The sequence below is a fragment of the Coregonus lavaretus genome (genome assembly GCF_964263955.1).
Source record: "Coregonus lavaretus genome assembly, chromosome: 23".
NCBI lineage: Eukaryota > Metazoa > Chordata > Actinopteri > Salmoniformes > Salmonidae > Coregonus > Coregonus lavaretus.
Window position 1 is genome coordinate 15,929,873 of NC_140010.1, and position 72,089 is coordinate 16,001,961.

A 72,089-nucleotide genomic window follows, 5' to 3' on the forward strand; every position below is an offset into this window, starting at 1 on the left:
TTCAGTTCTGCCCACACATTTTCTATAGGATTGAGGTCAGGGCTTTGTGATGGCCACTCCAACACCTTGACTTTGTTGTCCTTAAGCCATTTTGCCACAACTTTGGAAGTATGCTTGGGGTCATTGTCCATTTGGAAGACCCATTTGCGACTAAGCTTTAACTTCCTGACTGATGTCTTGATGGCTGGCCCTCACTACATATTCGTCGTCAAACCCACTGGCTCCAGGTCATCTATAAATCACTGCTAGGCAAATCCCCATCTTATCTTAGCTCACTGGTCACCATAGCAACACCCACCCGTAGTCTGCGCTCCAGCAGGTATATCTCACTGGTCATCCCCAAAGCCAACACCTCCTTTGGCCGCCATTCCTTCCAGTTCTCTGCTGCCAATGACTGGAACGAACTGCAAAAATCTCTGAAGCTGGAGACTCTTATCTCCCTCACTAACTTTAAGCGTCAGTTGTCAGAGCAGCTTACCGATCACTGCACCTGTACACAGCCATTCTGAAATTAGCCCACTCAAATACCTCATCCCCATATTGTTATTTATTTTGCTAATTTGCACCCCAGTATCTCTATTTGCACATCATCTTTTGCACATCTATCATTCCAGTGTTAATACGAAATTGTAACTATTTTGCACTATGGCCTATTTATTGCCTTACCTCCATAACTTACTACATTCACACACACTGTATATATATTTTCTGTTGTATTTTTGACTTTATGTTTTGTTTACCCCATATGTAACTCTGTGTTGTTGTTTTTATTGCACTGCTTTGCTTTATCTTGGCCAGGTCGCAGTTGTAAATGACCTGGTTAAATAAAGGTGAAAACATTTTTTGGGGGGAGATGTTGCTTCAATATTTCCACATAATATTCCTTCCTCATGATGCCATCTATTTTGTGAAGTGCACCAGTCCCTCCTGCAGCAAAGCACCCCCACAGCATAATGCTGCCACCCCCGTGCTTCACGGTTGGGAGGGTGTTCTTCGGCTTGCAAGTCACCCCATTTTTCCTCCAAACATAACGATGGTCATTATGGCCATTGTTTCATCAGACCAGAGTACATTTCTCCAAAAAGTAGTCTGGCTTTCTTATGGCGGTTTTGGAGCAATGGCTTCTTCCTTGCTGAGTGGCCTTTCAGGTTATGTCGATATAGGACTGGTTTTACTGTGGATACTATTGTTTGTACAGATGAACGTGGAACCTTCAGGCGTTTGGAAATTGCTCCCAAGGATGAACCAGACTTGTGGAGGTCTACACATTTTTTTCTGAGGCGGATTTCGTTTGATTTTCCCATGATGTCAAGCAAAGAGGCACTGAGTTACACAGGTACACCTCCAATCAGAAGCTTCTAAAGCCATGACATCATTTTCTGGAATTTTCCAAGCTGTTTAAAGGCACAGTCAACTTAGTGTATGTAAACTTCTGACCCACTAGAATTGTGATATAGTGAATTATAAGTGAAATAATCTGTCTGTAAACAATCATTGGAAAAATGACTTGTGTCATGCGCAAAGTAGATGTCCTAACCGACTTGCCAAATCTATAGTTTGTTAACAAGAAATTTGTGGAGTGGTTGAAAAACGAGACTTAATGACTCCAACCGAAGTGTATGTAGTCTTCCGACTTCAACTGTATATGAATAACAACATAATATGTTCATCAAAACAAATAAAATAAAATGTTATTTGCCACATGCGCTGAATACAACAGGTGTAGACATTACCTTGAAATGCTTACTTACAGCCCTTAACCAACAATGCATTAATTTTTTAATAAAAAAGTAAAATAAAACAACAACAACAAAAAAGTGTTGAGAAAAAAAGAGCAGAAGTAAAATAAAATAACAGTAGGGAGGCTATATACAGGGGGGTACCGGTGCAGAGTCAATGTGCGGGTGCACCGGCTAGTTGAGGTAGTTGAGGTAATATGTACATGTGGATAGAGTTAAAGTGACTATGCATAAATAATTAACAGAGTAGCAGCAGTGTAAAAAGATGGGGTGGGGGTGGGGGGGCAGTGCAAATAGTCCGGGTAGCCATGATTAGCTGTTCAGGAGTCTTATGGATTGGGGGTAGAAGCTGTTGAGAAGCCTTTTGGACCTAGACTTGGCGCTCCGGTACCGCTTGCCGTGCGGTAGCAGAGAGAACAGTCTATGACTAGGGTGGCTGGAGTCTTCGACAATTTTGAGGGCCTTCCTCTGACACCGCCTGGTATAGAGGTCCTGGATGGCAGGAAGCTTGGCCCCAGTGATGTACTGGGCTGTACGCACTACCCTCTGTAGTGCCTTGCGGTCGGAGGCCGAGCAGTTGCCATACCAGGCGGTGATGCAACCAGTCAGGATGCTCTCGATGGTGCAGCTGTAGACATTTTTGAGGATCTGAGGACCCATGCCAAATCTTTTCAGTCTCCTGAGGGGGAATAGGCTTTGTCGTGCCCTCTTCACGACTGTCTTGGTGTGTTTGGACCATGATAGTTCGTTGGTGATGTGGACACCAAGGAACTTGACGCTCTCAACCTGTTCCACTTCATCTGTGGATCTGTTGGGGTGGTATGCAAATTGGAGTGGGTCTAGGGTTTCTGGGATAATGGTGTTGATGTGAGCCATGACCAGCCTTTCAAAGCACTTCATGGCTACAGACGTTAGTGCTACGGGTCGGTAGTCATTTAGGCAGGTTATCTTAGTGTCCTTGGCCACGGGGACTATGGTGGTCTGCTTGAAACATGTTGGTATTACAGACTCAGTCAAGGACATGTTGAAAATGTCAGTGAAGACACTTGCCAGTTGGTCAGCACATGCTCGGAGTACACGTCCTGGTAATCCGTCTGGCCCTGCGGCCTTGTGAATGTTGACCTGCTTAAAAGTCTTACTCACATCGGCTACGGAGAGCGTGATCACATAGTCATCCGGAACAGCTGGTGCTCTCATGCATGCTTCAGTGTTGCTTGCTTCGAAGCAAGCATAGAAGTGGTTTAGCTCATCTGGTAGGCTTGTGTCACTGGGCAGCTCTCGGCTGTGCTTCCCTTCATAGTCTGTAATAGTTTTCAAGCCCTGCCACATCCGACGAGCGTCAGAGCCGGTGTAGTACGATTCAATCTTATACCTGTATTGACTCTTTGCCTGTTTGATGGTTCGTCGGAGGGCATAGCGGGATTTCTTTATCAATAGATAAACCAAGTATTTTTTCCCTGTAGCCCTTTCCTGCAGTCAAATGACCAAATCGCCCTCTAGTGGCCTCATGGATGGAATGCTTTTAATATTTTTCATAATTAATCAACATTATTTAAAATGAATACATCTGAAAATCCTGTGTTTCTACACTACCGGTCAAAAGTTTTAGAACACCTACTCATTCGAGGGTTTTTCTTTATTTTTACCATTTTCTACATTGTAGAATAATAGCGAAGACATCAAAACTATGAAATAAAGCATATGGAATCATGTAGTAACCAAAAAAGTATTAAACAAATCAAAATATATTTTATATTTGAGATTCTTCAAATAGCCACCCTTTGCCTTGATGACAGCTTTGCACACTATTGGCTATTTGAAGAATCTCAAATCTCAAATATATTTTGATTTGTTTAGCACTTTTTTGGTTACTACATGATTCCATATGTGTAATTTCATAGTTTTGATGTCTTCACTATTATTCTACAATGTAGAAAATAGGAAAACTAAAGAAAAACCCTTGAAAGAGTAGGTGTTCTAAAACTTTTGACCGGTAGTGTATGTCAAGCTTTTTTGTTATATTTCAGTCTTCTGTGATGTATATATAGTGTAATATTGGGATGCAAACTCAAAATGGAATACATTTCAACTCTATATCTGACATGGTACAGGTGTCTTCTTTTTTTAAGACCATAACCATGTGTGTGAGGTGTATACTTTTGTTTCAAAGTAGATTTGTTTAAGACTACAAAGAAGCACAGAATCATTAGATCATTTGTTTTGCTACTGTCCATATGTAACTTGTTTTTGGTCACAGGACCAGGAATGGCTGAAGAATTGCAACATTTACCTGGAACTAACTCTGCAGATAGCACTACTGGGTGATTTGAAAAGTCATAGTCAATCGATCAATAATATAATAGTACTTTTAATAATACTCTTTAATTTACAATCTGTAGAAACTATGAGAATAGAAAGGTTCAGAACTTTTGTAAAACATCACAGCACAGTTGAAAAATATATGGCAAGTAGAAATCCAATATGGATGGTGTTAAGAAATAGATGGGAGGGGTTGAGGGCAGCGGAAGGCTAGGAGTCAAAACAAACAAAAGAGAACTATTGTAAAATAGATTGTGTCCCTACAATGTACAGTACATTGATGGAAGCTACAATCTATCTGCAATATTAAAGCTGATATACCCCCTAAAAAAAAAAAAACGTAAAAATAAAAATATATATACTCTGTGTGACCCTGATTTAGCCCAATGCAGTAAAAGGTTAAATGTAGACCTTTGTATGATAGTTTATGACGGTTTTGTATGCTGACATATTCTGTATGCAGTACATTACAAAATGTATCCAAAAAGGCTGTGGAAAACCCTTTTCTGCAAACATCTAGGCCAAACTAAATTATCCTGTTCCCTTTTTCAGGGGCAATAAGCAGTGTTTGTAACTTTGTATTGATGACGTGCATGTGTCTGTTTTTACACTTTCTTTCCGTTGATGCAAAGTACATACTGTATGTCCCAGATGGACCACTTCATCAAGCATGTTTTGATAGGTTTATAGGGTACACTGTTGAGGGGTCCAATTACCAGGCCCTAAGTTAAAATGTATCATTAACTGTCTTAACTGTGTATGAGTAGGCTAAGCGTGTGTGATGGTGTGGGAAGGATCTGACTTGATGTGTTAGCCAGAGGAGAGACACAGTATTATCATGGCTGTCGCCCTTCTCCTATTTAAGAACAGAGGCTAAAGACCTTAAGCTCTTTCTCAGCCAGGGGACTACAGGCTACAATCTGAACGTGTTTCTTGCTCCCTCACTGGGTGGGCGCTAATTATAGCCGTTTCGCAGCCAGCAAAGAGCTTTCCATAGCAATATACAGTGCATTCGGAAAGTATTCAGACCCCTGAACTTTTTCCACATTTTGTTACGTTACAGCCTTATTCTAAAATGAATTACATTTATTTTTCCCCCTCATCAATCTACACACAATAACCCATAATGACAAAGCGAAAACAGGTTTTTAGAAATGTCTGCAAATGTATTAAAAATTAAAAACATAAATACCTTATTTACATAAGTATTCAGACCCTTTGCTACGAGACTTGAAATTGAGCTCAGGTGCATCTTGTTTCCATTGATCATCCTTGAGATGTTTCTACAAGTTGATTGGAGTCCACCCGTGGTAAATTCAATTGATTGGACATGATTTGGAAAGGCACACACCTGTCTCTATAAGGTCCCACAGTTGACAGTGCATGTCAGAGCAAAAACCAAGCCATGAGGTCGAAGGAATTGTCCGTAGAGCTCCAAGACAGGCTTGTGTCGAGGCACAGATCTGGGGAAGGGTACCAAAAGATTTATGCAGCATTGAAGGTCGCCAAGAACACAGTGGCCTCCATCATTCTTAAATGGAAGAAGTTTGGAACCACCAAAACCCTTAATAAATCTGGCTGCCCGGCCAAACTGAACAATCGGGGGAGAAGGGCCTTGGTCAGGGAGGTGACCAATAACCCGATGGTCACTCTGACAGAGCTCTAGAGTTCCTCTGTGAAGATGGGAGAACCTTCCAGAAGGACTCTCAGACCATGAGAAACAAGATTCTCTGGTCTGATGAAACCAAGATTGAACTCTTTGGCCTGAATGCCAAGCGTCACGTCTGGAGGAAACCTGGCACCATCCCTACGATGAAGCATGGTGGTGGCAGCATCATGCTGTGGGGATGTTTTTCAGTGGCAGGGACTGGGAGACTAGTCAGGATCAAGGGAAAGATGAACAGAGCAAAGTCCCGAGAGATCCTTGATGAAAACCTGCTCCAGAGCTCTCAGCACCTCAGACTGGGGCGAAGGTTCACCTTCCAACAGGACAACGACCCTAAGCACACAGCAAAGACAACGCAGGAGTGGCTTCGGGACAAATCTCTGAATGTCCTTGAGTGGCCCAGCCAGAGCCCAGACTTGAACCCGATTGAACATCTCTGGAGAAACCTGAAATAGCTGTGCAGAGATGCTCCTCATCCAACCTGACAGGGCTTGAGAGGATCTGCAGAGAAGAATGGGAGAAACTCCCCAAATACAGGTGTGCCAAGCTTGTACCGTCATACCCAAGACTCGATGCTGTAATCGCTGCCAAAGGTGCTTTAACAAAGTACTGAGTTAAAGGGTCTGAATACTTATGTAAATGTGATATTTCAGTTATTTATTTCTTATAAATTGGCAAAAATTTCTAAAAACCTGTTTTTGCTTTGTCATTATGGGGTATTGTGTGTAGATTGATGAGGGGGAAAAAAACAATTTAATCAATTTTAGAATAAGGCTGTAACGTAACAAATGTGGAAAAAGTCAAGGGGTCTGAATACTTTCCGAATGCACTGTACATGACTGTCTTACATACTGATGCTCAATACTCACATGCAAGTATTTCCCTGATGTTATCACAATCATTATTTTTCCAGCCTCTCGTAAACATTGTGAAGCTGTTAATTTCTACGCCAGTCATTAATAAGGATCTAATTTAAAAACGTCACTTTTTGCAAACACAGCTGTTCTGTGTGAGTGGCACTTTTGACATGATTGTTTGATATTTTGAGTTGACTTAAAAATGTCCCTGACCACTTATAAATAAAACACGTCAGTCACCCCCCTCTTTTGCCCTCTCCATCTGTGAGCACCTGTTCAGCCTAATCATGGTGAAACCACCAAGTCAGACTGAAAAGTCTAACCATTTACATGGAAATAAAGTAAAAAAAAAAAAAAAAACGTGTCTAGCATCGCCCCAGACAACTTTCCACTCTGCCTCAGAGAGAGGGACTGTGTACACTGGCCATTTCGACACTTGGCAGGTGGACCAGAGTCTGGCTCCTGTGGTGAGCTTAACATGTAAAGGCGCTCAGATGTCTGACAGCCCCTCCAGTGCCAAACTGCTGCCCCTCACGGCCTCTCACAGCCCCCAATCCCACAGCCCCCCGCCCCCCTGGCCGGTCCCCCGCTGACGTCGGCCATCCCATTTACATTTAGGGAGACAGGCTTATTCCATTCTTAATACCACTTCCAGTAGGGAAAGTGCAGAGGTGTCAAGCAGTGGGTGAGAGACATAGGGACAATCTCACGACTGGATGACTGTTAAGTCAGAACTCTAAAGGTGTTTCCACGGATTACAGTGAAAAAGTTACTGCCTGTTTTTCTGTTTTTACTCTTTATGGATTTCAATTTAGTTCGTTTGATTTTCTTCATTTTTTTTGTTGTTACGAAATGTTCATTTTATTCACATATCCGTCGTTAAATTAGCTTGTCTGTACAGTTGAAGAGGTACACATAGGGATAAGGCTGGCTGCGTTTTTCAAAAAAGTTGCCCCTTCTGTCTCTCGGACGTTGGTCATCAACCTTTCGGTGACCTTTTTTCTGTCTCGATTGGGTGTCCTAACGTGATTATATCATGAGTTCCAAGATAGTGAACTCAACCCCTGGAAAGTCAAGCATGATGGATAACCTAAACGACTGCACTGGTGCCGGCTTGGACCACATTCAGAATCGCATCGAGTCTCTGAGCAGTAAAATGGACAGGCTGATCAATATCCAGGAGAAGGTCCTCAATCGGCTGGACGGAATAACCCAGGACATCGACGGTATCGAGAGGGACATGGAGACTCTGAAGGTGGACAACGAGGAGATCCATATCCCTGCCAGAGCCCTAACTCTACCCCTGGCTCAGACCCAGGGCACAGGTGTGGTGGGCGAGGTGAGAGAGATGTGTCATGAGATGAGCTCCATCATGATGGCGTTGGACCAGCGCTCGGAGAAGCAGGCTGAGAAGCTGGACGGGATGGAGAATCTGGTCCTCAGCATCCAGCAGGTCATCAGATTCATCGGGGAGACGGTGAAGAGCTCCCGGGTTATGGAGCTGATGTTTATGCGTCCTGCAGCACGCAAGGCCTCCAAGTCCAAAGACAGTAAGGGCAAGGTGGCCATTAAGAGGCAATCGTCTGCAGAAAAGAGCGAGAGCTCAGTTACTAAGAAGACCGACAAGGTGAGATTGGAAGCTCAAACTGCACTAACCAAAGAGGTGTGTTTGTGCAGGTCTATGTAGACTATATAAAGGGTTCTTTAATAAGGCACTTTATGAACTCTTTACTCAACGACGCTCTGGATTACGTTCATGTGAATTTAATAATAAAACACTTGTGTTCAGGTTTTAATTTAGAATGGATTGATGTTATGGATGTTGTGATGGGCAACGTAGGTTAGATGAATTGCTGGATTCACTGTTTCCCCATGCTCCTGCAAATTACATGTCCTTCAAAAAATGTTGTGCACATTCTATTCAGGCTCGGAGATAAGGTGCTCCATGTTTCCATGTTTGGTTTATGATTTGGTTTAGTTTTATGACTTTGGCACTACAGAGGAAAATGATCAGAGCAGCAAAGCTGACTAGTCAAGTGGAGTTCTGTTTCCTAAGGAAGGATTGTGGCTTGGCTCATGCTATTTTTCCTCATGAAGTGATGGAAGATGTGTCAAAGCAATATGACTTTGGGACATAGCGATCTCCACTGCTTGTATAGTGCCATGCAGAGCAGGCCATATTGTATGGAAGGAGCCAAAGCCTTGACACTTACATTTACATTTAAGTCATTTAGCAGACGCTCTTATCCAGAGCGACTTACAAATTGGTGCATTCACTTATACCCAGTATTGAAATTGGTGGGGAACATTCCACCACCTCATGATCAAGTACAGTGGTGTATGAAAAACAGTATCTGTTTACAATGCTCAACCAAAAGGACTCAAATTTGCCCCCACTTTTCACCACCTACAGTATAAAATGTATTGCCCTGCTCATACTGTACATTAGCCTACATTCTACGCTACATTGTCCCCCACATTCTCCTCTACATTCTTCCTTGGCCTATAATGTGGCCACAGGCATCTGGGATAATGAGGGTAAGCACCCCCTGGACGGCATGAGAGGGCCAATGTGGGGCCAGGGCTGGAATGCGTGGGGCCAGGTTTGGTAATGCTGCTGTTGGAGTTCACCTGCATGCTGCGGTGTGCTTTTGGTCTAAAATGGCCTGAAGCCCCTGACTAGTAAGGAATTAGGTGTCAACAGATTGTGATTAGTCAGTTTGTCTATCAATCTTTCTCTCTCCCTCCCTGTCCTTCTCATTCTCTACCTCCCTTACTTTATGTGTCTCTATTTCTATTGCCATCTCTCTCTCTCTCTCTCTCTCTCTCTCTCTCTCTCTCTCTCTCTCTCTCTCTCTCTCTCTCTCTCTCTCTCTCTCTCTCTCTCTCTCTCTCTCTCTCTCTCTCTCTCTCTCTCTCTCTCCTCTCTTTCTCTCTGTCACTCTCTCTATCTCTGTCTCTCCCTCTCTTGTTTTCTGTATGTCTTTCTCTCTATTGCTGTCTCACCCTCTCAGTCCTGTGGTGGCATGTTGAGAGGTCCCAGGGTAGTTATACTGTAGGCGTACTATGGTTTCAGTGATGAGTATTGAGTTCTGTTACCTATATATGCATTACAATTCAGAGCATCCCCCATGTACATTATTTACCTCCTGTGTTTCAGATAAAGCTATTCATAACCCTTTATTAGCAATCCAGCCATGGTAACCGTGTCAAACAGCCATTGATTTAAAGGGTCTAGTAAATGATTGCACTTCACACTGCGTGATACATTTAAGGCTGGCACAGAGGCTGGAACAGAGGCTGGCACTGCTTCAGATGTGAGTGGCTCAAAATAAGCAGGAGATGATTGACCTGTATAGGACAGTGTGCTTTTAATGGTGGAGTGGTTGTACCCGGTAGATGCTGTGTTCAGGTGATCGGTCTTACTTGGGGATGGAGGGCTGGGCCAGTAAAATAAAATATCTCAATTTGAACAGTTTCTCACAGCAGTTAAATAATCCTGCAGCAACAGGAATGTGAATGATTATGTAAATTATAATTAATGGACATTTTTGTAGGGGTTAAGTCTGACATTTAAAAGTGGAAATTACAAACTTTAGAGGCCTTTTTTTAAACCTTGCATGTACTATAGGTTCGCATTTCCTGCTGCGCAGGAATAGGTACTGGTGTATCTGTATCTGATAATTGTAATGTATTCAGACCCTTATTTGGTTAGATAAGGGTCTTTCCATTTCAACACAGTTCTAGCACAAAACCGCAAACTACGATACCGACTTGACATTTTCAGCTTGATTTGAGGTTAGAACTCAAACAGCAACTAAGTGGTCATGTAAGTCCACACGTTAGGGCATACATACCTCTGTGATTGTCTATTGGCTACTGTATGACTCAGATCACCAGGAATTCTAGTTGTCGTCAGAGCTCTCATCAGGTGGTGCCTCCAGCCTCCGGCTGTCTCCCTTCACCTCTAAGGTGTGAGATGACTGTCTACCGCAGACATCTGTCACTGTGGTCACCCTATACACACACCACACAAACCACACACATATTGTACCAAGGCCCCCCATCCTTAGATTTGTCCTTCAGGAAGAAACACTGCTGTCACTGTGGAAACCCCCATCCTCAAAATATCTCCTCTGCCTTACTACTGAGCAGTGCTTACCTCACAACCAACAACACGCCTTGAGATACGTTTTTTAAGATGTTGACCTGCTCATAAAAGGATTGGAGTGTTTACTATAGTACTGGGTAGCCCCTCTGGTTCGAATTCTGTTTGAGAAGACTTGTTTGGTTGGTTGAGGGCAATTTCTCCGCTCAGGGTCAATATTGCATTCCATCGCTCACTGTGACAAGTGATAAGCAATACATTCACAGCCTCGCACATATGTACCAACCTATCCATTCATCTGCTGTGGACAATCAACATCACGCTTTGACTGAAACAAGTTTGGCTTTGTAGTTTGTATAAATACAGTACCAGGATGCTAACCTGAATAAAACAACTGATCAGGCTAGGCTATATGTTTTGAAGGTCACTTTAATGTTTATTTCATCTTTAACATCACCTTCAGTGATTCATTTTATTCATTTCATGTATTGTAACAAGTGTTTTCATTTTTCATACTGTCAAATGTTCATGTTCATTTGTAACCTACCTCCCTCACCACCCCTCACCTTCCTCCTTACCCTCCCTAACAGTGTCATAATCCATCTCATGTTGCATGCCATTCACGCTGTCCAACTAGCATTGCCATGTTGTCTGTCTCCTTAACAGAAAACTACCTCTACTAAAGCCACTAAAGGGACTCAAGGGATGATAACCACTAAATGTGAACCCAAACCTAATACACCGGAGACCACTCACAGTCACAAGACAACAAAGCTCCACGGACCAAAGCATTTCATCACAACTCGCAAACTCTGCAGAAACTTTGTATGTGTTAACTTGCTCACAGAAAACATGTTTATCATGAAGTTTCTGTGCAGTAATACTGTAATTACATAGTGGTAGCGGTTTCAGGGAAATATACATATTTTACCTAGTTTTGAAGAATGTTGACATGTAGACCAAATGCAGAACGTGATGATCTTATCTCTCGTTCTTCCTTTAGCCAAAAGATCACAAGGGGAAGGATGGGAAGGAGAAGTCCAGTTTGAGCACAAAGGGTCTGAAAGCACAGAAGAAGAAGCCCCCAGATACAGCAGGTGCTCACATCACAGCACATTAAAATGTGCCAACAATAGCACACAACCATACAACACACACACAGTGACCTTTACCAGTCAAAACAAACTAACTCACACACAGCAGCACTCACAACATGTAACATGTGAGATGTAAACAACACATGTGTTCCGAAATCTTAGAGAGCGGGAGAGGAAAATAGACTTCTTTGAATGATACTATCTTGGAGCCACAGGAAAGGGAACCAACCGGCTAGTCACAACAGTCTTCCTGTCAGACGTAAACAACAGTATTCTACTAACAAGTGACACCGAAACATCAAAGAGAATAAAAAAGATCAGACTGACACTTCAGACAACCACCTGCCATCATCTTAGGAGGATACTAGGAGTGTGTTGACATTCTGAGATATTGTGCAATCATCTGATTTAAAGTTACCAAAGTGAAAATCATGCAGGTGGTTGAATTAATTATAACTGTATCCCCTTGGCCGTTCTGTTTGTTCGTAAGCAGACACCATCTCCCTGAGGAAGCAGGCGTTGCTGCTGAATGAGGTTCAGAAGCTCAACAGGGAGAATGCAGAGAGATCATCATCATCAAGTCACCAGCAGCAGCAGCAGCAGCTTACCCCTGATGGCCTCCTGGACCTGGAGGCTGGATCTGGAGGGGCCTCAGAGGGGTTGGGGTCATCGCAGACCGAGTCCCTCAGCCCGAACCAGCTGGACTTGATCCTCGAGGGCCCCAAGGCCCCCGTGACCGAAGAGGAGTCATTGTCTGAGGAGGAGAGGGAGGCAGCAGGAGATGGACTAAAAGTGGAGGAGAGGAAGGAGGAGGAGGCCGTAAAGAAGCAAGAGAAGGAAGACCACCTCAGTGAATCCAAGTTCAAGGAAGAGGAGCGAGAGGAGAAGCTGTTGAAAATCACTGAGCAGCCTGAGGAGGTTAGAGGAGCAGAGGAGAGAGAGGGGAACAAACATGAGGAGGACAGTGCAGGCCCATCAGAAGCTGCTGATATGTCAGTAAAGGATCTCCCTCCTCTCCCACCCTCCCCTGAAGCTCCAGGAGAGACTGGCTCCATTCCCGAGAGGTAGAGTATCCCTTCTACCCTCCTCAATCCCTTCCTATTTATTTTATTTTGTATTTCTTTCTCTGTCTCTCACTCTCTGTCCCTCTCACTCTCTCTCTCTATTTCTCTCTCTACTTCAGTACCATTCACTCTGTGACATCTCTCTTTCACATACACACACTCCACATTTCTCTAATTTCTAAAACATGTCTGTCTGTTCCAGCTGTGAAGTCCACAACAAAAGTGCCTCCTCTCAGTCTCTGGAGGCAGCAGAACAGGACCAGATGGAAGAGGGCAGCACCAGCAGTAAGCGTTGGGTGACAGAGGAAGACCTGGGGGTGGAGGACCACAAGAAGAGTCGGGTGGAGGGAGGAGCAGGAGAGGAGGATGAGAGGGAGGGGGAGAAGGAGGAGGGGGAGAGGCAGCAGGAGGAAGAGGATGGAGAAAGGCCAGAGGATGAGAATGAGGGATGGGGCGTCTTCAAGGCAGACGGGGTGGATATCCGTGTGGAGCTGAAGGAGAGGTTGGGGAAAGAGAAGAAGCCGGATCAGTCTACAGAAGTCAGGCAGTCTACTGGGGAACAGTTCTTCATTGGTGAGGACCAGCATCTTTATGGGGTACTGTGGCTTTAAGTCTGGGGGAAAGGTGATACGTACTGAGGGAGGAACTTGAAATGTGCAAGCTCAACTCGACGATTCCATAAATCACACATTAATCTCAGTGGAAAACTGGAGTTACGCAAACAGATATTAGGATTCAGGCCTAATATGAAGTCCAATAGATTGCTAATATGGTGGCAATTACTTTATCTTTTTGTAGAAAATATTCATAACCTTATTGAATTAGGGTATAAAAACATGTTTTCTAGGAGTAACAAAGTACGAGAGTACTGTAGTTTGCATAACCACCATTGTATCTTGTTTCTCATGTTTACCACAGTGTGTTAGTTAGCACAGGGTGATAATTTGATTATGAGGTACCATTACTAGAGCCACATGCTAACTGATTAACAATACAGCTTCTATTTCCCCTCCATGCTACTGTTTGCCAGGGCTCACTTGAAAAATTGATGTAAATCTTAATGTGACTTCCCTGGTTAAATGGTTAAAAATGTAATCATTTTTTATCACATCTCCCTTAAGATAAAAGCCCTCCTCCTCCGGCTCCATTCAACCATCGGATAGTGTCGGCCAAACCGAACCAGATCAGCAACTTCTACACCATCAACAGAGCAGAGATTCTAGGAGGGTAAGTGTTCCTATCCTGTTCCTAGCGATACATGATGATTTGAACCACAAGGTAAAGTTCAAATGACTTTTCAACTGTTTAACTTCAAATTCAAGAACCATTGTATCCATCCGCAATAACAGTATTATTTATTACTGTGAGGTTACAAAGAGTAACGTAAAATAGTGCCTGCTTAGGCCAATCGCTCCCCAGAGAGCAAAGGCCATCAACGACTCCTCTACATCGAACTCTGTTCTTCATCGTACTGAGTTATTATACATTTGTCAATTAGTCGATTCTCCATAAAGTCTTTTGGAAACGAACCCATGGAACAAATCATATCTGACCTAGATCATAGATAGAGAGAGAGGAACAGAGGTCCTTAACAATGTTGAGTTGCGTAACCCTCCCCTCCACTCCTCTCTTCTCCTCTCCCCTGGTTCATAACTCCAGAGTCAGGGCAGTTATTTTTACTGAAAGCCTTCGGGGTATGTGAAACCATACCCCCACTGTCAACTGGGAGCTAATCGCTAAGTGTTAATCCAAATCTTCAAAGAGAGGCCCCTTACTCTCATTTAATGAAATAAAGGAGAAATTAACAATACAATATCTTCACAAAATGATATTACTTTCCTGTATTGGAAGATAACTGATTTTGTATCCGAGGACATACTGATGAAATAGTTCTGATAGTTCAAGTAGTTCAAGTTCTGACTGAGATCCCCCTCCATTCAGGGGACGTATTATCTGGATGAGTAACATTCTAGGATTTGTGACTTACAGGTAGAGGGAGTAAGGTTACGTTATAAATAAGAAAACGATACAGACAGGTGTAACTCAGAAACTTGGAACTGAAGACACCTTACTTATTTTTCCGTCTCTCTCTTAGGGGTCGTTTTGGCCAGGTGCACAAATGCATGGAAAACTCCTCGGGTCTCACCCTGGCTGCCAAGATCATCAAAGCCCGGAGTCAGAAAGAGAAGGTACAAAATCTTAATGAGTAAATGTACTTGGAATATAAACGGACAACACTACACTTGTTAAGGTTTTACAATTTTTCTTCAAAGGCTATGTAAAAACCTCTACACACCTTGCAGCTTCCTTGAAAAATTAAGTCGTTTTGAACTACTTTTAGAGTTCGAACCTACTGTAGTTTTTTAAATCCAAAATGTGGAATTAGACATCTGAACATAACACTCTAAAAACCTTTTCACTCTACAGAAGCGGATGGATGGGGAATATGTTTCTTCCTCATTTTCTGGTTAATAAAACATTTGACCCAGAAAAGAGGAGCCGTACGTTGCCTGCTAGCTGCAAGCAAACATCTGACACCTCTCATTGTGTGGTTGGTGTGTGTTTGGCATGTAGGAGGTGGTGAAGAATGAGATCACGGTCATGAACCAGCTGGACCACGCCAACCTGATCCAGCTCTACGCCGCCTACGAGTCCAGGAACGACATCATCCTGGTGCTGGAATAGTACGTTCCCTCCACAGAACTAAATAAAACATATCAGCATTACATTGTACACTATATATACAAAAGTATGCGGACATCCCGTCAAATTAGTGGATTGGAGTATTTCAGCCACACCCGTTGCTGACAGGTGTATAAAATTGAGCACACAGCCATGAGATCTCCATAGACAAACATTGGCAGTAGAATGACCTTACTGAAGAGCTTTCAACATGGCACCGTCATAGGAGGCCACCTTTCCAACAAGTCAGTTCTTCACATGTTTGCCCTGCTAGAACTGCCCTGGTCAACTGTATGTGCTGTTATTGTGAAGTGGAAACGTCTAGGAGCAACAACGGCTCAGCCACGAAGTGGTAGGCCACACAAGCTCACAGAACGGACCGCTGAGTGCTGAAATCGTCTGTCCTCGGTTGCAACACTCACTACTGAGTTCCAAACTGCCTCTGGAAGCAACGTCAACAAAAGAACTGTTCATCAGGAGCTTCATGAAATGGGTTTCCATGGCCGAGCAGCCACACACAAGCCTAAGAGCACCATGCGCAATGCCAAGTGTCTGCAGTGGTGTAAAGCTCGCCGCCATTGGACTCTGGAGCAGTGGAAATGCGTTCTCTGGAGTGATGAATCATGCTTCACCATCTCGCAGTCTGACTGACAAATCTGGGTTTGGCGGATGCCAGGAGAACGCTACCTACCCCAATGCATAGTGCCAACTGTAACATTTGGTGGAGGAGGAATAACCTTAACGCTACAGCATAAAATGACATTCTAGACGTTTCTGTGCTTCCAACTTTGTGGAAAAAGTTTGGGGAAGACCCTTTCCTGTTTCAGCATGACAATGCCCCCGTTCACAAAGCGAGGTCCATACAGAAATGGTTTGTTGAGATCAGTGTGGAAGAACTTGACTGGCCTGCACAGAGCCCAGACCTCAACCCCATCGAACACCTTTGGGATGAGTTGGAACGCCGACTGCGGGCCTAATCGCCCAATATCAGTGCTCTTGTGGCTGAATGGAAGCAAGTCCCCGCAGCAATGTTCCAACATCTAGTGGAAAGCCTTCCCAAAAGAGTGGAGGCTGTTATAGCAGCAAAGGGCGGATCAACTCCATATTAATGCCCATGATTTTGGAATGAGATGTTCGACGAGCAGGTGTCCACATACTTTTGTTAATGTAGTGTATGTCTATGGTTGTCTGTTCCTTCCCGCAATGTTTTCTCAACCCACATCTTTAAGCTTAAAAATGTTTTATGCCATGTTGACACTGTAGATAGAGAATACACGATAGGTCAGTGCACTAGTATCTTTAAGTCGGTGGATTTTGAGGAAGCTTGTTTGTCATTAAATTATTGTGAGTGTGTTCAGGAAGGTACAGCAGCATTTTGAGTGTACTGATACAGACCATGGTACATACAGGCTTTACTTCCTAGCAACCAAAAGCTCAAGTCATGTTTTTGGCCAATTTGCTTTTTAAGTTTCTGCAGCATCCTAATGTGTTTTTGTGTGTGTGATTGCAGTGTGGATGGAGGGGAGCTCTTTGACAGGATCATCGATGAGAACTACACCCTGATGGAGTTGGACACGGTGCTGTTCATCAGGCAGATCTGTGAGGGCCTGCAGCACATGCACAAGATGTACATCCTCCATCTGGACCTCAAGGTAGACTACCACACTAGTGTTCAGATCAGTGTTAATGTGCCAGAGTTAATTGTTGTCCATAGCCACTGATGTTATTGATAGCATGTCAGATTGTACACAACAGGTAACAATGATTATCATTATACTTGTGTCTTGCTATTGTTTCACCTTGAATTATGTCTTTTTTTTGTTGTGTTTTTCAGCCAGAGAATATTCTATGTGTGAGCAGAGTCACAAATAAAATCAAGATCATCGACTTTGGACTTGCCAGAAAGTAGGTTTCATATTCACATGAATCGCTCATTTTAATTTGCATAATTGTATAACATACAGTTGAAGTCGGAAGTTTACATACACCTTAGCCAAATACATTTAAACTCTGTTTTTCACAATTCCTGACATTTAATCCTAGTAAATATTCCCTGTGTTAGGTCAGTTAGGATCACCACTTTATTTTAAGAATGTGAAATGTCAGAATAATAATAGAGAGAATGATTTATTTAAGCTTTTATTTCTTTCATCACATTCCCAGTGGGTCAGAAGTTTACATACACTCAATTAGTATTTGGTAGCATTGCCTTTAAATTGTTTAACTTGGGTCAAACATTTTGGGTAGCCTTCCACAAGCTTCCCACAATAAGTTGGGTGAATTTTGGCCCATTCCTCCTGACAGAGATGGTGTAACTGAGTCGCACACGCTTTTTCAGTTCTGCCCACACATTTTCTATAGGATTGAGGTCAGGGCTTTGTGATGGCCACTCCAATACCTTGACTTTGTTGTCCTTAAGCCATTTTGCCAAAACTTTGGAAGTATGCTTGGGGTCATTGTCCATTTGGAAGACCCATTTGCAACCAAGCTTTAACTTCTTGACTGATGTCTTGAGATGTTGCTTCAATATATCCACATAATTTTCCTTCCTCATGATGCCATCTATTTTGTGAAGTGCACCAGTCCCTCCTGCAGCAAAGCACCCCCACAAAATGATGCTGTCACCCCCGTGCTTCACGGTTGGGATGGTGTTCTTCGGCTTGCAAGCCCCCCCCTTTTTCCTCCAAACATAACGATGGTCATTATGGCCAAACAGTTCTATTTTTGTTTCATCAGACCAGAGGACATTTCTCCAAAAAGTACGATCTTTGTCCCCATGTGCAGTTGCAAACCGTAGTCTGGCTTTTTTATGGCGGTTTTGGAGCAGTGGCTTCTTCCTTGCTGAGTGGCCTTTCAGGTTATGTCGATATAGGACGTGTTTTACTGTGGATATAGATACTTTTGTACCTGTTTCCTCCAGCATCTTCACAAGGTCCTTTGCTGTTGTTCTGGAATTGATTTTCACTTTTCACACCAAAGAACATTCATCTCTAGGAGACAGAACACGTCTCCTTCCTGAGCGGTATGACGGCTGCGTGGTCCCATGGTGTTTATACTTGCGTACTATTGTTTGTACAGATGAACGTGGTACCTTCAGGCATTTGGAAATTACTCCCAAGGATGAACCAGACTTGTGGAGGTCTACAATTTCTTTTCTGAGGTCTTGGTTGATTTCTTTTGATTTTCCCATGATGTCAAGCAAAGAGGCACTGAGTTTGAAGGTAGGCCTTGAAATACATCCACAGGTACATCTCCAATTGACTCAAATGATGTAAATTAGCCCCTAATCAGAAGCTTCTAAAGCCATGACATCATTTTCTGGAAAAATTCCAAGCTGTTTAAAGGCACAGTCAACTTAGTGTATGTAAACTTCTGACCCACTGGAATTGTGATACAGTGAATTATAAGTGAAATAATCTGTCTGTAAACAATTGTTGGAAAAATTACTTGTGTCATGCACAAAGTAGATGTCCTAACTGACTTGCCAAAACTATAGTTTGTTAACAAGAAATGTGTGGAGTGGTTGAAAAATGAGTTTTAATGACTTCAACCTAAGTGTATATAAACTTCTGACTTCAACTGTATATGATGTATCGCTGCATGCAGAATTAAAATATTGTATTTGTATTGATAGATTCCCAATAAAAATAAACATGTATTCCCCCTAGATACAAGCCCAGAGAGAAGTTACGAGTAAATTTCGGCACCCCAGAGTTCCTGGCCCCAGAAGTTGTCAACTACGACTTTGTGTCATTTAACACAGACATGTGGAGTCTGGGAGTCATTACATATATGTTGTAAGTACACACACACACACACACACACACACACACACACACACACACACACACACACACACACACACACACACACACACACACACACACACACAATAAAGATTCTTCCTCTTCTTCCACAGGCTAAGCGGTCTGTGTCCCTTCCTAGGTGATGATGACAATGAGACTCTGAATAACATTCTGGCCTGCCAATGGAACTTTGAAGAGGCAGAATTTACAGACATCTCAGAGGAGGCCAAAGACTTCATCTCCAAACTCCTCATCATCAATAAAAGGTATCGTACATCTGCTTGATTTCACAATATATTGCACAATGTATACTGTATATTTTGCAATATATTGCAATATATTTTTGTTCTATACGTTTTACATCTGTTTGTACGTACAGTACCAGTCAAAAGTTTGGACACACCTACTCATTCAAAGGTTTTTCTTTATTTTTACTATTTTCTACATTGTCTCACAAAGACACAGCGGTTGGAACCAAAAATCTCCAATTTGGACTCAAGACCAAAGGACACATTTCCACCGGTCTAATGTCCATTCCTTGTGTTTCTTGGCCCAAGCAAGTCTCTTCTTCTTATTGGTGTCCTTTAGAAGTGGTTTCTTTGCAGCAATTCGACCATGAAGGCCTGATTCACACAGTCTCTTCTGAACAGTTGATGTTGAGATGTGTATGTTATTTGAACTCTGTGAAGCATTTATTTGGACTGCAATTTCTGAGGCTGGTAACTCTAATGAACTTATCCTCTGCAGCAGAGGTAACTCTGGGTCTTCCATTCCTGTGGCGGTCCTCATGAGAGCCAGTTTCATCATAGCGCTTGATGGTTTTTGCGACTGCACTTGAAGAAACGTTCAAAGTTCTTGAATTTTTCCGTATTGACTGACCTTCATGTCTTAAAGTAATGATGGACTGTCATTTCTCTTTGCTTATTTGAGCTGTTCTTGCCATAATATGGAGTGGGTCTTTTACCAAATAGGGCTATCCTCTGTATCTTGCATGGAGCCCCAGGCCGAGGGAGATTGACAGTTATTTTGTGTTTCTTCCATTTGCGAATAATCGCACCAACTGTCACCTTCTCACAAAGCTGCTTGGCGATGGTCTTGTAGTCCATTCCAGCCTTGTGTATGTCTACATTCATGTCCCTGACATCCCTGGAGAGCTCTTTAGTCTTGGCCATGGTGGAGAGTTTGGAATCTGATTGATTGCTTCTGTGGACAGGTGTCTTTTATACAGGTAACAAGCTGAGATTAGGAGCACTCCCTTTAAGAGTGTGCTCCTAATCTCAGCTCGTTACCTGTATAAAAGACACATGGGAGCCAGAAATCTTTCTGATTGAGAGGGGGTCAAATACATATTTCCCTCATTAAAATGCAAATCAATTTATAACATTTTTGACATTCTTTTTTCTGGATTTTTTTGTTTTTATTCTGTCTCTCACTGTTCAAATAAACCTACCATTAAAATTATAGACTGATCATTTCTTTGTCAGTGGGCAAACGTACAAAATCAGCAGGGGATCAAATACTTTTTTCCCTCACTGTATCTCACTGTGTGTTTGTGTGTGTTTTTCTGCAGTTGGAGGATAGGTGCCTCTGAAGCGTTGAGACATCCTTGGCTCTCTGATGCAGTCCTCCATCACCGTCTTCATGAAAAGGTAAAGGACACCCACTAACTTCTTATAGAGAAGATAGTATGGTATCACAGCTGTTATGCTATTACTACCATATTATGTAGTGGTGTAGTTCTACTAATTGGTTTGCTGTGTTTTAGACGTTTTTGTATTTTATTATTATTGACTTAACTTTGTGTTTTGCCTCTGTGTTTTACAGAAGAACATGTGTAACCGCTCACGCAGATCTTCATGCGTACCCACCACAGATAGTTGAGGTAATTCTCTAACCCTTCCTCATCAAACCTCATCACACATTTTCTCCACTAAGACAGAATCCTACTGCATATTTGAACAATTGTGCAAATACCCCATATAGTCAAAGGGGATGTTTTCCCCAAAAAATATTGTTATGTCAGGATTCAGCCCACAATCTCAACAAAACAATGTCCTCCTAGAGACAACCAGGTGGAGGCATGTCTCAATATTTGCCCATGACTGTGACAAGAAATTCAGATCAAATTTAGCCCAGAAATGTTGACATTGCTGAAACTGAACTGTTTCCTATCCCGTTATGTTTTGAGCAGCATGATGACTTGACGGCGCCAGCGGTGGCCACTTGGACCAAGCCTGCTGTACACCTGTAGAACTATCTGAGCTTACCTGTCTGTACACCTTTAAAACTACCAGAGTTTACCTGTCTGAACACCTTTAAAAGTATCAGCGCTTAACTCTGTACACCTGTAGAACTATTGGAGCTTACCTGTCTGAACACCTTTTAAAACTACAGGAGCTTACTTGTCTGAACACCTCTAGAACTACCAGAGCTTACCTGTCTGAACACCTTTAAACTGTAACAACTCCGTAGGTGGAGGAGTGTGTCACGTGTGGTAGTGCAAAACCAAGAGACAATTCAGCACCCAAAGGGGATTTATTAACTGGTAAAAAAATAAATAAGGCCAATACTCAAAATCAACAACTGGCCCTTTATGGCAATAACTGAATGTAAACGTATTATCATCCCCAGTGATTTATTTTACCCCAGGGCAGAGAGCGCTCCAAACCATTGCCATTGGGTGCTGACTGGCCCAATGGTTCGGCGTGTCCTCCTCACGGCTCGCTCTCCCTCTCTGAATGCCACTGCCTCCCCATGTTCTGCCGCCCTAATTGCAGCCAGTTGTACAAGATGTGCAGCTGCAGTCTCCGTGGAGTCTCTTAAGTCTCTGTGGAGAGATGCCACACCTTGTAATGAGTTATTTAGCCACCAAGCAAGCCTTTCCCACCCCTACACACCTCGGGTGCTCACACACCTCCCACCCCTGCTTCAACCCGTGGTTTGTACCGGCCAATGCCCCGATAGCGTCTCCGCTTGACCAGGCATCTAATCCAAGGAGGTACACCCCTGGACCTCCAGGGTCATACACCAGAGGTTGGTGTTCGGTATCTCCATGGTTCACCATCTTCCTGGGTCTGGTTCTCGGCCACCTTCTGGGGCACACACGATAACTGGTTATTGAGAGGGGGAAGGTTCGCACCTCCATGCGTCTGTGCCTCCTCACCAGCCTTCCTGTTCTCCTTTGAATGACAACACAGTTTCCCCCTTAAGCTTTCTTCCACCTGGGCCTCAGGGTTTCTGCAAAGTCTCGGGTTATCATCACAGAAATGTTCAAAAATCTTAGTTTTACAGCAGTTTTACCTCAAGCCCCTTTTCTTTCACAGAGCCTTTCTTTTGGTCACCTCCAGTCCTTCTTGTGAAACCATGCTTCTTCAACATTTTCAGAATAGAGCACCCCGACGGCATGCCCCCTGCCTTCGCTCTGGTCAAAGGACATTGAAGGTCCATGCCAGGAGTTTGAGGTTTCTCAATTTCTGAACATCCCTTTTCATTGTCACTTTCATTGGTCACACTCACCACCATAGTGCCGTCTTGGACCTTTACCTCATGGGACTGGGGCTCGCTGTCCCCTGCTGGTGTATCTGATGGTGGTTGACCAGTTTCTGTGGAGTTGGAAGACTCTCCCTAAGGCCCCCTGGTAACCAAGACCTTGCCAAAGTATTGGGTTACCATATCACCATCAACTGTCTCAATGAACTTGCCTGACCATGGGAGGCCCTCTGACTCCCAGGCCCACTCTCCAACTCTCCACCACTCCTGGGGAGGCACAGTAACATAGTTTGTCAGGCTTACCCATGCCTTGTAGCTCTTCCATTCCCGTTTGACTGGGTGGATGACTGGCAGAGCTCCACTGCCTCCTTGGCCTCCTCCTGTCTTTAAAGGGGATTCTCCTTCTCTGGCTGTGCCTTTTTCATCTGTGTCGTCTGAGAAGTTTGACCTGAGGGTGAGCCAGTTGCCTCAACTGCCCTGTTGGGTTCTTTCTCTCACCGCCTTCTGTGCAAGTGCTCCACCTGCTGGCAGTTCTGTCTTCTGGGTTTTGGAGAAGAGACTCACATCAACCATGGTTAGACACTTCAGACTCTTTAAACCTCTCCACTTCTGAATGACAATCCAACTCCCTTTCAGACCTCTTAACTCATGACGCAACTTCACTCACCAGAGTATTGGGCTGCTTCCCTCTTGGCTGGTTGCGCCCTTCTATGGGTTCACCCCAGTCCCCGATGGAGTCTCCCCACCAGTCTTCAATTTGGGAGCACTGGAACTTCCACTGGTCTCTGCAGGATCCTTTGGACCGCCATCTCCCGGTCACAACTTCACCATCAGGGGAGCTTGACACCTCTTCTGGGGAAATCAAAGTGGGAGAGTCATCAGTGGAATGTGTTTGGACTGACATTCTTGTTGTCCTGGGAACCCTCTGTAGAACCATGCTCCGGTCCGGTTCCTTTAACCTTTTCTGGCCATGGGTTCTTGAAACACAGGCTGTTTGCTCTTCGGTCAAGGGCCTGGGCTGTTCAGTGGTGCGGATAGACAACTCACAGGAAGGAGCAAACATCATGTCCCCTGAAACGGAGAGCGGGGTTTGATCCCACCAGAGCTCAGTCTCCTCCTGAGTCCTAGGACTTGCCTCAGCAGATGGCTGTGTTGCTGCTCTTCACGCAGTTGCACCTCAAGGCTACGTAGCCTCTCCTGCTCCTCTTTGAGCGACAAGGAGACCTGCTCCCACTTGGCCCTCCAGGCCACATCAGATGTCTCCAGCCTGTGAACGACATCCTGCATTTTATGAACCTCCTTGCATTTTTCTTCCAACTGTGCTTTTACCTGCTGGAAGTCCTGCTGAAGCTTCACCAGACTGCTTGCAGTGCTGCAGTGGTTGCTGGTTGCTTCGGAAAGCTGACCCTCAAGATGACTTACTTCAGTCTTCAGACACAACGCTTTTCTGTTTCCAGGTTTTCAGTCTCACTTTTCCAGTTTTCCACTTGTGATTGCAATTCAGAGGCTTTACCTGCCAGGGACATCTTCTCCTCCATCAATGCCACCACTCTCTGCTTGGCTTCCATCGCTGACTTCTTTGCCATCTATTTCAATTCACTTATGAGGCTCTTCGCTGCCTCCTGCTCAAGCCTTCTTGCTGCCTGCTCCTCTTCCAGACAGGCCTGCACATTTTTGAGGTGGGTCATTGTTCCTATTCATTGCTTCTCAATTACCTGGGCACGTTTACTTGACTTCTGCTGTTCCTCCTCTGACTGCTTGTCCAGCACCCTTCTGGAAACCCCTGTTCCTTTTGAACTGGAGTGCAGCTTTTCTTCCAACAGGGACAACTTCCCAGCCTGGGCTTCCCCTTGCAGCTCTGCCCTCTGCCGGAAGACCTCTAAATTCTAGGCGCTGGTTACCTGCTCTCTACGCTCCTTTTCTGCACACTCGCAGGCTACCTCAGAGACCTCCAGGTCCCTCTTCAGCTGCAGCATTCCAGCCTCTAATTCTTCTCACCTGAGCTTTTCCTCTGTGAGCCGAGCATTACTTTCCTTGAGCTTTTCGGCTTGCTCATTGGCAGTGTGAACTGCCTCTTTAAGATAAATGTTATCTCGATTCAGAACAGTGACCTCTTCTTCCCAAGTCACTACAACATCCTGGAACTTAGTATTTACCTTCTGAAGCTCCAGATTACATTTCTGTGTGTGAGCCTTCGTCATACTCACCTCTTCCTTTTGGTCACTGCACTTCTCCTGCAGGCTAAGGACCATACTTGACTTCTCTTTCAGTTGACTTGTCAGCCGGTTTACCCTCTTCTTGTCGCTGAACGTCTCCTCTTGCACGGTGGCCAGCTGCCTTGACTTCTCATGGAGCCGTTTACTGAGGCCATGACGCTCTTCTTGTAGGGTGGCGCACAGGCACCCCAGCCGCTCCTTCAGGGCCTCTTTGCTGGCCCTTTCTTCTTCAAACAGCCTCTTGAAGGCTTCCTTGGCCTGGTCAGCATCTAGTAGTGGGGCCTCGTGCCCCTGCTGCCCCTGGGTGTCTGCTAACAGGCACCTGCTCACTTCTTCCATTGCCTTCCCCCTTAAGGTATCAGCGGGCACTTCTTTGCTCCGGCCACAGGTGGCAGTACTTATGTCTGGCTGAGCACTGTTCAGTCTGATAGCTGCAGTGATTTCTGTATCTACAAGAAGCCCCTGATGGAAAGAGTTCTTTATGGCTGGTGAGAAACTCAGGAATACCTTCAGAGCTCTTCGGTGCTCCCTTGTGAGTGCTTAGTCCCCGCCATCACCAACCACTTCAAGGTTGAGGGACTTGACATCCACTCTTCTGCCAGCAGCATTTTCTCTTGCAAAAACCGACTTCAGAAAACTCGTCCTCCCAGCCTACAGGGCACCATAACTTGTCTAACTGGTTGTCTCAGGTTGCACTACCACACGGGGATGCTCACGTGCCCGCATTCTCCACCAGTGTAACAACTCCATAGGTGGAGGAGTGTGTCACATGTGTGGTAGTGCAAAACCAAGAGACAGACAAGGCAGTTCAGCACTCAAAGGGGATTTATTGACTAAAAAAAGGGTTCACAGGTAGCTTGGGGAATCTTCATGTCCCGAAAGAATGTTCTCACAAAGAAATAAGGCCAATACTCAAAATCAACAACTGGCCCTTTATGTCAGTAACTGAACGTGAACTTAAGTCACTGGGGAAGATCATATTTTACCCCAGGGCAGAGAGAGCTTCAAACTTTCGGCATTGTGTGCTGACTGGTCCAATATTTGCGACAAAGGTTTGGTGTGTCCTCCTCACGGCTCTCTCTCTCCCTCTCTGAATGCCACTGCATCCCCATGTTCTGCCGCCCTAATTGCAGCCAGCTGTACAAGATGTGCAGCTGCAGTCAATTATGTCTCTGTGGAGAGATGCAACACCTTGTAATGAGTTGTTTAGCCACCAGGTGGGGCCAAAAGCCGGCCTTTCCCATCCCTACACCCCTCGGGTGCTCACAAAACATACACCTGTAGAACTACACCTGTAGAACTACCAGAGCTGTGTGATGAATGGACAATACATGTTACTTTGGCTTACTAGAAAAAACGTGCTGTTTGGTTTTATTTAGTACATTCAGTAGTTTCAGGGATAGGTCAAGAATTAGACAAAAGGAAGGGATTGGTTTTAGTGGAAACGTATTGACAGTGATACTTTTTGCAAAGTAAAAGTACTATTCCCACAGTTTAGTGTGAAAGTTTAGAGCAATTGAAGACTGGAGGGTGTAGTGAAAGATATTATGTTAGATATGTGAATTTAATCTACAATGCAAGACAGTATAACATAACACCAACACCTAACTGCCCTGATCTTGTAAATACTTTTGGGGTTTGATTTTATCAGACAAACTAGATCCCTGAGACATTTTAGCTGAACTTTTAGCCAAAGTTTGTTTGTTTCCCAGCTCATACAGTTTTACTGCTCTCTTCCCTCATGTGTGAATCCATTTTGATTTGCTCTATTTCCATATCAGTTATTCACAATGCACCTCAAAGTATATGCTGTAATGTGACGCTTATCTCTTTTTCATTTCATTTTCTGCTAATGTAAAAGAGTTCCATGTTGAGTACTGTACCCCACTTTTCCTCTGACTGTGAGTGTATTCATGCAAACCGAGGGATTTTCCCATTTCACTTGACTGATAGATAGACCAATGTCATATGTTTGTTGTTTGTTTTGTGTTCTCTTGACATTTGGTGTAAATAGATCAAATATGTAAATGTTTTCTTAAACCCTTTAATGTGGACCTGGAGTACTTAACACTTTTTCAGTGGCATTAGTCTGGGAAGGCATTGTTATCCTGCTTTCATTTTCTTAAAATCATTCGATCTGTTGTTTTCAATTGCTGTTGATATATTCTATATTGTATTTTTGGAAAAGCTGTGCTTTCTCTAAAAAATGGAAATGGTTGTGAACAATGTTTTGTAACAAGATGATTGGCAAAGTTAAAAAATGCCTCCCAGAATCGGGGTCTGCATCTAAGGGTTAAGTTTCAGAGACTGCTCGTTTTGATTTCACACACACACACACACACACACACACACACACACACACACACACACACACACACACACACACACACACACACACACACACACACACACACACACAATTTGTATGTCCACTTTATAGTTATTTAAATAAGATTAATTCATGAAACTAATCCTAGCATTGAAAGAAAAATACCATGTTAGAAGTTATATGTTCTTATGCCTGTAGTCATGTCCTGCATTGTATTTGTTCATGTGTGTATAAAAAAAAAACATTTTTACTTTATATTAAAATAATCCAAGTCTTATCAGTTTTTTTCTTTGTTTTATTTGGAAACCTTTGTGTAAGATTAAGCATGTAATTTTTATTTGGCCTTTTTTGTTAATTCTATTTAATGAAAGCATGTTTTTGGCTTGCATGTGCTCAGTAAAACCAATATAGTACATATATATGACACATTATACATAATTATTGCAATGTGTAGGTTCGTGCTTAAATGTTTGCATTGTTAATATTGTTGTTTGTTAATGCTTGTCCGCATTTTATCATATTAATGCTTGTCTGCATGTTATCAAATTGTAATTAAACAATAACTACTTTATTACCTTCCATGAAGGTTGGCTATTGGAAAGTATACTACCTATTAGAATGAAATATTGTTAGTATTGAATATTTTTCACTTTTTATCATTTCCTCTATGGTGTATATCTTTTCTTAGGTTTACAGTTGTATAGACAGTGAAATTGCTTTCTAAGTCCATTGAACATTGATCATCATTGTTTTGAAGGTTAGAGTAGAACACATTCTGTTCAAAAACATTTATTTAAAAAACAACTTCCTTTTTCTGATCAAAGCAACAGAGTGAAAAGCATTTTGAATTCAATGTGCATTTTGAAGTGTTGTCGCATTAAAAATGAAATAAATATTACAGAGAAAGGAAAAACACGTTTATTATCACAAGTGTCTTTTCATTGAAATGATCTGTAAAGCAAAACTGTGCTGTATTTCCATTAAATTAGAATACATCTTTAGTTCTGCGTTCAGTCACTCAGTGTTGGTAGGTTCCTGACTGTAGCTCCTGTAGCTCAAGGCTCAACCAATCCCTATGGGTTTCTGATAATATTGGAAAGAAATCAGTAGCCTACTCACAATTTCAGTATATAGTGAACAAAAATGTAAACGCAACATGCAACAATTTCAGCGATTTTACTGAGTTACAGGTCATATAAGGAAATCAGTCAATTTAAATAAATATATTAGGCCCTAATCTATGGATTTCACATGACTGGGCAGGGACACAGCCATGGGTGGGCCTGCGAAGGCATAGGCCCACCCACTTGGGAGCCAGGCCCACCCACTGGGGAGCCAGGCCCAGCCAATCAGAATACGTTATTCACCACAAAAGGGCTTTATTATAGGCAGAAATACGCCTCAGTTTCATCAGCTGTCCAGGTGGCTGGTCTCAGACGATCCCACAGATGAAGAAGCTGGATGTGGTCCTGGGCTGGCTTGGTTACACATGGTCTGCGGTTGTGAGGCTGGTTGGATATACTGCCAAGTTCTCTAAAACGACGTTGGAGGCGGCTTATGGTAGAGAAATTAACATTAAATTATCTGGCAACAGCTCTGGTGGACATTCCAGCAGTCAGCATGCCAATTGCGCGCTCCCTCAAAATTTGAAACATCTGTGGCATTGTGTTGTGTGACGAAACTGCACATTTTAGAGTGGCCTTTTATTGTCTCCAGCACAAGGTGCACCTGTGTAAGGATCATGCTGTTTAATCATCTTATTGCCACACCTGTCAGGTGGATGGATTATTTTAGCAAATAAGAAATGCTCACTAACAGGGATGTAAACAAATTTGTGCACAACATTTGAGATAAATAAGCTTTTTGTGTGTATGGAATATTTCTGGGATCTTTTATTTCAGCTCATGAAACATGGGACCAACACTTTACATGTTGCGTTTATATTTTTGTTCAGTATCCTTCAAATCTGGACATGGAAGCCAGTTCCACTGCTTTTTAAAATTCTTCCCCTATAACCAAGCACTGATTAGGCCTGGGACACCAGGTGAGTGCAATAAATTATCAGGTAGAACAGAAAACCAGCAGTATTCCGGACCTCGTAGGGTAAGATTTGAATACCCCTGATATAGACCATTGAAATGGTATAGCGTAGGCCTACTCTGTCATGCTCATCAGGCTCTCTTCAACAAAAGCAATCTTGAAAAGTTGCAGCAGGTCCCTTTAAATCCAGGTCTGATGGTATAGGTTTATTTACCCATTAGGTTCTCCTTAGTTTAATGGGTTGTCAATAGCCATTTGTTCATGGCATGGCTATCGTTGCTATAACATTTATCATATGTCAATAGCGTCAATATGCCTCTTCATTCCTTAGTTCAGATTGTGTGGCTAGGATTGCTATTTGGCTACAATTACATTACATTGTTGGGTAACACTTTATAATAACTTTCATAAATAAGCATTAACAAATTATTTATAAACCATTAATAAATACTGTAGATATTTTATTATTTGTAAGGGATGAACACACACAAACACACACACACACACACACACACACACACACACACACACACACACACACACACACACACACACACACACACACACACACACACACACACACACACACACACACACACACACATATATAAGCAGATGAAAGCACAGAAGATTCCAGGAGCCTAATTAAAAGCAACTGAGGAAGCCAGTGTTTGATACAGTTTGTTCACCTGAAAAAATAAACAGAGGACTAGAGTGTGTGGGCTGGGGTGCTGGAAGGGGTTAAGCTGAGCTATGTTGGGAAAAAGCGGGAATCAGGGATATTTAACAGGGGTCAGAGGAAGGGCTGAGAAACACAGAATGAACAGAAAGAGAGAGGGAAAGAGAAAGAGGGGGATATGTGTAAATGAATGTGTAAGTGTGTGTGTGTCTGTGTGTGAATGCACCTGGACAGGAATTTGTGTTGTAAATGTCCACTTGATGCTTTATTTTCAGTACAGTTCTAGCCTTTTAAATATGTATGGTAATGTTTTTACTGTAATTTACATTTACATTTACATTTACGTCACTTAGCAGACGCTCTTATCCAGAGCGACTTACAAATTGGTGCATTCACCCTATAGCCAGTGGGATAACCACTTTACAAAATATTTTTTTTTATTTTATTTTTTTTTTAGGGGGGGGGTGGGGGGGCGGGGGGGTAGAAGGATTACTTTATCCTATCCCAGGTATTCCTTAAAGAGGTGGGGTTTCAAATGTCTCCGGAAGGTGGTGAGTGACTCCGCTGTCCTGGCGTCGTGAGGGAGCTTGTTCCACCATTGGGGTGCCAGAGCAGCGAACAGTTTTGACTGGGCTGAGCGGGAACTATGCTTCCGCAGAGGAAGGGGAGCCAGCAGGCCAGAGGTGGATGAACGCAATGCCCTCGTTTGGGTGTAGGGACTGATCAGAGCCTGAAGGTACAGAGGTGCCGATCCCCTCACAGCTCCATAGGCAAGCACCATGGTCTTGTAACAGATGCGAGCTTCAACTGGAAGCCAGTGGAGTGTGCGGAGGAGCGGGGTGACGTGAGAGAACTTGGGAAGGTTGAACACCAGACGGGCTGCGGCATTCTGGATGAGTTGTAGGGGTTTAATGGCACAGGCAGGGAGCCCAGCCAACAGCGAGTTGCAGTAATCCAGACGGGAGATGACAAGTGCCTGGATTAGGACCTGTGCCGCTTCCTGTGTAAGGCAGGGTCGTACTCTCCGAATGTTGTAGAGCATGAACCTGCAGGATCGGGTCACCGCCTTGATGTTAGCGGAGAACGACAGGGTGTTGTCCAGGGTCACGCCAAGGCTCTTCGCACTCCGGGAGGAGGACACAACGGAGTTGTCAACCGTGATGGCGAGATCATGGAACGGGCAGTCCTTCCCCGGGAGGAAGAGCAGCTCCGTCTTGCCAAGGTTCAGCTTGAGGTGGTGATCCGTCATCCATACTGATATGTCTGCCAGACATGCAGAGATGCGATTCGCCACCTGGTTATCAGAAGGGGGGAAGGAGAAGATTAGTTGTGTATCATCAGCGTAGCAATGATAGGAGAGGCCATGTGAGGATATGACAGAGCCAAGTGACTTGGTGTATAGGGAGAATAGGAGAGGGCCTAGAACTGAGCCCTGGGGGACACCAGTGGTGAGAGCACGTGGTGCGGAGACAGCTTCTCGCCACGCCACTTGGTAGGAGCGACCGGTCAGGTAGGACGCAATCCAGGAGTGAGCCGTGCCGGAGATGCCCAGCTCGGAGAGGGTGGAGAGGAGGATCTGATGGTTCACAGTATCAAAGGCAGCAGACAGGTCTAGAAGGACAAGAGCAGAGGAGAGAGAGTTAGCTTTAGCAGTGCGGAGAGCCTCCGTGACACAGAGAAGAGCAGTCTCAGTTGAATGACCAGTCCTGAAACCTGACTGGTTTGGATCAAGAAGGTAATTCTGAGAGAGATAGCAAGAGAGTTGGCTAAAGACGGCACGTTCAATAGTTTTGGAAAGAAAATAAAGAAGGGATACTGGTCTGTAGTTGTTGACATCAGTGGGATCGAGTGTTGGTTTTTTGAGAAGGGGTGCAACTCTCGCTCTCTTGAAGACGGAAGGGACATAGCCAGCGGTCAAGGATGAGTTGATCAGCGAGGTGAGGTAGGGGAGGAGGTCACCGGAGATGGTCTGGAGAAGAGAGGAGGGGATGGGGTCAAGCGGGCAGGTTGTTGGGCGGCCTGCAGTCAAAAGTCGCAGGATTTTATCTGGAGAGAGAGGGGAGAAAGAAGTCAAAGCATAGGGTAGGGCAGTGTGAGCAGGACCAGCAGTGTCATTAGACTTAACAAACGAGGATCGGATGTCGTCAACCTTCTTTTGAAAGTGGTTGACGAAGTCATCCACAGAGAGAGAGGAGGGGGGGGGGGGGGATTCAGCAGGGAGGAGAATGTGGCAAAGAGCTTCCTAGGGTTAGAGGCAGATGCTTGGAATTTAGAGTGGTAGAAAGTGGCCTTAGCAGCAGAAACAGATGAAGAAAATGTAGAGAGGAGGGAGTGAAAAGATGCCAGGTCGGCAGGGAGTTTAGTTTTCTTCCATTTCCGCTCCGCTGCCCGGAGCTCTGTTCTGTGAGCTCGCAATGAGTCATCAAGCCACGGAGCTGGAGGGGAGGACCGAGCCGGCCGGGAGGATAGGGGACACAGAGAGTCAAAGGATGCAGAAAGGGAGGAGAGGAGGGTTGAGGAGGCAGAATCAGGAGATTGGAGGGAGAAGGATTGAGCAGAGGGAAGAGATGATAGGATGGAAGAGGAGAGAGTAGTGGGAGAGAGAGAGCGAAGGTTGCGGCGGCGCATTACCATCTGTGTAGGGGCAGAGTGAGTAGTGTTGGAGGAGAGCGAGAGAGAAAAGGATACAAAGTAGTGGTCGGAGACATGGAGGGGAGTTGCAGTGAGATTAGTAGAAGAGCAGCATCTAGTAAAGATGAGGTCAAGCGTATTGCCTGCCTTGTGAGTAGGGGGGGACGGTGAGAGGGTGAGGTCAAAAGAGGAGAGGAGTGGAAAGAAGGCGGCAGAGAGAAATGAGTCAAATGTAGACGTAGGGAGGTTGAAATCCCCCAAAACTGTGAGGGGTGAGCCATCCTCAGGAAAGGAACTTATCAAGGCGTCAAGCTCATTGATGAACTCTCCAAGGGAACCTGGAGGGCGATAGATGACAAGGATATTAAGCTTAAATGGGCTAGTGACTGTGACAGCATGGAATTCAAATGAGGAGATAGACAGATGGGTTAGGGGAAAAATTGAGAATGTCCACTTGGGAGAGATGAGGATTCCTGTGCCACCACCCCTCTGACCAGATGCTCTCGGGGTATGCGAGAACACATGGTCAGACGAGGAGAGAGCAGTAGGAGTAGCAGTGTTTTCAGTGGTAATCCATGTTTCCGTCAGCGCCAGGAAGTCGAGGGACTGGAGGTTAGCATAGGCTGGGATGAAGTCAGCCTTGTTGGCAGCAGAACGGCAGTTCCAGAGGCTGCCTGAGACCTGGAACTCCAGGTGTGGGGTGCGTGCAGGGACCACCAGGTTAGAGGGGCAGCAGCCACGCGGTGTGAGGCGTTTGTGTAGCCTGTGCGGAGAGGAGAGAACAGGGATAGGCAGAGGCATAGTTGACAGGCTGTAGCAAATGGCTACAATAATGCAGAGGAGATCGGAATGAAATGAACTAAACATCTGGGAAAGGAGAGAGTAGGGCCTCCCTCACCAAAACTCCCAAATATAACTCACCCAACTTCCACCTCAGAAAATATAATTGTTTCACTGAACCACCCGAATAAAAACTCTCCCAACTTCCACTTTAGAAATTAGAATTGTTGTGAACTACAGCGGTTCAATGTTTCAAGGAATAGACTCAACTTACTTTATTCAGCTAGCTAACTATGACGCCATAGCTAACTAGCATGCTAGCATCCAATAACACACAGTTTAGCACCAATACTTGGTTACAACAAACTACCAATAGTGTGTTAATACACTAAACTGATCATTCGTGTCCGTGTCTAGTTCCTTTCATAACGCAGCAATAATTAAACGTTGGCTAGCTAGCACAAATATATTGTATTTAGCTGCTACAGTACAGCTAGCTGGTCGTGTTGGCTAGCTAGCAATGGCTGCTGTGTTGACTTTGTTTGAAAAACGGCGGCGCTGCGAACAAATGTAGCTGGCTAAAAGGATATTGTATCTAGTTGCTACCGTTGCTAATAGCTACTCGCCAGCTAGTCCAGGAGGTGAGTTAGCTAGCTAGCTAGCTTCGTGCTACACCCGGCACCGCCGAATACAATGCTAACCTACAATAACTACCCACAACAGCCCATGATGCCTACCTACAATACCTAACTACAATCTAAATACATAATTTAAGCCTTACTCGACAAGGCCCAAGCTATGTATAAAGCCAAACTTACCCGACGCCAGCTGTCTGGGTGGCAGACAAGAAGACATTTATCTTCTGCAATCAGTAGCTGTAATTAAGTACAGTAGCTACTAACTACCTAACGTTGATGCCTCAGATAATGAGGTTAGAAAAACAGCTGAATGGTAGGTAGCTAGCTGGCTTAATTACAGGTACTATTAAGCGTGAAATAACATTGGAAACAACTATCCACCGTTGCTAAAAGTTACCAGTAGCTACCCGCTAGCTAGCTAGCTTTATTGGTCTAGGTAGTGGGTTAGCTAGCCTCGTGCTTCGCCGGGCTCCGCCGTATACAATACTTACCTACAATAATTACCTACAATAACCTACAATAACTACCTAAATAAACTACCTACAATACCTAACTACAACTACCTACCTACAATCTAAATACATGGTTTAAGCTTTACTCAACACCATATAAGAAACCAAGCTTACCTCCTGCTAGAGAAAACACAACCTCTCCCGACCACTGCTGCTTGAAGGTAATGAAACACACACACACACACACACACACAATTTGTCAGACTTAAAGAGAGAAAATCGAGGGTGTGTGCATGCGTGTGTGTGACTATACAGCCTACAGAAAGTGCCTCTAGGTTGGTCCGGAGGTCAAAGGAGTTCTTAGAGTATCTCAGATCTCCCGTCCCGATCGGCTGCTACTTAATCTAATCCACATAACCACCTTACCCCCTCCGTCTAGTTTTGCTCTCTCTCTCTCTCTCTCTCTCTCCATTTTCCCACAATCAGGATTTAAATTGAGCTTATAACAACCGTGCCTGTGTAGGGCTGGACTTGGCACTTAGCTCAGTGTTATGCTCTTCAACTTGGCCGGGCCGTACCACACAAGTAGAGTTAATCAAAGGACAACAATCAACTCCAACACTTAGCCTGCTAGCCTGGCCAGCTCTGATTGGCTCGTCGGTCCCGATGATGTCATGAGAAACATTATTGAATTAAGAGGACAGCCCAGGCGAGAGAAACATTAGCGTCTAGTTAACTGGGGCTGTGTCCAATTGTTGTTATGACTTGATTAGTCTGGTCTGGCCTGTGTTTATACTTCCTGTATGAGGCATTCCTCTGGTTGGCTGCTGTCTGGACAGTGGGAAATATGCTGATAATGGCAACCATTATTAGAGTCATACTCTGGTAGCTAAGAACAAAATTAAAAAGGTAGAGCCTTTTGTTATTGGTTATATAGTAGTTATTGTTATCATCTGAATGTAGTCTGTATTCTTAGCCATAGTTTTTGGTGTCTGAATATCAGTGCCTTGATATTGGGTGCGTTCCTCTGTCGAGGCATTGCTGACACATGGCAGATCTTACCTGGATAGGTATTTTCCGCCGTATCAGCTAACCACATCATATTATATAGCAATCTGGTACCCGACGGCACAGTCGATGAGGTGGTACCCAACCATTGGTTGATGTATGCAATGTCTGAGCAGGGGAACGCAACCATTGTAGCGATGTTATGCTGCGTTCAAGACAACTCCGAACTACAAAAATTCATTGTAGAAAGATAAGGTTTCCCACTTGAAAAGTATCAGAATCAAACAATAGGAAGCTCTACGCAAAAAAAAAACATATGCTAAAAAACTTACCTGCTACTAGCTACCTTCTATCTGCTAGCTGAGAACTGAAAACCTAATTTAACTCATTTTCATATTTGTTGATTCTTTCACCACCAGACAGGGAGGGTTCAGAAAGAGTTCAGATATGCAAACCAGAGCGAATCTGATCAGGATAATAGGTCTTATTACTTTGAACATGCAGTCATTTGGCTAAACAGGTGAAACTGATTTCTGTCCAGGTTTTTTTGGTTCACGTTGTATTTGAGAGCCTGAGGGCTGGGAGCTAGCTAAACAGAGAGTTATGTGTGACAGGCTCAAGAAGCCCTAGATCCCTGGTCCAAGGCCCAGCTTGGGATGGTGAGAAATTCAATTTAAGACTGAGGAGAAAAAAGCCCCCCGCCCCAGAAATCCCCCTCTCCTCCCCTCCACCCTCCCCCACCCCTGCGTCTCCTCCATCCCTCCATCCACATCTCCAGGGGCGATGTGGAGGAGCCAAACCAGAACCAGATGTGCTTATTGGGCCTAAAGATAACAAATAGTGCCTGAGTTCCTGTCAGTTACAGACCACCGGAGCAAAGACACAAAGAGTGACAAAAGCAGCTTTACTTACATGAAGTATGCCTCCTTGTCGTTGTTTGTTAAATAAGAAATGTCTTCCTGTGAATAGGTTAGTCTGAAAGTCTTCACTGGAGCAGAGTGAGGGAGGGAGTATAATATAAGTGGCTCATTCTGACCAAGCCCCTGATCTCCTGGTGGGTGTTGGGGGCCAGCTCCACTGAACTGCTGCGGGTTAGCGTGTTTGTGTGTGTGTTTGTGTGTGTAGACTGGTTGCTGGTTGAAGAGGCTGGAGGGGTTTTGTTATGTCAGGGCAGGGGATGGTGGTGGTGAGGGTGCAGGTTGGAGGTGGAGGTGGAGGGGAGGTGCTGGGAGGCCCAGGTGCCATCTTGGCTCTGTGAAATCAGGCTGTCAGCAGTGACCCAAGGCCCCTGGGTGGTATGCTCCACAGTCTGTCAGCCGATATGCCTATACCACCCACCCACACACACACAGAGGAAAGATAGGGAGTGGAGGAAAGGTGAAGAGAGAGAAAGAAAGTGGGAGAGAGAAAGAGATGGAGGGAAAGAAAGAGAGGAGTGAAAGAGTAAAATAGCAAAATAGAGAGAGGACAAGTCTCAACCCCACACAGCCTTCCCACGGATATGCTAAGAAAGTATCCTTTGTAACAGGAGTTTCCTGTACGTAATTAAACAATATTGTCTCTCTTCATAAGGGAGGAGAGACTGTGAGGCCAGTGGGGGTTGAATGTGAGGGGGAAGATTCTCTTTACCTCCCCTGTTCAGTTCATAGAAGAGCCCTGGAAGTAGCCCCTGATGTTTGTCCAAACAAGAGTCTCGCTCTCTCTCTCTCTCTCCTTCTCTTTCTTTTTCTCTCTCTCTCTCTCTCTCTCTCTCTCTCTCTCTCTCTCTCTCTCTCTCTCTCTCTCTCTCTCTCTCTCTCTCTCTGTGGAGGTCCGGTGAGAGGGCGGGCCTTGTCGTTCTCAGGGCCCTATGGAAGGTGGTTCTGATTTCCATGGTGTGGGGGGGGAGCAGGAACAGACAGAACAGCGTTTACGTGTCGTCATGTCCAGCGCTGGGAACACACTGGGTGACTGATCTGTTTTTAACATTGCTGAGGATTGCCACCAATGAGACAGCACTGTCCAATTAACCCTTTTAGACCACAACCACATTTATCACCTTTCACCTGGATATCTCCCAGTGACAATGTCTGCTCTGTTCTAGCACAGTGTTCTAATAAAGATATCACTGTTTGAATTATGGCATTCTATGCATAGCTCGGTAAATTGAGATATTGCATGAAGTTAAAATTAGGCCAACCTTTGAACTTGGAATGATTGCTGGTGATTATATTTGTTTAACCATCATTAGCAAGATGGATTTTTTCAAAATCCTACTTTACCCATACCCTCAAAAATCTGCTATGTGGTTAGTACATGCCGTTACTTTTACGTATGAGCAAGCCGCCTTTCAAGAACGGTTGAAACATGACATGAAATGAAAACAGCCGCCTCCTCCCACTCACACACAGATTGATTTGCAGTCTTAGGGGAAACACAGTGGCTTGCTGTGTCCAGTGTTTTCAGAGTGCTAATCAAATGGTCGAGCCGAGGTTCCCTTTAATGATGTCACGGATTCTGCCGAGGCTGCTCCTCCTCCTTGCTCGGGCAGACTTCGGCGTTCGTCGTCCCCGGAGTACTAGCTGCTGCCGATCGATGTTTCGATGTTTGTCTTGTTTAGTCTTGAGTGTTTACACCTGTTCGCTATTATGTTTGATTGTAGTCCCTATATTTACCCCTGTCTCTCGTTTGGTAATTGTGTGTTATTGCTTTGTTTCCCGTAAGGTCGGCATTGCTGTTTCGTATGCGTGTATTTGTTTCCTCCCTGTTAGGAGGTTTTGTTTTGTATGTTCGTTTACTGGTTAGTAAAGTACGTCTGCCAGTAGCTCTGTGTCCTGCGCTTGATTTCGCTCACTGCATACACGTCGCCTTTGACAAATGATCTGGGAGGGTCCCTGCTGCTGGGTCACTCATCATTGTGGCTCCATATCATCTCCAAGCTGGGCCCTACCTCTTGTTAGGGACTCCCTACAATGGGGCACTCTCCATCAGACTTGTGTTTACCTGTCCCCCTGTCTAACCCCTGGGCCTGCACAGGGTCTCTGTTCAGCCAGCCAGCCATGTTGAGAGGCCTCTGGGCAGCACCACAGCAGGAAGAGCTGGTTTCATCCATCGTGGCCTGTTATGTGGGCTGAGGTTCAGGCATTGGCCTGGTCTGCTCTGTTATGGGTCTGGTTGCTTCATCAAAAGAGCCCAGGCTGCAGGATGCTAGTGGAGGCCAATCCTCAAACTCAAGGCAGTCCAGAGGATTATGTGTGTGTCAAATCAAATGTTATGGTTGCATACACATATTTAGCATATTTATTGCTGGTGTAGCGACATGCTTGTAATATGTGTGTTCATGTGTGTTTCTATATATGTGTGTGTGTGTGTGTGTGTGTTTGCTCAGCTCAGAACTCTGAACTCCCGAACCAGACATATAAAGTAGTCATCGCTCATCTCTCTGACCTCCTACCCATGTTCACTTGTCCTGGCCACGAACATACCCCTCTGTTGTGTTTGGTAGCAACACCCACACCCACACACACAGGTACATAGGCTACATAAATACAGTACATATACATACGTCTCTCGGCTCTGTCCTCCCATCCCACCCACGGAGGCTGTTCTCCCTCCCAGTGCTGAGTGATCGATGAGCTGAAGCCCAGTCGGTCCCTCTGCTGCCGGGACCGTAAGTACGGAGGGAAAAAACCTCTAGCTCTAGCCTGTTTTCTGTCTGCATGACTCACAAAAACAGCTCCCCTAGCCAACACAAACACCATGTACTGTAAGGCACCCAATGGCAAGCCCAAACCGACTGGCCGGACCGGCCGCTGCTATTGTGGCGTAAAAGGTTTCCCATGAAAAAAGTCAGACAGGAGAGGAGGGTCCTCCAAATATCTAGGACAGACAGACAGGAGACATGATGACTGATGTCCCTTTCATACACAGACCAATTTCACACTATTTTACCATGCCTGCTTTTTATACCAGCTTTTTTCTGAAAGGGGTAGGGGGTAAAAAACATGGCAAATTAAAAACCACCAATACCTAATTCACATAGGATTTACCGTATGTTGCCTGAAAAAATTATTGGGCTTATGTTTATTGGAGAAAAAAAATTAGGGTCCCCTTTCAAACAGCCAAATGTTTACCACATTCTTGTCAGCATTCACCTTTAATATCCCATTGCTTTTGCCAGGAAGGAGCAAGAGACATTCAACTTTGACCCTGGTGTTGTGATTGTTGTCATGGTAACCTGAGTGACAGCAAGCTCTTGACAGACAGCAAATTCCTCCTACAGAAATACAGCACTGCTTTCATTTCTTCACATTCAGAACAGTAAGTTAGCAGCTCGCCATACTTGTAAATAATTTGTAAATAATTACCATAGTAATATGTTAATTTTCCTGTTATGTTGAATAAAATGTTGGCTACAGTTAAACTCAAAATGTTCTCAGATATGTTCTGGTAATTATATGAGCTGGCTAGCAAGCTAATGTTAGCAAAAACAAGCTAGAAAGTTGAAGTTGTTTTTAGTTGTCTGGCTTGCTATTTTGACATATCCTTAATACATTTTTAAACAGTGTATTGAGTGCAAATGCCGCCTCAGCATTAGGGCTGCATTTATATTAAGCCGTAGGTAGAACTTTACCTAAATGATTACTAGGTTGTTTGCCGACAATACCTTTTAGACATAAAGAAAAGGTGGAAAAGAAGTTGGCGGTATGGTAAAGTTAGCAGAAAAACATCATAGTATGAAAGGGATGACCTAGTCATGACCACAAAATGTAAAATCCTTAAAAGTTGTTACGAGAACCCTGCACCGCTATGTCAACAGAGTTCAGTGCTTATTATCGGATGTACGATTCAGATCATGAAAACAATTTTTTGGGTAAAATGTATTTTATAACATAAGGAATTACATTTCATCCCCAAAGCGTGTTTTCACCCACTTCTGGTAGAGTGGGTGGACACCCTACCCTGTAACCAAAATACAGGTATCGGGTCTGTGTGAATGGTTCTCTGCTTTTTTGCAGGTAAATGTATTAACACTTCCATTGTTTAACGCCTCCCTAATTTGAAATACAAACAGCCCCCATGGTTTAACAACACCCCCCACCCCTCCCAATTTGCCAGTTACCCACTGATATGTATAAAAGGGGTATACATGCAAGAAAGTGGTAAATAGGGGGCTGTTTGAAAGGGGGTCATATAAACATAACCTTGTATTTTTCACAGGTGATATACTTAATCTTCTGTCTGAAATGGGTATGAGACAAGTTGAGACAGGGTCAGAGTGAAAATGGGTTGAGGTGGTGGAGAGATGTAACGTCAGAGATCACTGGTTTTAATTGGTTTTATCCACGTCATTGGCGCCCGGGGAACAGTGGGTTAACTGCCTTGCTCAGGGGCAGAATGACAGATTTTTTATCTTGTCAGCTCGGGGATTCAGCTTTTGTTCTTGGGTGGGTTCACTGATCTTTGGCCATACCCTCCTGTCAGAGTGAAAGCAGGTTCACGATTCATAGCTGGTCTTTTCTTGGATTGGCATCTCTGGTCAGACCAGGGTCCAACCTCCTTTTAGACAAGGAAAACAGGAAAAGAGCCACACAGTTCTGTGGTTCATTCTTTCGACCATATTCACTTGACCACACAAAGGCAGCCTGTGTGAGAGAGATATTTATGTGTTTGTGTGTGTGTGGCAGAACAGACATACATATTTTGTGTTCTGTGTGTCTGTTCTGTGGCAGTTGTAGATTATGATATTACTGTTATTTGTACATATGGGGATGAGGGGTTTAGTACTGTTGGGAAATATTGTTTTTATTCCTACGTGCTAGTGGTGCGTGGGTCAGCTGTTTGTTAACCCGCACCTGTCTGCAATTGCTAATAACCCATCTGTGATAAAGTGAAGATCGGAGGCCTGCACCCGACCCTAACCCATAGAAGACTAAATAAACCCTTGCTCACCAGAATAATATCATAAATGCTTCTTTTGAGGAGGGACTGGGTAGAAAATGCATTCATTCAACAACAAAAAAACAGGAAAGATTTCTGTGCAAAATGTCCAAATGACATCAGTTTGACCAGTTGTAAGGAAATAGAAAGCTGTGAAAATGACCCAACATGTTTCTGATAAGATTTCAGTTCGACTTATTTTATGTGGTTGAAATAGTCTATTATCAGCTTTTATGATGCTGATAAAGATAGAACCTCTACAGAAGGTATCTAACTGTGCATTCGCATTCTCTCAAGATGCTGAAAGAAATAAATCATATTTCTCCACTCCTGTTCCCGAGTTGTGCTTGCATTTGGTGTGACATTTTACTGCAATAATTGCTTAATTCTGCAGGAGTTAATATTACAACCTTTTAAAGCAGTGGGCTAAATCAGGGTCACTCAGAGTGTTCCTTGGTAGTCTTAAACAAATCTCTTTGAAACAAAAGTATACACCTCACACACATGGTCATGGGCTTAAAAAAATAAGACACCTGTGCCATGTCAGATATTGAGTTGAAATGTATTCTACTTTGAGTTTGCATCCCAATATTACACTTTATATACATCACAGAAGACTGAAATATAACAAAATCACTTCACCAAATCTTTCCCAATTTCACAGCTTTTCTCTTATTGAATTAAACTCTGACATTGTCCTTTTTGCCTCCGTGGACTGGATCAACGTTAACTTTTTCTGCCCATTCCCAAAAGCATTTGGCGATTGGCATACAGTTAGGCACTAAAGTTGAGGCTTATGCACTAATGCCAGATACCCTAAAATAAAGAAAGAATACCTCAATGTAGCATATAGATATACATTTCACACAAATGATACATTTATGGATTTTTTAAGGTATTGTTTTCTCTTTATTCAACCCGCCCGCCACCCACCCGCCACACAATATTTCATGACCCTAAACACGCCCGCCCTGGACTGCAGGTTATGAGTCAACCCGTGACATGAAAATGTAACATAAATACAGTATCTGTTGTTTATTTTCATTATTAGATTAAAATAAAATTTTAATAGAGGGTCCTATTAAACTGCTTATTTATAATTATTAAATAGCAGTGTTGGGGAAGCTACTCTGAAAATATAGTTTACCAAGCTACCAATTACTTCACAATGAGACGCTTTTATCCAAAGCGACTTACAGTCATGTGTGCATACATTTTTGTGTATGGGTGGTCCCGGGGATCGAACCCACTACCTTGGCGTTACAAGCGCCGTGCTCTACCAGCTGAGCTACAGAGGACCCATACACAAAAATGTATGCACGCATGACTGTAAGTCGCTTTGGATAAAAGCGTCTGCTAAATGGCATATTATTATTATTATTATTAAACAGCATGATCCTTATTCAGGTGCACCTTGTGCTGGGGACAATAAAAGGCCACTCTAAAATGTGCAGTTTTGTCACACAACACAATGCCACAGATGTCTCAAGTTTTGAGGGAGCATAAATTGGCATGCTGACTACCGGAATGTCCACCAGAGCTTTTGCCAGAGAATTTAATGCTAATTTCTCTACCATAAGCCACCTCCAATGTCGTTTTAGAGAATTTGGCAGTATGTCCAACCGGCCTCACAACCGCAGACCATGTGTAACCAAGCCAGACCAGGACCTCCACATCTGGCTTCTTTACTTGCGTGATCATCTGAAACCAGACACCCGGACAGCTGATGAAACTAAGGAGTATTTCTGTCTGTAATAAAGCCCTTTTGTGGGGAAAGACTCATTCTGATTGGCTGGGCCTGGCTCCCCTGCCCATGAATTGGAAATCCATAGATTAAGGCCTAATTAATTTATTTTAATTGACTGATTTCCTTATATGAACTGTAACTCAGTAAAATCGTTGGAATTGTTACATCCTTGTGTTCATATATTTAGTAATAACAGTAAATACAGTTTATTAAAAGGACCTATAATCATCTACAAATCATAAACAACAGGTGTTACATGTATCTTCCTTAATTATATGCTTAATAAAACATGCAATTGTGTTTAGAACCATTTTATAAGCAGTTTATAAGAAAGTATTACTTAATGCCATTCCGCCATGTCAAAATGACAAATTATTAATTGTTGGTAGTTTGAAAATGTCAAACAATTTGGAACACACATGACAATACTTAATTGCATTTATCAAATACTACTCAATAGGTTGGCATTGGGATTAAACAAATAATCTGTTCATACTCTGTTCATACTGTTCATACTATGCATTATCACATTTTATTTCAGTTTATAAAAGTAGGCTGTGAGGGTTTTTAATATTCAATATGTCCTCTGATTTAAATAACAAATTTAGGTACATAAAATAAATAGTTTTACCAGTTATAGAAGTTGTTTTAGCATAAAATAAACAAATTCTAATGATAAACATGTATTTACTGACATGTGAATTGAGATCCTGTTTTGTACATTTACAGATGCAACAGAAATAGAGCAAATTATCATATTTATAAATGCACATACAATTTTTGTTTGTGCGTGTCTGTGCGTGTGTGTGTGCGTGTGTGTGTGTGTGTGCTTGCATAAATGCATGTGTGTGTGTGGGCTGGGAGGTCCACCACGCGGCCCGTGGGAGAGGAGGAAATGAAGCCGTAGCGCTGAGGTAGAAGTGAGGAACAATGGCCCACACGCATCCTGATCCTGTGGCTGTCAGACTCACAGTCACCCTACACAAACACTTCTGAGTCAGGAGACACAATTCCCCCCTTCTCCCACTGTTCCAGCTTTTGTTCAATGCTCTGTTACTGGCTGGGCTTGTCTCTTTGGCTCAAATGCTTTCCTTTCCCTGAAAAGTGTCTGGTTGATTTTGTAGCAGCTTTTTTAAATGTAATGTGTCCCCCTAATTTGTCAGAGTTGGGGTGAAAGCATCCAGGCTGTGTAGAGGACAACCACAATGACAAGTAGAAGTAGTAGAAGCTTCCTGTCTGGAATCTCAGGATATTTGGGGAGTCAAGAATGAAATGTTGAATACAGTCCACTTGTACAGACAGACCGACTACTTTAGGACACTTTCTGAGTCGGTTGGTGCGAGCACTGTACTCACAGAAAGTATGTAAAACACAAGCAGGATTTGTATGTTGGAAAACAGGCTCCAGCTGTTTCTGACCTCCACCCTCCATGCTCTCCCCTCCCTGTGGCACTCGCCTTCCCCCCTCACCCCCAACCCCCTGCGCTGTCTCAGCAGACCCCTCCCTCTCCCCTGGCCATTATGGCAGACCATCAGGAGGACATCAGGACCTGCAGGCCCACGCAGTGGTGCACAAATTAGCACAGAGGGGGAATCTCTCTCTCTCTCTCTCTCTCTCTCTCTCTCTCTCTCTCTCTCTCTCTCTCTCTCTCTCTCTCTCTCTCTCTCTCTCACCCACTTTCCAGAAACTCAGCAGAAATTACTGCAGAGTTAGGGGCTAATAGGCTAATGCACCTGTATCCCTCCCTCCAACCCCTTATCCCCCTGCAACCTTCCATCCACCATCCCTGTCTGCCTGGATATCTGGCCCCTCTTCCTAAAACTAGCCACAAACACCCTGATATCCAGGACAACTAATTCCAAAACAAAAAGCTAAACACCCCCCTACTCTAGCAGCACCATTCATTTGTCAGTTCCACAATGGCAGCAGAACTTCTGGCTGACAATACAATATAATATAAGTCCATAATAAGTCCTCAACATTTTCATGTTCCGTTTGCTTTGCCCAGGCCAGGGCTGTTTCTTTGATGAGTCGTTGACAGACTGACCCCAGTAGAACTCTTTTCACTGCAGAAGACTGAAATGCAGACTCAGAAGACTGAACTGGAGATTTCTTAGAGGTTTGCTGCTGTCAGGAGTTCAACAATGTAAAGAGGCACCAGGACCACCCATGACTTCGTCCATATAGGCAAAAATAGATAGGCTGCGATGGAGCTAGCTGTGGTCCCATTTGCGGTAGCTCACTGAACAAACACACTAAAATGCTGACAGACTGAGAAGAGAACACACAAAGCTGCTACTCCTACTACTACCAGCAGAGGGCGACAAAAGCTTTGGAAAAATAACAGCAATGACATTAGAGGCCATCATGACCTCCTGTTTTCCCCTAGTGTCAAACATAACATCTTCAATTACATTCATAACTAAAGAGGAAATTTAAGCAGGGAGTTATGAACACTTTCTGCCAACCAAGCAGAGAGCTGTAATACAATTTTATGGGAGAGGCCGGGATAAAAACGGCTCATATTGAAGGATTGTGTGAGAGAGAGAACCACTAAATGTTAGATTGACAGGAAAGTGGCATATCTTTCAATAATTTAATTGTTAACTTTTGTCTTGGCTTTCAACAATAAATTCCAGAACTGGCCATTGTGTGTTTGCCACGTGATGAAGACAATGACCCCTAGTGAAGCCATACAGTTCTACCAAGAGGTCACCCACCACATGCTCTACTCCCATACCATCCCCAATGTTTTATGGACGTCAGGGACTGGTCTTAGTTTAATCATACCTTTCCTCCCTCCCTGGTCCTCGCCCCGGTCCAAAACGTAAAACATCCTCACCACTAAGCGACCATCAGCGCCACTCCTCCGCCCACTCCGGCACCTCTCCCTGCCATTCCCATGGCGACGGCAGCTAAACCGGCCAATCCCACGCAGCTGTTAGGACCTTGGCGGTCTTGAGTGACTCCGAGGTGGCACGGCCACAGGGCTGCACAGAGTAAACAGGATGCTGGGGGATGGAGGGATGGATGGATGAGAGTGTGGAGTCAGCAGTCTGCCTGGGGTAGAGAGAAAAGACGGCAAAGCCCACAGATTCAGTGCTCACAAACAGAGAGGGCCGCACTGAGCTTAGTGAGGAGGAGAGGAGAAGGCTTTGGCCTGAGATGGGTGAAGGGGGAGGCAGTCTCAGTCTTAGTGCTGGGGAATTAACTCCAGAAAAGTTACAGTACAGTACATTACACTGTATCATGTATTTCTAGCTAATTGTGTGTTGGGTTCCTTCAGGGGTGCACATACTGTACCTCATAATAGTGACATATACTTGCCAAACCCAAGACTGAAATGAAAAAACGTTTTCTCATACTGTCCCCTAAATTATGTAGATACAGTATATCAGATCAGACCAACTAACTGGAATCCTAGAATACTATTTTGTGTCCAGGATCCTCCAGGGTTAGATGGATGCTAAACGTTCCTGTCATTTTACTATGTAAAAAGAAAGTATTATATCACACTGTCCTCCGCCACCAAATAAAATACACTTTATAGATCATCTATAAAGAAGGCAGGAATTCACCAGTGCTCCAGCCTAGAGGGACTGGTTGGAGAGAATGAGTAGCCAGTATTCACATGTTAAACACACCGCCTGTTTCCAATAATATTACCCTCTCGGGTGACGACAGGTTGAAAAGTGATTTACCGGAGCAGACTTTTATTACAAATCTTTTTTGCACCATTCCCTATGCTGCCTTAAGGCATCTATCCTGGCTGTTCCAGACTGGTGCTGGAGTCCAATACTAAATAGACCTGTTGGCTTCCGACTGCTTTTTCTCTGACACCAGTGATAGAGATAGATGAGGTGGAATGAGATGGAGGATTAGGACTAAAACTATCCCTGGGATGAAGTGCGTATAAACTGGTTTATAAAAAAGTTTGGGTCAGTTTAGTTTAGCCTCACTGACTTTAGGTGATTATAATGATTTCTCATAACATACAGTACTTAGTCATACCTGATTCTGATACATGTTTTTGACATTAACAACATATACTTAAATTGATTTATAAAGGGGTTTCTGGGTAATTTATAAACCATTAATTATTTGTTTATAGATAATTTAGACTGTAAAACAATGTTATAAAATATTGGTTAAAATGATGTGCAAATAAACTATTTATAAACCACATTATAAAAGTATTTTGAAGAATACTTAATTGTAAAGTGTTACCCTTTTAGTAGCTAACTCTCCAAGACGAATAATGTGGTTTCAAAGCAAATAATCTCTTATTGTACAGTACCACAAATTGGTGTACAGAGACAACTCAGAAAATTCAAGAAACAGTTATAAAATGAATAATAGATATTAATGAAAGAACAAAAGAAGACAACCAAATCACAATACTACAGAGCAGAGTATGACAGCAAAACCGTTTCTTCTCAGTTTTAATGTCCTTCGAGAAACCATTTTCCACCAGTGGTTTTTCATTCTTTCAAAATTCACATCCAAAGCAGTGTACTTCATCTGTGTTTTCATAGATTTTGAACCAGTCATACGGCTTCTATCTCTGTGTTTAATACACCAAGGGGAGAGACGAGAGAAGGAACCAGTTCAACCAGGAAATAAAGACATACTCCATATGTCTGTAATATCAAGCCTGATGAACTAATGACACACTTGTCTTTCTAGTCTAGTTGGAGGGAGAAATACAGGACCACGGGGGCTGCCTGTGTGCTGCTCTTCCAATAGGCAGTTGAGCTAGAAGTCATACAGACATAATGTAAACTGTATCAGTGGACACTCCCTTATAAAGGAAACATCTGAAGTATATATAAAATGTGTAAAGTAACGTTATGCTATTAACAATAAATAATAACAAGATAACTAATAATGTAAGCATACTGTGTCCATAATAAGTATATAGGTTGTATGTTGGGAGCTTTTGGGAAAGAGAACAGTTAGAAAAATATGGCATATAGAAGCAAACCGGATGGACATCATATGAAAATTATCGGAGAGGTTGAGAGTAGAAGAAGTTCAGGAGCAAAAACAAATAAAATTGAATTATTGTGCAGTGGCGCAGTGGTCTAAGGCACTGCATCGCAGTGCTAGCTGTGCCACTAGAGATCCTGGTTCGAATCCAGGCTCTGTCGTATCCGGCCGCGACCGGGAGACCCATGGGGCGGCGCACAATTGGCCCAGCGTCGTCCAGGGTAGGGGAGGGAATGGCCGGCAGGGATGTAGCTCAGTTGGTAGAGCATGGCGTTTGCAACGCCAGGGTTGTGGGTTCGATTCCCACGGGGGGCCAGTATGAATAAAATAAAAAGTAATGTACTCACTAACTGTAAGTCGCTCTGGATAAGAGCGTCTGCTAAATGACTAAAATGTAATGTAAATGTAATGTAAAATTGAATGAGTCCATAAGGTGTAGATATAAGTATAGGCTGGAAGTAGAGGCCTGGGCATTGTTGTTCACTAATTTACCCCAAGTAGGGAAAGGATGGCGGGGTTGAAAAGTAATAAAGGGGAGTATATATATAAAAAACATGTGGGATTGGAAGTGATGCAGACAATTACAGTGATGGAAGTTACAATCTATCTGCAATATTAAGCTGATCTACCCCCTCCAAAAAAATAAAAAATAATAATACATAAAAAAAAAAATAGAGAGTTGTTTGATTAACCGAAAGTGAATTAATTGATTAATTAATTACTTACACTACCGTTCAAAAGTTTGGGGTCCCTTAGAAATGTCATTGTTTTCCATGAAAACATACATGAAATGAGTTTGAATAGGAAATATAGCAAAATGAATAGGAAATGTAGTCATTGACAAGGTTAGAAATAATGATTTTTTATTGAAATAATAATTGAGTCCTTCAAACTTTGCTTTCGTCAAAGAATCCTCGATTTGCAGGATTACAGCCCTGCAGACATTTGGCATTCTAGTTGTCAATTTGTTGAGGTAATCTGAAGAGATTTCACCCCATGCTTCCTGAAGCACCTCCCACAAGTTGGATTGGCTTGATGGGCACTTCTTAGGTACCATATGGTCAAGCTGCTCCCACAACAGCTCAACAGGGTTGAGATCCGGTGACTGTGCTGGCCACTCCATTATAGGCAGAATGCCAGCTGACTGCTTCTTCCCTAAATAGTTATTGCATAGTTTGGAGCTGTGCTTTGGGTCATTGTCCTGTTGTAGGAGGAAATTGGCTCCAATCAAGCGCCGTCCACAGGGTATGGTATGGCGTTGCAAAATGGAGTGATAGCCTTCCTTCTTCAATATCCCTTTTACCCTGTACAAATCTCCCACTTTACCACCGCCAAAGCACCCCCAGACCATCACATTGCCTCCACCATGCTTGACAGATGGCATCAAGCACTCCTCCAGCATCTTTTCATTTGGTCTGCGTCTCACAAATGTTCTTCTTTGTGATCCGAACACCTCAAACCTCGATTCGTCTGTCCATAACACTTTTTTTCCAATCTTCTTCTGTCCAGTGTCTGTTCTTTTGCCCATCTTAATCTTTTCTTTTTATTGGCCAGTCTGAGATATGGCTTTTTCTTTGCAACTAGGCCTAGAAGGTCAGCATCCCGGAGTCGCCTCGTCACTGTTGATGTTGAGACTGGTGTTTTGTGGGTACTATTTAATGAAGCTGCCAGTTGAGGACCTGTGAGGCGTCTGTTTCTCAAACTAGACACTCTAATGTATTTGTCCTCTTGCTCAGTTGTGCACCGGGGCCTCCCACTCCTCTTTCTATTGTGGTTAGAGCTAGTTTGCGCTGTTCTGTGAAGGGAGTAGTACACAGCGTTGTACGAGATCTTCGGTTTCTTGGCAATTTCTCGCATGAAATAGCTTTCATTTCTCAGAACAAGAATAGACTGACGAGTTTCAGAAGAAAGTTCTTTGTTTCTAGCCATTTTGAGCCTGTAATTGAACCCACAATTGCTGATGCTCCAGATACTCAACTAGTCTCAAGAAGGTCAGTTTTATTGCTTCTTTAACCAGCACAACAGTTTTCAGCTGTGCTAACATAATTGCAAAAGGGTTTTCTAATGATCAATTAGCCTTTTAAAATGATAAACTTGGATTAGCAAACACAACGTGCCATTGGAACACAGAACTGATGGTTGCTGATAATGGTCCTCTGTAAAAAGAAATCAGCCATTTCCAGCTACAATAGCCATTTACAACATTAACAATGTCTACACTGTATTTCTGATCAATTTGATGTTATTTTAATGGACAAAAAAATTGCTTTTCTTTCGAAAACAAGGACATTTCTAAGTGACCCCAAACTTTTGAACGGTAGTGTATATATTTTACCTCAGTGTAGAAAGTACAGTAATGCTATTGCAACTGAATCAGAAGAGAGTTACTGTAGTTGTGTGAGTGATTCATAGAAACGTTTAAAGGATGGATGGAGAAACGATCCGTTAGAGTTAATCTGAAATCGATCGTATTTCACCAGGAAATGTGCTTCCCCTTTCCAGGATTACTGATGCGTGTAATAAAAGGCACACTGTTAGAGTGGCTTTCTCTGAACCCTAAAGCTCCAGAAACAGTCTGTAATATGATGGGAATGCTTTTCTGAATTTCATATTTCAGTCAAGGGCAGAGAACCGTAGCAGGAAACGTAGACAGGTACAGGGGCCAGGAGATCTGGGGATTACAGTGTGGCTACAGTATATCAGTGTGGCTGACATCCTCGCAGAAATGGCGGAGAGAGGGATTCATATTCTTAGTAATACTTATATTACCAGTAGTAATATAACATAGGCTTGTATGTGATCTATGGCATTATTATCCATAATAAAAAGTTGTTCTAAAAGGGTATTTATTGAGATAAAAAACGATCTGGATTAAAAAGCATGTAATAAAATGATTGGTAACACTTTAGAATAAGGTTAATGACTTAGCTTTAGCTATTGATTTGTTTAGATTAATACTTGTTGCTAAGTTTAGACAAGCAGAAAGGGAAATGGAAGGTAAAGGGGATACCTAGTCAGTTGCACAACTGAATGCATTCAACCGAAATGTGTCTCCCACATTTAACCCAACTCCTCTGAATCAGAAGGCTTATGCAACATTAATGGGTCTACTTCACTTTATAGCAACTGCTCCAGATGGCTTTATGGTCCACAGGACTGCATGTCTGTAAGTGGGGAGAACTTTAGGTTTTCATAATCACTAACAGTCCAGTTTGAGAGCATAATTAACCAAATTGATGCAAGCGTCATTAAGATTGTGATTTGGGCAATCTATTTAATGAAACAGTGCTCTGGCTTGTGTCCAATGGGATTATGACTCTGGAGAGGTGATGGTGGGGTGATTCAGAAGACACTGACTTGGATAGCATAAATAGCATCCTACCTACATCAATGGTATTGATACGTCCTAGGCTGAGAGCCAGGGGAAATTAACAGCTGTGTTTCATAGGAGAAAGAGCAGAATTTGAAGCATGCCTGATTAGAGAGCACATAAATTACTTCTCTTTCTGGTGTGTGGGGTCTGTGCTGGACTGGCCCCTGGTGTGCATGCCGGAGCAGCGAGCATGAAATGACTCTAAATTGGCTGTGTTTGCCCTCAGAGGAGAGCTCTTTTAGATGCTATCCTGGTCCCACAGGGAGGCGGTCCACAGGGTCACTGCTTATTCAATTAGTCCTGAACCCACGGCTCCACGGCTCCACGGCTCCACGGCTCCCCAAACTGGCTCCAAACAGAAAAGAACAGGGGAGGGGGGAGGGGAGGGGAGGGCAGGAGAGAGTGTGAGAGAGAGGAGAGTTAGTGTGGAGAAATTGGCGGGTTGTGAAGTGGTGCGTGGGCAGTTTGAGAATTATGTTCAGTGTGATTTTATTTACATTTCTACTAAAGAGCGATGAGTGAACAGAGGAGTCGAGAATGCTGGGGATGTGTATAACTAGGCTGGTGTTATCTACAAACTACTGAGAATACGTCATTTTTTCTGGCAATGATTTGGGTCAACGACTTCAGAATATTTACTAGAGTCTTCTGTACATTATGTCACTGTCATACACTGCAGAACTGGATTTCAGTGCTGTGTTACTGTGTCTCTTATGTCAGTCATTACCCAGTGCAGGTTGGGCCTGTGACCAGAGGGTGGCGCATTGATGACACATGCTAACTTATTGTTTATGACTTCAAAGCCCAGATGATGAGAGATGCACTGATTCCAAGAACCAAAACATTATTCTTCCTTCTGAGAAGTCCACCAGATTATAAAGAACATGTGAAGACAATTATGTAATACACCGGCATTGCAGTTTACCATATTTATCATCTGTGATTCAGAATGAGACGTTTGAAATGCAGTAATCCCCTGTATACTATACCCCCGAGAATCTAATATAGTTTGGTTTGAGAGGTTTCGGATAGTTTTTTCTTTTCTTCAGGGGGTAGTTCTCGACTTCACCCTGAAACACCAAATAGGATGTGAATAGCAAGATATAAAACAATGCTTTCCATCCCACCTCAGCCAACAGCCAACCTCACATCCCAACTATAATACAGACTCTCTCAGCCTGGATCTCATTTCCAAAGGTCTGTCTCGCTGCTCTTTCACTGTCTGTAGGAAAAATAGGAATATTATTGTGCAACGGACTGGGAATTTATAGACATTGACACTTAGACTAAACAAGGTGGAGGTGATGACAGGGTCTGTAGCATCAGACCGTAGATGGTCAAGGTCATAGTTCGCCCTGCCTGCCACCGGTCTATGTCACTGTATGGGTAAATAAATGCCTATGGCCCTGGCATTCTAGCTGTCCTGTGCCACGTATACCAACCTCTGCTATAGCACACAATGTCACTCTACTTAGGAATGAAGATACACCTGTTGACGACGGCTACGATTTTATGGCACCATGTCCCTCTCTCAAATACCTGCGCCCCTCTCAGGTTCTCCCACATCATGTGACTGATGATGCATTTGTTGTCCAAGGGGTGCTGAGTAATCTTTCGTGGACAGATGCATGTAACATAAATGGCATCGTAGCGTCGGTCAACAGACTGTGAGATGCGTCGATTAACAAGGAACTTTGTTCTTGTACTCAGATTTTTTGTCACGATTTCGCATCTTTCGAATTTCAGAAGGGGATGGGACATTTGGCCCAAAGACTTGCCTGAAACTTGCATAGACAGGAGGGTGAAAAGTATTTTTTTTAATCAGTGTTATTTCCTGATAGTTGCTGGTTGAAAATACAATTTACACAGGACCTTCTAATCAGCATGTTCGCATGGGCGTGAGTTTCGGCTTACCTGGTAAATTGGTTAATAGACCAATAACAAAGAGAGTTCCAAATCATTCTGCCAATAACAGCTAGTTTTAAGTTTTCCCCTCCCCATTCAGACCACTCCCAAACAGCCCTAGGAAAATTATTGCTTGAGAAATAGTTTTTTGCTAAAAAGCTATTTTTGTCAATTTTAATGGAAAACTATTACAATAGGTATTAAATAGATGGGTTAGCTGACAACATGAACATGAACTAATAGGACAGGCAGATAGCAATATAAACGATACTACATAGATACAAAATAAGTTAGAGGAAAAACAAAAAGAACTGGAGGAACTTTTTCAAGAACGATCTAATGTAATCTATTACAAAGAAAAAGCAAACTGGATGGAATATGGAGAAAATTGCCCCAAATTCTTCCTGAATCGCCAACACAGACAGGAACGGTACCAATTTTTTTTTGCAGAAACTCGTTACTAAACACAGAGTAATCTATTACTCTACGGATTATATTTTAAAAGAGGAAGCTAAATATTTTAAGCAGATATTCTCTTTTCCGTCTCATCCTAACCCTCTGAATGACGATTACTGTAAGGAATTATTTCCAAATAATACAAAAAATTGAAAATTAATACATGTAAAAAAAGAACAGCTCAAATAAGCAAAGAGAAACGACAGTCCATCATTACCTTAAGACATGAAGGTCAGTCAATATGGAAGATTTCAAGAACTTTGAACGTTTCTGCGTGAATCAGGCCTTCATGGTCGAATTGCTGCAAAGAAACCACTACTAAAGGACACCAATAATAAGAAGAGACTTGCTTGGGCCAAGAAACACGAGCAATGGACATTAGAGCCGTGGAAATCTGTCCTTTGGTCTGATGAGTCCAAATTTGAGATTTTTGGTTCCAACCGCAGTGTCTTTGTGAGACGCAGAGTAGGTGGACGGATGATCTCTGCATGTGTGGTTCCCACCGTGAAGCATGCAGGAGGAGGTGTGATGGTGTGGGGGGGCTTTCCTGGTGACACTGTCTGTGATTTATTTAGAATTCAAGGTACTTAACCAGCATGGCTACCACAGCATTCTGCAACGATACGCCATCCCATCTGGTTTGCGCTTAGTGGAACTATCATTTGTTTTTCAACAGGACAATGACCCAAAACACACCTCCAGGCTGTGTAAGGGCTATTTGACCAAGGAGAGTGATGGAGTGCTGCATCAGATGACCTGGCCTCCACAATCACCCGACCTCAACCCAATTGAGATGGTTTGGGATGAGTTGGACCGCAGAGTGAAGGACAAGCAGCCAACAAGTGCTCAGCATATGTGGGAACACCTTCAAGACTGTTGGAAAAGCATTCCTCGTGAAGCTAGTTGAGAGAATGCCAAGAGTGTGCAAAGCTGTCATCAAGGCAAAGGGTGGCTACTTTGAAGAATCTAAAATAGAAAATATATTTTGATTTGTTTAACACTTTTTTGGTTAGTACATGATTCCATTTGTGTTATTTCATAGTGTCACATTCGTTGAAGGACGAGTCAGACCAAGGCGCAGCGTGAAAGGCATACATGTTTATTTCACCGATAAACACACGAACAAAAACAACAAACCAACGAAACGTGAAGTCCTAAGGCTAAACACAAATACAAGCCTCTAAACACGGAACAAGATCCCACCACTAATGAGTGCCAACAGGCTACTTAAGTATGATCCCCAATCAGAGACAATGAGCGACAGCTGCCTCTGATTGGGAATCACACCCGGCCAAACATAGAAATACACAACATAGACAGAGAACATAGATAATACAACATAGAACTCCACATCCTGACTCAACATACTAGAGTCCCATAAGTCAGGGCGTGACACATAGTTTTGATGTCTTCACTATTATTCTACAATGTAGAAAAATTAAAAAAATTAGGAAAAAACATTGAATGAGTAGGTGTGCCCAAACTTTTGACTGGTACTGTATATCAAGCCTTTGTTGATAAACTCAAAGCTCCATTGTTAGCCTGTTTTAACTACTCCTATAAAATTGGTAGTCTGTCAGGTACTCAGCAGGAAGGTCTGATTCCACTATTATTAAAACAAGACCCAGATGGCAAATATAAAGTTCCAGTCTATCTAAAAAACTGGAGGCCTCTTACACTTCAGTGTTGTGATGCAAACATTCTAGTGAAATGCATAGCACTCAGAATTAAAAAGGTTTTACCAGGTATTGTTCATCCTGATCAGACAGGTTTTTACATGGACGATACATTAGAGATAATATACGGCAACTACTAGAAATAATAGAAACATTAAACATCTAAGAAGCCAGGCTTGGTATTTATAGCAGATTTTGAAAATACTGGATTTTTTTTATACAGTGAGGGCAAAAACTATTTGATCCCCTGCTGAATTTGTACGTTTGCCCACTGACAAAGAAATGATCAGTCTATAATTGTAATGGTAGGTTTATTTGAACAGTGAGAGACGCATGTCAGAAATGTTATGAATTGATTTGCATTTTAATGAGGGAAATAAGTATTTGACCCCCCCTCAATCAGAAAGATTTCTGGCTCCCAGGTGTCTTTTATACAGGTAACGAGCTGAGATTAGGAGCACACTTTTAAAGGGAGTGCTCCTAATCTCAGCTTGTTACCTGTATAAAAGACACCTTTTTTATTTTTATTTTTTATTTCACCTTTATTTAACCAGGTAAGCCAGTTGAGAACAAGTTCTCATTTACAACTGCGACCTGGCCAAGATAAAGCAAAGCAGTGCGATAAAAACAACACAGAGTTACATATGGGGTAAAAAACATAAAGTCAAAAATACAACAGAAAATATATATACAGTGTGTGCAAATGTAGCAAGTTATGGAGGTAAGGCAATACATAGGCTATAGTGCAAAATAATTACAATAGTATTAACAATGGAATGCTAGATGTGCAAGAGATTATGTGCAAATAGAGATACTGGGGTGCAAAAGAGCAAAATAAATAACAATATGGGGATGAGGTAGTTGGGTGGGCTAATTTCAGATGGGCTGTGTACAGGTGCAGTGATCGGTAAGGTGCTCTGACAACTGATGCTTAAAGTTAGTGAGGGAGATAAGAGTCTCCAGCTTCAGAGATTTTTGCAATTCGTTCCAGTCATTGGCAGCAGAGAACTGGAAGGAATGGCGGCCAAAGGAGGTGTTGGCTTTGGGAATGACCAGTGAGATATACCTGCTGGAGCGCAGACTACGGGTGGGTGCTGCTATGGTGACCAGTGAGCTAAGATAAGGCGGGGATTTGCCTAGCAGTGATTTATAGATGGCCTGGAGCCAGTGGGTTTGACGACGAACATGTAGTGAGGACCAGCCAACAAGAGCGTACAGGTCACAGTGGTGGGTAGCGTATGGGGCTTTGGAGACAAAACGGATGGCACTGTGATAGACTACATCCAATTTGCTGAGTAGAGTGTTGGAGGCTATTTTGTAAATGACATCGCCGAAGTCAAGGATCGGTAGGATAGTCAGTTTTACGAGGGCATGTTTGGCAGCATGAGTGAAGGAGGCTTTGTTGCGAAATAGGAAGCCGATTCTAGATTTAACTTTGGATTGGAGATTCTTTATGTGAGTCTGGAAGGAGAGTTTACAGTCTAACCAGACACCTAGGTATTTGTAGTTGTCCACATACTCTAGGTCAGACCCGTCAAGAGTGGTGATTCTAGTCGGGTGGGCGGGTGCCAGCAGCGTTCGATTGAAAAGCATGCATTTAGTTTTACTAGTGTTTAAGAGCAGTTGGAGGCCACTGAAGGAGTGTTGTATGGCATTGAAGCTCGTTTGGAGGTTTGTTAACACAGTGTCCAATGAAGGGCCAGATGTATACAAAATGGTGTCGTCTGCGTAGAGGTGGATCTGAGAGTCACCAGCAGCAAGAGCGACATCATTGATATACACGGAGAAAAGTGTCGGCCCAAGAATTGAACCCCGTGGCACCCCCATAGAGACTGCCATAGGTCCAGACAACAGGCCCTCCGATTTGACACACTGAACTCTATCTGAGAAGTAGTTGGTGAACCAGGCGAGGCAGTCATTTGAGAAACCAAGGCTATTTAGTCTGCCAATAAGAATGCGGTGGTTGACAGAGTCGAAAGCCTTGGCCAGGTCGATGAAGACGGCTGCACAGTACTGTCTATTATCAATCGCGGTTATAATATCGTTTAGGACCTTGAGCGTGGCTGAAGTGCACCCATGACCAGCTCGGAAACCGGATTGCATAGCGGAGAAGGTACGGTGGTATTCGAAATGGTCGGTGATCTGTTTGTTAACTTGGCTTTCAAATACTTTCGAAAGGCAGGGCAGGATGGATATAGGTCTGTAGCAGTTTGGATCTAGAGTGTCACCCCCTTTGAAGAGGGGGATGACCGCGGCAGCTTTCCAATCTCTGGGGATCTCAGACGTTATGAAAGAGAGGTTGAACAGACTAGTAATAGGGGTTGCGACAATTTCGGCGGCTAGTTTTAGAAAGAAAGGGTCCAGATTGTCTAGCCCAGCTGATTTGTAGGGGTCCAGATTTTGCAGCTCTTTCAAAACGTCAGCTGTCTGAATTTGTGTGAAGGAGAAGCGGGGGGGGCATGGGCAAGTTTCAGCGGAGGGTGCAGAGTTGGTGGCCGGGGTAGTGGTAGCCAGATGGAAAGCATGGCCAGCTGTAGCAAAATGCTTGTTGAAATTCTCGATTATTGTAGATTTATCGGTGGTGATAGTGTTTCCTAGCCTCAGTGCAGTGGGCAACTGGGAGGAAGTGCTCTTATTCTCCATGGACTTTACAGTGTCCCAAAACTTTTTGGAGTTACAGTGTCCCAAAACCTGTCCACAGAAGCAATCAATCAATCAGATTCCAAACTCTCCACCATAGCCAAGACCAAAGAGCTCTCCAAGGATGTCAGGGACAAGATTGTAGACCTACACAAGGCTGGAATGGGCTACAAGACCATCGTCAAGCAGCTTGGTGAGAAGGTGACAACAGTTGGTGCGATTATTCGCAAATGAAAGAAACACAAAATAACTGTCAATCTCCCTTGGCCTGGGGCTCCATGCAAGATCTCACCTCGTGGAGTTGCAATGATCATGAGAACGGTGAGGAATCAGCCCAGAACTACACGGGAGGATCTTGTCAATGATCTCAAGGCAGCTGGGACCATAGTCACCAAGAAAACAATTGGTAACACACTACGCCGTGAAGGACTGAAATCCTGCAGCGCCCGCAAGGTCCCCCTGCTCAAGAAAGCACATATACAGGGCCGTCTGAAGTTTGCCAATGAACATCTGAATGATTCAGAGGAGAATTGGGTGAAAGTGTTGTGGTCAGATGAGACCACAATGGAGCTCTTTGGCATCAACTCAACTCGCCGTGTTTGGAGGAGGAGGAATGCTGCCTATGACCCCAAGAACACCATCCCCACCGTCAAGCATGGAGGTGGAAACATTATGCTTTGGGGGTGTTTTTCTGCTAAGGGGACAGGACAACTTCACCGCATCAAAGGGACGATGGACGGGGCCATGTACCGTCAAATCTTGGGTGAGAACCTCCTTCCCTCAGCCAGGGCATTGAAAATGGGTTGTGGATGGGTATTCCAGCATGACAATGACGCAAAACACACGGCCAAGGCAACAAAGGAGTGGCTCAAGAAGAAGCACATTAAGGTCCTGGAGTGGCCTAGCCAGTCTCCAGACCTTAATCCCATAGAAAATCTGTGGAGGGAGCTGAAGGTTCGAGTTGCCAAATGTCAGCCTCGAAACCTTAATGACTTGGAGAAGATCTGCAAAGAGCAGTGGAACAAAATCCCTCCTGAGATGTGTGCAAACCTGGTGGCCAACTACAAGAAACGTCTGACCTCTGTGATTGCCAACAAGGGTTTTGCCACCAAGTACTAAGTCATGTTTTGCAGAGGGGTCAAATACTTGTTTCCCTCATTAAAATGCAAATCAATTTATAACATTTCTGACATTGTTTTTCTGAATTTTTGTTGTTGTTATTCTGTCTCTCACTGTTCAAATAAACCTACCATTAAAATTATAGACGGATCATGTCTTTGTCAGTGGGCAAACGTACAAAATCAGCAGGGGATCAAATACTTTTTTCCCTCACTGTAATTGCCTGGATTTTTTCAATTTCGGTGATTCTCGTATAAAATGGGTATAGCAACACCAGGTGTAAAATAGTAAATAGCGGCTACTTCTCAGAGAGTTTTGAATTGTCAAGAGGAGTTAAACAAGGGTGTCCACTGTCACCATATCTATTTGTTATGGCCATCAAAATGGTAGTAGCTATTAAAATCAGATCAAATAACAACATTAGAGGATTAGAAATCCAAGGCTTAAAAACAAAGGTGTCCATGTATACCGATGACTCAAGTTTTATATTAAATCCGCAAGCTAGATCCCTGCAATGTCTCATTGAAGATCTAGATAACTTTTCTGGACTCTCTGGACTAAAACCTAATGATGATAAGTGTACAATATTACGTATTGGATCTTTAAAAAATACAACTTTTACATTACCCTGCAGTTTACCTATAAAATGGGCGGATGGTGAAGTAGACATACTTGGTATTCATATCACAAAATATATAAAGGATCTCTCCACAATTAATTTCAATAGAAAACTTGTAAAAATATACAAGATCCTGCAACCATGGAGAGGTAAATACTTGCATATTTATGGAAAATTGCCCTTATTAACTCCTTAGTCATATCTCAGTTTACTCACTTATGGCGCTGCCTACTCCTGATGATTTGTTTTTCAAATCATATGAGCAATAAATATTTCGCTTTATCTGTATTTGTATTTGTATTTATTAGGGATCCCCATTAGCTGCTGCCAAGGCAGCAGCTACTCTTCCTGGGGTGCAAACATATTAAATAACTTACATTACATATAAAACAAAATATAACACAGTACATCATATGACATTATTACACCACTACCTATCTACAATACAAAATGTTTAATACCACCATACAACAATATTGCCATGTCTCATTTTCGATTAATTGAAAATGATTTTATTTTCAAAGTAGCTCTCTTTTTCAAATAAGCACTGCAGAGCTGGCTCCAATTTCAATTTCACCCCCCTGAAACGATATAACAAATATAACAACAAATATTATGGCTGAACTCAAATGTGCTGGTTGATAAAATACCTGTATTTATGGAAAAGATGTTTGAAAAGGGTATTTTGTTTTTAAATGATATTGTCAATTGGAATGGTAGTTATGTCTTTCATGGAGTTATCAGAATTGTATGGGAAGGTCTGCTCAATCCAAGATTACAACCAACTGATTACAGCATTAACCCAAAAATGGAGGAGGCAGGTGGCAGCGGGAGGAGGTAGGGAACTGGTCTGTCTGCTCAATATAAAGGATAAAAACTGGCGCAGGAATAAAAATAGCATAAATAGGAAAGTATACCAGTTTCATTTGAGGACCAGGATGTTGACAGCTGTGCCATACAGATTGCAAAATACCGATTCCATGGTATATATGAGTTGATATATAAAACGAGGCAAGATTCAAGACTTCGTGCTTGTACAGAATTCTTGCCACCAACAAAATGTTGAATATTTGGGGCATACAATCATCGCAGCTCTGCAGATTTTGTTGTGAGGATACAGAATCAATAGGCCATTTATTTTGGTATTGCCCTCAGGTAGCCTGTTTCTGGTCTCAGGTTCAGGAATGGCTGAAAATGCATAACATTGATCTAAAATTGACCCGAAAAATAGTTTTGATGGGAGATCTGGAGAGACCTGGTCAGTCAATTACTAATATAATAATACTCTTAGTAAAAGTATTTACAGTTGAAGTTGGAAGTTTACATACACTTAGGTTGGAGTCATTAAAACTCGTTTTTCAACCACTCCACAAATTTCTTGTTAACAAACTATAGTTTTGGCAAGTCGGTTAGGACATCTACTTTGTGCATGACACAAGTAATTTTTCCAACAATTGTTTACAGACAGATTATTTCACTTATAATTCACTGTATCACAATTCCAGTGGGTCAGAAGTTTACATACACTAAGTTGACTGTGCCTTTAAACAGCTTGGACATTTTCAGAAAACTATGTCATGGCTTTAGAAGCTTCTGATAGGCTAATTGACATCATTTGAGTCAATTGGAGGTGTACCTGTGGATGTATTTCAAGGCCTACCTTCAAACTCAGTGCCTCTTTGTTGACATCATGGGAAAATAAAAAAAAATCAGCCAAGACCTCAGAAAAAGAATTATAGAGCTCCACAAGTCCGGTTCATCCTTGGGAGCAATTTCCAAATGCCTGAAGGTACCACGTTCATCTGTACAAACAATAGTACGCAAGTATAAACACCATGGGACCACGCAGCCGTCACACCGCTCGGGAAGGAGACGTGTTCTGTCTCCTAGAGATGAACATACTTTGGTGCGAAAAGTGCAAATCAATTCCAGAACAACAGCAAAGGACCTTGTGAAGATGCTGGAGGAAACACGTACAAAAGTATCTATATCCACAGTAAAGATGGGCCCCGTGTAGCTCAATTGGTAGAGCATGGCGCTTGCAACGGCAGGGTTGTGGGTTCGATTCCCATAGGTGACCAGTATGAAAAAAAAAATAAAAAATTATGTACTCACTAACTGTAAGTCGCTCTGGATAAGAGCGTCAGCTAAATGACTAAAATGTAAATGAAAAGGTAAAACGAGTCCTACAGTGAGGGAAAAAAGTATTTGATCCCCTGCTGATTTTGTACGTTTGCCCACTGACAAAGAAATGATCAGTCTATAATTTTAATGGTAGGTTTATTTGAACAGTGAGAGACAGAATAACAACAACAAAATCCAGAAAAACGCATGTCAAAAATGTTATAAATTGATTTGCATTTTAATGAGAGAAATAAGTATTGACCCCTCTGCAAAACATGACTTAGTACTTGGTGGAAAAACCCTTGTTGGCAATCACAGAGGTCAGACGTTTCTTGTAGTTGGCCACCAGGTTTGCACACATCTCAGGAAGGATTTTGTCCCACTCCTCTTTGCAGATCTTCTCCAAGTCATTAAGGTTTCGAGGCTGACGTTTGGCAACTCGAACCTTCAGCTCCCTCCACAGATTTTCTATGGGATTAGGGTTTGGAGACTGGCTAGGCCACTCCAGGACCTTAATGTGCTTCTTCTTGAGCCACTCCTTTGTTGCCTTGGCCGTGTGTTTTGGGTCAATGTCATGCTGGAATACCCATCCACGACCCATTTTCAATGCCCTGGCTGAGGGAAGGAGGTTCTCACCCAAGATTTGACGGTACATGGCCCCGTCCATCGTCCCTTTGATGCGGTGAAGTTGTCCTGTCCACTTAGCAGAGAAACACCCCCAAAGCATAATGTTTCCACCTCCATGTTTGATGGTGGGGATGGTGTTCTTGGGGTCATAGGCAGCATTCCTCCTCCTCCAAACACGGCGAGTTGAGTTGATGCCAAAGAGCTCCATTGTGGTCTCATCTGACCACAACACTTTCACCCAGTTCTCCTCTGAATCATTCAGATGTTCATTGGCAAACTTCAGGCGGGAATGTATATGTGCTTTCTTGAGCAGGGGTACCTTGCGGGCGCTGCAGGATTTCAGTCCTTCACGGCGTAGTGTGTTACCAATTGTTTTCTTGGTGACTATGGTCCCAGCTGCCTTGAGATCATTGACAAGATCCTCCCGTGTAGTTCTGGGCTGATTCCTCACCGTTCTCATGATCATTGCAACTCCACGAGGTGAGATCTTGCATGGAGCCCCAGACCGAGGGAGATTGACAGTTCTCTTCTCACCAAGCTGCTTGGCGATGGTCTTGTAGCCCATTCCAGCCTTGGAGAACTCTTTGGTCTTGGCCATGGTGGAGAGTTTGGAATCTGATTGATTGATTGCTTCTGTGGACAGGCGTCTTTTATACAGGTAACAAGCTGAGATTAGGAGCACTCCCTTTAAGAGTGTGCTTCTAATCTCAGCTCATTACCTGTATAAAAGACACCTGGGAGCTAGAAATCTTTCTGTTTGAGAGGGGTTCAAATACTTATTTCCCTCATTAAAATGCAAATCAATTTATAACATTTTTGACATGCGTTTTTCTGTTTTTTGTTGTTGTTATTCTGTCTCTCACTGTTCAAATAAACCTACCATTAAAATTATAGACTGATCATCTCTTTGTCAGTGTGCAAATGTACAAAATCAGCAGGGGATCAAATACTTTTTTCCCTCACTGTATATCGACATAACCTGAAAGGCCGCTCAGCAAGGAAGAAGCCACTGCTCCAAAACCGCCATAAAAAAGCCAGACTACGGTTTGCAACTGCACATGGGGACAAAGATCATATTTTTTGGAGAAATGTCCTCTGGTCTGATTAAACAAATATAGAACTGTTTGGCCATAATGACCATCGTTATGTTTAGAGGAAAAAGGGGGTTACTTGGAAGCCGAAGAACACCATCCCAACCGTGAAGCACAGGGGTGGCAGCATCATGCTTTGGGGGTGCTTTGCTGCAGGAGGGACTGGTGCACTTCACAAAATAGATGGCATCACGAGGAAGGAAAATTATGTGGATATATTGAAGCTACATCTCAAGACATCAGTCAGAAAGTTAAAGTTTGGTCGCAAATGGGTCTTCCAAATGGACAATGACCCCAAGCATACTTCCAAAGTTGTGGCAAAATGGCTTAAGGACAACAAAGTCAAGGTATTGGAGTGGCCATCACAAAGCCCTGACTTCAATCCTATAGAAAGTTTGTGGGCAGAACTGAAAAAGCGTGTGCGAGCAAGGAGGCCTACAAACCTGACTCAGTTAAACAATTTAAAGGCAATGCTACCAAATACTAATTGAGTGTATGTAAACTTCTGACCCACTGGGAATGTGACGAAAGAAATAAAAGCTGAAATAAATCATTCTCTCTACTATTATTCTGACATTTCACATTCTTAAAATAAAGTGGTGATCCTAACTGACCTAAGACAGGGAATTTTTACTAGGATTAAATGTCAGGAATTGTGAAAAACTGAGTTTAAATGTATTTGTCCTGGCTGAGCTGCTTCACCACCCACTGCTTCCACTGCCTCGTTGTTTTCTTCTTCTCCAAAAACTTGGAAAGCTTTCAAGAAGTTAGAGCCGTTGTCTGTTGTTGTTCTCACAATCTTACCCCGGATTTCAAACTCAGAATGGATGTAATTTAGTGCGCCTGCCAACACATCAAAGGTGTGCGATCCTCTCAACCGTTTACAGGCCAGGGCTGCAGAGCATCTGATGAGACTGTCAGGGTATATCTAGTGGGCTGTAACACCAATGAAGCTCTGTCTTCTTGCAGACCAGCAGTGGTGGCGATGTGGTCAACTCCTCTCATGGCCTCAGTCACCTTCTTCTTCATTTCCGTGGCTTCACCAATCCTGGAGCGCAGTGTGGGCCTTGATAAGACCTTTGAGTTAGGCTGCAGATCCTGGACAAACTCTCTGAACAGTCCTTGTTCTACAACAGCGAATGGTTGGAGCCCTTGGACCACATACTTCACCACAGCTTTGTCCATGGATTTTTGAGACACTGTCTTCAGTAATGTGCTCTGCTTGATGGTGGAGGGCGTCTTAGGGGCATGTTTTCTCTTCAGTGTGTTTGCTGTCAGTTCTCCATACTTCTTAAGATGGCATACATGCTTTCTCTGAAATAAGAAGAAAAGGAAAAGAGAAAGACAGTTACTTAGCTACATAACTACTTTCACCAAATACTTAAGGTATAGGATCCTAATTTTAAAGCTATAAACAACGTTAGTTAAGTGAGAGTTTGTGAACACCATTTAATATTACAATGATAAAAAAACTATGTTCATTGATCTAGCTAGTAGGTTACGTCAATAACTTAAGTCTACAGTAATTAGCTAGGTAAGAACAACTTTATCAACTAACACAAGGAATAAAATGGCTAGCTAACACCCGAAAGCTAACATTAGTTAGCTACCTAGCTTGACCAGGTGTTTAGAGAAAGGGTATTTGGCTAGACTAAAGTTAGCTGACTAAAATGTGCACAGATTCGGAAACTACTAGTTAGCTAGCTTGTTAACAAGCTAGCTAGTTAGCTCGTGTCAGTTTAGTTAGATTGCATTAGCTAACAAAGCTTCCGAATCTGGGCACATTTTAGCCAGCTAAAGTAGGTAGCTACTAGCTAGTGAACTATTTTGGTATTTAGGATTAGCTAGCATCAACTAACACTGCTTGTTGCATTAGCAAATGTGGGCTAGCTAATGTTAGCTAGCATGCTAATTAGTCTGCTAACGTTATTCTAGCTAGCAAGCTAACAGTAGGCTTACCTCAATGTGTTTTTTTATGTTTGAAGGCAGGTTCTTGAACGCTAGTATTTCCTGAACTTTTGGTAAACATAACAGACATTTCATCCGGTAGGATGAATCCTTCATTCTGAGAAAATAAAACATTTATTTTAGATACAGCCAAGGGTGTTCGTCCTCATCAGGAGGTGGTGGTAGAGCGGTCGGACATGATTGTGCGATTCCGGACAAGCTTTGGCAAAGTGCTAGTAAGTGGATGACAGTTTTGCAAGTGACAGGTTAGAGTTTGGACTTTAGGACCCTTGGATTTGCCCAAACTGATGAGGATTGGATCAACTCTGCATGTCGTCGCCTGCTGCATTGCAAAACAAGTTAACCTATGATTGTGCCAACTCTATGATGTTGCTTGCATCTTTTTTCCAACATCATTAGTTTTTTTCTTCCAGTTTCAGATTAATTTGATTTTGTAGGGAGTAACGAAGGTGTCAGGGGAAATGTATCGGAGAAAATGTTATGTAATGAAGTAAAAGTAAAAGTCGACAGAAATATAAATAGTAAAGTACAGAAACCCCCCAAAAAACGACTTAAGTACAGTAAGGAAGTATTTATACTTTGTTACTTTACACAACTGTATTCCAACTGCAACACAATTCCATCCACTCCATTCCAGCCATTACACTCCATTCCAGCCATTATTATGAGCCGTCCTCCCCTCAGCAACCTCCACCTGAATTCAATATTAGGAAGGTGTTCTTAATGTTTTGTACACTCAGTTTAAAGGGATTTAAGGAATTCTTGTCTTTTTTTTTACCCAACTTTTTACCTAAATCTAATTATATGGTTACATTTTCTGGTGATTTTACCTTGAATTCACGTTCATTGACAACTCAAACAAATATAAATCAAATCTAGAAGTTAAACTGACATCTGTGCCCAGTAGGGAGGGTCCATGATGGCCCTTTTAGCATAGGATCCTTCATACAATGTTTTACTGAACCTTGTACTTGGGTAGCCTTAGGGTACAGTAAAACCCCAAACCTTTCTGATTTATACTGAATAATCTGTATTTAGTGTTATTACTAAATATATGAACACAAGGATGTAACAATTTAAATGATTTTACTGATATACAGTTCAGGAAATCAGTCAATTGAAATGAATTCATTAGGCCCTAATCTATGGATTTCACGTGACTGGGCAGGGGCACAGACATGGGTGGGCCTGGCTCCCAAGTGGGTGGGCCTATGCCCTCCCAGGCCCACCCATGGGGAGCCAGGCCCAGCCAATCAGAAAGATTTTTTCCCCACAAAAAGGGCTTTATTACGGACATAAATAGTTTCATCAGCTGTCCGGCTGGCTGGTCTCAGATGATCCCGCAGGTGAAGAAGCAGAATGTGGAGGTCCTGGGCTGGCGTGGTTACATGTAGTCTGCAGTTGTGAGGCCGGTTGGTCGTACTGCCAAATTCTCTAAAACGGCTTATGGAAGTGAAATGAACATTAAATTATCTGGCAACAGCTCTGGTGGACATTCCTGCAGTCAGCATGCCAATTGCACACTCCCTCAAAACTTGAGACATCTGTAGCATTGTGTTGTGTGACAAAAATGCACATTTTAGAGTGGCCTTTTATTGTCCCCAGCACAAGGTGCACCTGTGTAATGATCATGCTGTTTAATCAGCTTCTTGATATGCCACACCTGTCATGTGGATGGATTATCTTGGCAAAGGAGAAATGCTCACTAACAGGGATGTAAACAAATTTGTGCATAGAATTTGAGAGAAATAAGCTTTTTGTGCATATGGAAAAATTATGGGATCTTTTATTTCAGCTATTGAAATATGGGACCAACACTTGTTGCATTTATATTTTTGTTCAGTATTGTACAATTTCAGTGGTTCCATTATTGTTCCATCTAGTATTGAGTATGTGTGTGTGGAATATTGACAGCTGCTCTGGTCTTTGTAGACATGACAGACTGACACATGAGAAGACCTACTGTAGTAGAGTTCTGTAGGTTATATTTCCAGTAGAACCGCCACAGGCCATTTGGATCTCCTCCTGGGCTGGTTTTAGAGGTGCGGCTGGCTGGGCATTAAACCTTAGCTGCCCTAAGTAGCTAACTCTGTCGTGTTTCCCTGCAGTACTGCCCACTGACGGCTGGCATACACACACTACCCTCTTCACTACAAGAACTAACCACAGGTAATGTTTTTCCTCAAGCTCTGCCAGTGTTTAAAGAAATTACAAAATGTCCATGCATTGGGAAAAAAAAGAACTAGCTAGCTACCTAACGAAATACAAGAGCTCTTTTCAGTGTCCCCCAGGCGGGTAGCTCCAACCCATGTAGCCAGTCCCCCCACGGCTCACAGACCGAAGTCAGACTTAAAGGGCCAATCAGCTGTTGAAACAATAACAAAGTGGACACCCCGCCTCTGTTTTGGTAAAAAGCTGAAGGATGGGCCTGAATAAATGTAACCACTCTCAAGCTATGGATGCAAGAACAGACCATCCATGATATCAAATTATAGTTTTAACCATGTTTGAGGCTAGAAAGTGTTTGTTTACATTTACAATGTTTACAAACATTGGAGTAAAGCAAGCATATATTTTGGGTTCTGATGGGGTACGACAGTTGAACTCAGGACAGTTGAACTCAGCTCATGAGGCATTTCTAAGTTATATTCTTCAAGAATCAATGGGTATATACAGTATAATGAATTTACAAGTCCAAAAATGTATGTAGCAACTGCAGATTGCTGCTTTAGGCTGGCCTGTTTTAGCACTGCAGAGGTGAGAGGATTAGGCCAGACCACAGCCTTTACCTACACAGACCCTTGTTTGGTTCAATCAAATGTGGCACAAACCAGATACGCTGTACACTCAGACTTAAACCTCCTGTTTTTGACTGTATGCATGCACAGTGGGATGTGTGTGTGTGTGTGTGTGTGTGTGTGGGGGGGAACAACCTCAACATTGTGAACAACCTCATACAACATTGTGAACAACCTCATAGGGAGAGAGAGAGAGAGAGAGAGAGAGAGAGAGAGAGAGAGAGAGAGAGAGACTCCTGGTGCCTTGCCACACCATCTGCCAATGGAGAAGACGGATCGATCTTGCGACACACTTTGTGTTTTTTCCTCAGCCACCTGACAAGTTGCAGTAAAACCGCCTCATTTGTAATCTACTGCTCCGTTTATTCGATTAAAGTTCTTATATGACACTGGCCTTTTCAGAGAGCCAACTTTTACTATTAGGCTTCTCAATGCGCTCCTATTTGCACAGAATATACTGTATGTTCCCTCCAGGTGAAGCAATCAATGGGAATAAATCAAGCCTCACTAGACACCCGGGCCGGTGCACACAGCACCCCAATCAGGGAGTCTTGATTGGAACGGGCTCTGGATCTGGGTCTGGGTCTGGTCAAGCTCCAGTGGGCAGTAGCACGGAGGGACAGACGGACGGCGTGTGATAAATGACTCTTATCTGAAAGCCACGATGTTGGGAAGCCTGCTCTGTTTCCCTGCGATTACATTAGCAGGCAGGAAAAGGGGACGTGAGGGGAATGGCTGGAATTCCAGCGAGCGAGGGCAGACACTCATTTTCACTTGTTTGTCGATTGATAAAGAGACCAGGAGGGCAGAAGGAGGGGGGAGGGAGGGAGTGAGGGGGAGGAGGAGGTTACTGGATATGATCTTACACCAGGGACAATTTGCCAAGCTGATTGTGTTGTGGTAGTCTAGACAGAGTAGTGCTGGCGGTACAGTGATTTTCTGACTGCATTCATTTAGGATATAGAAAGAAAGAGGGGAAACTATATGTTGGGTCAAATTTGTATATTCTTTTTAACCAGCCCAGGGGATCACCCAAGGAATTGTATTTATTTAGTAACCGTTTTGTGTAATCATAATGACACGATTAAACGGTATTCATTATTTAATTTCAGATTAAATCAAAATGAAACCAATCCCTCATCATCTCAAAGGAATGCTTACATGAACTACAATTCACATCAACTACACACTTTCACGCAGAAATGTGTAGCCGAACAATATCTAGCCAGAGGTCCCAATCCATCTCCTGAGGGCCACTATATTAACCCTTATCAGCTGACCTCAGGGTCTTGGAACAACAGGCTGTTTAAGGCCAACATCCTGACGACTCAGTTCGACTGGGTTCAAATACTATTTGAAATAATTTCACATACTTTAGCTGGGCTTGATTTAGCTTGCCTGGTGCAATGGGACCAATCGAATAGTCACAAAAGTGCAAACCCCACCCATCTGGCACTCCAGGAAGGCTAAAGCAAATGCTCAAGGTATCTGAAGGATTTTGAATATTATTTGAACCCAGATGTGGTCTCAGTGGTGGGCCTGGGCCTGGGTTAGAGTGATTCATGGCTGGGGCTGACTGGCCGGGTGTCGCCAGAGAGCCCACTTGACTGGATTGTTTCCTAGCTGTGGACCTCTGTAGCCGCACACACCCTAGTTAGCGAGGATGTTGAATGTCAGTTGACTAATACACCACCATAGAATAAAATATAGTGGTGCTTAATTTACTCAATGTTACAGTAACAGCTGCACTTTGGGTTATTTTCATGTAAGGCTTTGGAGTGTTACAGTCGCTTTGGCTTTTTATTCATTCAATTGCATTAATTGCCCTCAAATATCAACACATATATTTTAGAAACTAAATAATGGCAGGGTCCTGGAACGAGACAAGGAGCGTGTGAGAAAGAGAGCAAGACAGAGAAAGAGAGCGAGAGAGAGAGAGTTTGTGATAAGGAGTGAGTGGGCTGTGTCCCAGACAAATATGGCGTGGTCCTTCTCCTTCCTAGCATACATCCCTAAGGAGGAAGCTGTGGTCTACTGGCCCCACTACTGCCTTGCCACAATCCCTCTGAGAGACTGACTCCTCCACCTCCTCCTGGGACATCTGAGTGACTGAGCCAGGAACAACTCTCATTAACATTTTCCCCTCTCTCTTTCTATCTCTGCATCTCTGTTTATCTATCTGGTTCTCTCTATATCTTACTCTCTATCTAATATCTCACTCTTCATTTTATTTCCATACAGTATATTTTTATTGTGTATCCCTTTCCACCATCCTCAACATCAGCCATCCCTTTCCTTGCCCATTATTTACTGCCTTCACATAATGTATGTAGCCAGAAACAGACCTAGCAGAAATAATGTAATTCTGTAACTTAACCTTCATAAATCACCACCACTCTGACAACCAAGCTAATCAGGCAAAAGTGGCTTTACGTTAAGGAGAAATTGAATAAGGTGGCTGTGCAATTTACAAGTGTAGTTTGGAGGGGCTATGTGAATGAGAGTTACAGTGCCCTCCGTAATTAATGGGACAGTGAGGCATTTTTTCCTCTTTTGGCTCTGTACTCCAAAAGTGTGGATATAAAAATCAAACAAAGTGCAGACCGTCAGCTTTAATTTGAGGGTATTTTCATCCATATCGGATGAACCATTTAGAAATTACAGCACTTTCTGTACATAGTCCTCCCATTTTAGGGGACCAAAAGTATTGGGACAAAATCACTTAAAGTGCATTCGGAAAGTATTCGACCCCTTAACTTTTTCCACACTTTGTTATGTTACAGCCTTATTCTAAAATCGATTAAAATAATTATAATCCTCATCAATCTACACACAATACCCCATAATGACAAAGCGAAAACAGGTTTTTAGAAATGTTTGCAAATGTATTCAAAATAAAAAACTGAAATACCTTGTTTACATAAGTATTCAGACCCTTTGCTATGAGACTCGAAATTGAGCTCAGGTGCATCCTGTTTCCATTGATCATCCTTGAGATGTTTCTACAACTTGATTGGAGTTCACCTGTGGTAAATTCAATTGATTGGACATGATTTGGAAAGGCACACACCTGTCTATATAAGGTCCCACAGTTGACAGTGCATGTCAGAGCAAAAACCAAGCCATGAGGTCGAAGAAATTGTCCGTAGAGCTCCGAGACAGGATTGTGTTGAGGCACAGGTCTGGAGAAGGGTACCAAAACATTTCTGCAGCATTGAAGGTCCCCAAGAACACAGTGGCCTCCATCATTCTTAAATGGCAGAAGTTTGGAACCACCAAGACGCTTCCTAGAGCTGGCCGCCCAGCCATGAGAAACCAGATTTTCTGGTCTGATGAAACCAAGATTGAACTCTTTGGCCTGATTGCCAAGTGTCATGTCTGGAGGAAACCTGGCACCATCCCTACGGTGAAGCATGGTGGTGGCAGCATCATGCTGTG

The 72,089-nt window shown here is 43.2% G+C and overlaps 1 protein-coding gene across 1 annotated transcript; it reads left to right on the top strand.

Annotated features, from left to right (window-relative positions):
- Positions 1-7,617: 7,617 nt before the first annotated feature.
- On the top strand, positions 7,618-21,219 carry mylk4a (myosin light chain kinase family, member 4a; the record flags this gene model as incomplete). Its single annotated transcript, XM_084139440.1, has 13 exons — positions 7,618-8,208; positions 11,693-11,786; positions 12,277-12,850; positions 13,053-13,186; positions 13,972-14,077; positions 14,946-15,039; positions 15,425-15,534; positions 17,043-17,184; positions 17,367-17,437; positions 19,201-19,329; positions 19,452-19,604; positions 20,909-20,987; positions 21,163-21,219. 13 exons carry the CDS (start codon positions 7,618-7,620, stop codon positions 21,217-21,219), a joined length of 2,334 nt encoding a protein of 777 aa, XP_083995566.1.
- Positions 21,220-72,089: the final 50,870 nt, after the last annotated feature.